The 72089-nt window shown below is 40.6% G+C and overlaps 1 protein-coding gene and 1 pseudogene across 1 annotated transcript; one reads left to right on the forward strand and one right to left on the reverse strand.

Moving 5' to 3' along the window:
- The first annotated feature begins 25064 nt into the window (after nt 1-25064).
- Nucleotides 25065-28022, forward strand: LOC105484291 (putative protein FAM47D; annotated as a pseudogene).
- A 36488-nt stretch (nt 28023-64510) lies between these two features.
- LOC139360816 (ferritin heavy chain-like) lies at nt 64511-65385 on the reverse strand. The gene has a single exon (XM_071088895.1). The coding sequence runs from the start codon at nt 65312-65314 to the stop codon at nt 64646-64648; it is 669 nt and encodes a 222-aa protein (XP_070944996.1). The 5' UTR covers nt 65315-65385; the 3' UTR covers nt 64511-64645.
- Between the last annotated feature and the right edge of the window lie 6704 nt (nt 65386-72089).

Here is a 72089-nt window from a genome sequence, read left to right on the forward strand (position 1 = left end):
TTGTATTTTTTAGTAGAGACGGGGTTTCACTGGGTTAGCCAGGATGGTCTCGATCTCCTGACCTCGTGATCCGCCGGTCTCGGCCTCCCAAAGTGCTGGGATTACAGGCTTGAGCCACCGCGCCTGGCCGATATCCCCTTTATCATTTTTAATTGCGTCGATTTGATTCTTCTCTCTTTTCTTCTTTATTAGTCTTGCTAGTGGTCTGTCAATTTTGTTGATCTTTTCATAAAACCAACTCCTGGATTCATTGATTTTTTGGAGAGTTTTTTGTGTCTCTATCTCCTTCAGTTCTGCTCTGATCTTAGTTATTTCTTGCCTTCTGCTAGCTTTCGAATGTGTTTGCTCTTGCTTCTCTAGTTCTTTTAATTGCGATGTTAGAGTGTCAATTTTAGATCTTTCCTGCTTTCTCTTGTGGGCATTTAGTGCTATAAATTTCCCTCTACACACTGCTTTAAATGTGTCCCAGAGATTCTGGTATGTTGTCTCTTTGTTCTCATTGGTTTCAAAGAACATCTTTATTTCTGCCTTCATTTCGTTATGTACCCAGTAGTCATTCAGGAGCAGGTTGTTCAGTTTCCATGTAGTTGAGCGGTTTTGATTGAGTTTCTTAGTCCTGAGTTCTAGTTTGATTGCACTGTGGTCTGAGAGACAGTTTGTTATAATTTCTGTTCTTGTACATTTGCTGAGGAGTGCTTTACTTCCAATTACATGGTCGATTTTGGAGTAAGTACGATGTGGTGCTGAGAAGAATGTATATTCTGTTGGTTTGGGGTGGAGAGTTCTATAGATGTCTATTAGGTCTGCTTGCTGCAGAGATGAGTTCAATTCCTGGATATCCTTGTTAACTTTCTGTCTCGTTGATCTGTCTAATGTTGACAGTGGAGTGTTGAAGTCTCCCATTATTATTGTATGGGAGTCTAAGTCTCTTTGTAAGTCTCTAAGGACTTGCTTGATGAATCTGGGTGCTCCTGTATTGGGTGCATATATATTTAGGATAGTTAGCTCTTCCTGTTGAATTGATCCCTTTACCATTATGTAATGGCCTTCTTTGTCTCTTTTGATCTTTGATGGTTTAAAGTCTGTTTTATCAGAGACTAGTATTGCAACCCCCGCTTTTTTTTGTTCTCCATTTGCTTGTTAAATCTTCCTCCATCCCTTTATTTTGAGCCTATGTATGTCTCTGCGTGTGAGATGGGTCTCCTGAATACAGCAGACTGATGGGTCTTGACTCTTTATCCAGTTTGCCAGTCTGTGTCTTTTAATTGGAGCATTTAGTCCATTTACATTTAAGGTTAATATTGTTATGTGTGAACTTGATCCTGCCATTATGATATTAACTGGTTATTTTGCTCGTTAGTTGATGCAGTTTCTTCCTAGCCTCGATGGTCTTTACATTTTGGCATGTTTTTGCAATGGCTGGTACCGGTTGTTCCTTTCCATGTTTAGTGCTTCCTTCAGGGTCTCTTGTAAGGCAGGCCTAGTGGTGACAAAATCTCTAAGCATTTGCTTATCTGTAAAGGATTTTATTTCTCCTTCACTTATGAAACTTAGTTTGGCTGGATATGAAATTCTGGGTTGAAAATTCTTTTCTTTAAGAATGTTGAATATTGGCCCCCACTCTCTTCTGGCTTGGAGAGTTTCTGCCGAGAGATCTGCTGTTAGTCTGATGGGCTTCCCTTTGTGGGTAACCCGACCTTTCTCTCTGGCTGCCCTTAAGATTTTTTCCTTCATTTCAACTTTGGTGAATCTGGCAATTATGTGTCTTGGAGTTGCTCTTCTCGAGGAGTATCTTTGTGGCGTTCTCTGTATTTCCTGGATTTGAATGTTGGCCTGCCCTACTAGGTTGGGGAAGTTCTCCTGGATGATATCCTGAAGAGTGTTTTCCAACTTGGTTCCATTTTCCCCCTCACTTTCAGGCACCCCAATCAGACGTAGATTTGGTCTTTTTACATAATCCCATACTTCTTGCAGGCTTTGTTCATTTCTTTTTCTTCTTTTTTCTTTTGGTTTCTCTTCTCGCTTCATTTCATTCATTTGATCCTCAATCGCAGATACTCTTTCTTCCAGTTGATCGAGTCGGTTACTGAAGCTTGTGCATTTGTCACGTATTTCTCGTGTCATGGTTTTCATCTCTTTCATTTCGTTTATGACCTTCTCTGCATTAATTACTCTAGCCATCAATTCTTCCACTTTTTTTTCAAGATTTTTAGTTTCTTTGTGCTGGGTACGTAATTCCTCCTTTAGCTCTGAGAAATCTGATGGACTGAAGCCTTCTTCTCTCATCTCGTCAAAGTCATTCTCCGTCCAGCTTTGATCCGTTGCTGGCGATGAGCTGCGCTCCTTTGCCAGGGGAGATGCGCTCTTATTTTTTGAATTTCCAGCTTTTCTGCCCTGCTTTTTCCCCATCTTTGTGGTTTTATCTGCCTCTGGTCTTTGATGATGGTGATGTACTGATGGGGTTTTGGTGTAGGTGTCCTTCCTGTTTGATAGTTTTCCTTCTAACAGTCAGGACCCTCAGCTGTAGGTCTGTTGGAGATTGCTTGAGGTCCACTCCAGACCCTGTTTGCCTGGGTATCAGCAGCAGAGGCTGCAGAAGATAGAATATTTCTGAACAGCGAGTGTACCTGTCTGATTCTTGCTTTGGAAGCTTCCTCTCAGGGGTGTACTCCACCCTGTGAGGTGTGGGGTGTCAGACTGCCCCTAGTGGGGGATGTCTCCCAGTTAGGCTACTCAGGGGTCAGGGACCCACTTGAGCAGGGAGTCTGTCCCTTCTCAGATCTCAACCTCCGTGTTGGGAGATCCACTGCTCTCTTCAAAGCTGTCAGACAGAGTCGTTTGCGTCTGCAGAGGTTTCGGCTGCGTTTGTTATTGCCCTGTCCCCAGAGGTGGAGTCTACAGAGACAGGCAGGTTTCCTTGAGCTGCTGTGAGCTCCACCCAGTTCGAGCTTCCCAGCAGCTTTGTTTACCTACTTAAGCCTCAGCAATGGCGGGCGCCCCTCCCCCAGCCTCGCTGCTGCCTTGCCGGTAGATCACAGACTGCTATGCTAGCAATGAGGGAGGCTCCGTGGGTATGGGACCCTCCCGGCCAGGTGTGGGATATGATCTCCTGGTGTGCCTATTTGCTTAAAGCGCAGTATTGGGGTGGGAGTTACCTGATTTCCCAGGTGTTGTGTGTCTCAGTTCCCCTGGCTAGGAAAAGGGATTCCCTTCCCCCTTGCGCTTCCCAGGTGAGGCAATGCCTCGCCCTGCTTCAGCTCTCGCTGGTCGGGCTGCAGCAGCTGACCAGCACCGATCGTCCGGCACTCCCCAGTGAGATGAACCCAGTACCTCAGTTGAAAATGCAGAAATCACCGGTGTTCTGTGTCGCTCGCGCTGGGAGTTGGAGACTGGAGCTGTTCCTATTCGGCCATCTTGCTCCGCCCCCAGCAATCACAAAATCTTATAGCACATGACAGTAAGTTTACTGTTCATGCATCTGGGATCTTGGCTGGGCTCATTCAGGTGTCTGGAGGTCGGTTGGGTCATGCTTGGGGAGACTGAGGTGACTGGGCTGCGACCCATGTCTCTTGTCTTTTAGCTGACCAACACAGCATGCTTGCATGGCAATGGCAGAGGGGCTAAAGCAAAAGGAGAGACATGCAAGACTTCTGAGGGTCTAGTCTCAGGACCACACACTCTTTTCTGCCTTCGTCTATTGGCAAATCACATGAGGAAATACAAGGTGTTTTTGTTGAACTTCAAAGTTGCATGACAAAGAGTATGGATACAGGGTAGGGTGAAGTATTAGTGTTCTTTGAAACCCCACCTCTAATTGTCCTATACTTAATTTGCATGCAGCGTTATTTATTTTAATACCATTACTCCACTAGAATATACTCTCCGTGAGGGTAGGGCTTTTTCTTGCATTTATTTACTGATATGCAAGAGCCTAGAATACTCTCTGACTATACTACAACTACTACTACTACTATCACTACTACCTGTAGTAGATATTTACTAAACGTTTATGAAATAATGAATGAATTACCATGAGAGTGCCATGAGAGACTTAAGGTACCCTGAAGTATAGAATACAGAGTGAGGCCTTTTTTCAAACCTTAACCTGACATGTCTAAACTCCTCCTATATTCTTGGATCCTTTTCCTATTGTGAGCACAAAATGTAAACATTCTGCAGTTTCTGCTCTTGTCTGTTTCTCTACAAGATATGGTGACCTCTATACTTTATCTTGAATTCAGGGCCTTCACACATTCTACTTTTGCTAACTAACCCTCTGTGGCAGCTTATATTTTTCCAATATGGCCACAACAATATCTCTTAGGCCACATGTTCCTCTACAATCCATGTGACCTTGACATTCCTCTCATCAGGAGGGAGGTACATGTAACCTCTTCTGAACTCTGGGTGGGCTGATATCTCATTTGTAACAAATAGAATGTGATGGAAATAACACGGTATGGCATCCAAGGCTAAATTATAAAAAGTAATGCAGCTTCCATCTTAAATGTTGCAGCACTCACATTTGGAGCCTTGGGCTACCTTGTAAGAATCTGACTACCCTGAAGCTGCCTTATCGGGAGGAAGCCCAGACAACATGAAGAGGTCACTTGGAAGTGCTTGGATTGACAGGCCGAGGACAGCATCAACTGACAGCTATGTGAGTGAACCACTTTGGATATATCAAGTCCAGTCAAGCCTTCAGATTACCACCATCCTAAACTCTTCCAGAATTCCTGACCCAAAAAATTACAAACAAAAATATAGTTGTTATAAGCCTCTAAGTTTTAGGATAATGTGTTATGGAGCAAGGTAACTGGAATGTCCTGCTAGCTTCCCATAATCCGATGCTATGGAAGTCCCCTCTAATCAACAGTCTACACTCAACAGGGCAATGAGCAGTTAGGAAGATAAATGTTTCAGAGAAATCTGGAAGACAGAGAAGTATGCAGGCACCCGAAAAGATGTGTTCTGAAATAACAATTCCAGTTGGATTCTTTAAAAGTAGTGATGACCCCACAAGAAATATGCAGTCTATACAAAATCTTGCCAAGGCCATTTATTTTACCATTATCTGCAAGATTTGTCCTGATAGTCACAGAATTTCTAGCAGCATTTGCTGACAGGCAGCTCCCAACACATGTTTCTGAGATCTTGCTGAATTGCTCAGTTCCCAGTTCTTCTTCAGTATGTCCTTATTATGCAGATTATGCAAAACTATGGATGGAAGAGAGTATTAGTGGGTTCATCAAGGAAATCGCATAAAAATTATGCAAAACTATCCAGAAAAGAGAGTATTAAAATCAGGGTTTCTCTTATGCAAATTATTACTCTCTATGGGTGAATATGAAAAAAATCAGTAATTGTATAACTGTCAAACCTTACCAATTAAGGTTTAATACATTTTGTGGGTAATGCATCCTAGAAATGCTTTCAAAAGATTTTCCAAAGTTTTGCTCAAAGGGTGCATCCTAGAAATGCTTGAGATAACTGAATAGTGCTTTGTTCATTCCTTATAGTGTATCCTCTGTGGAGACTCATCCCTACTTTATTAGATTTACAACATAATTGGAAATTTTCCCTAATTCTGCTCTTTGCTTTGCAGTTTTCTCTCCTTGAAATCCTCTTCAAAAAGTTACCTCATGGCTTGCCTCTTCACCTCTCTCTCAATGAGGTTGTCTCCAACTTATTATTTTAAAGTTATTACCCTTCCACCAACCATTAGTATCTAACGACTATATATTTTACTTATTTATTTTGTTTCCCATCTATCTCTCTCCACTAAAATTTAACCCCCAGAAGAACAGGAAATTTTGTCTGTGTTGTTTCCTCTTGTATGCTCAGCATCTAGATCAATGCCTGACACATGATATGTGCTCAGTTGATATTTATTGATGTCTGTGATGCTCTTCATAATGTCAAAATTTTCTATCCATCCATGGCTGAGTTTTGCTGTCTTTTAGCTGGCTAACCCCAGCATGCTTGCATGGCAATGGCAGAGGGGCTAAAGCAAAAGCAGAGACATGCAAGACTTCTGAGGGTCTAGTCTCAGGACTGCACACTCTTTTCTGCCTTAGTCTATTAGCAAATCACATGAGGAAATATAAGGTGTTTTTGTTGAATGTCAAAGTTGCATGACAACGGGTATGAATACAGGATAGGGTGAAGTATTAGGGTTCTTTGAAGCCCCACCGCTAATTGTCTTATACTTAATTTGCATGCAGCATTATTTATTTTAATCTCATTACTCCACTAGAATAATTTCCTGACCAGTTGCTTGATTATACACCTCTGCCAAAAGCAGCCACAGAAATGTGCATTCTAACATAGGATTTGATTCTCTTTATTGTCTTTTTTTCCCTCTACTTCCAGTTTTATCAATTTAGGGCACTTCGTTAGCCATTATAGGCTAATCATGATCGCCAGTACATGTGTAATCCCAGAATTAAAAGCCATCTGAAATAAGCAAGCAAATTGGCCCTCGCCACTCCACCTGAAGGAGGGGCAGCCAAGTTTGATTAGGTCACATTGGCCGAGAATGAGCAATGGCCCACACCCGAGCTTCCTGGATATGAAGAAAGTATATGTCAATTATACCTTTGGGTATTACAATGTGTGTGTATGGATGAGTGATTTGAATGACTTATAATAAAACATTGCTGTATGGGACACTGCTAAAACAGGTATTCCTCCCTTGTAAACTAATGCATCTGTGTAAGGTACATTAAATTGGCAAGTGGGGATGTATGTGTTCCTTTAGGTAGAGTGAATTATTTAACTGGAAACGTTTAACAGCTTCCTACATGTGGTCATTTCTAAGGTTTTCACCAGCATTCAGAAGGATAGGAGGAAAAGAGTGATTTTAAATTCCTATGGTGGTATAGTTCAATGGCTATTAAATAACCCAACAATAGCCTAGTGTTGATAATGCATTAACACATCTGCTTTTTGTCTTATGGTACACTAATATTTTTCACTTGTACATTCACAGTTCTCCTTATTGTAAGAAGTTCCAATGTCAACAACATAAGGTAGAAGTAATTCTCATATACAATTTTTAGACATTTGCATGAATGCAAATGGTGGTATTTAAAGAGCAGATATGTTCCAAATAATTCATATAGATTTTGAGTCTGGAATGGCCATGGTCACGCTTAGCGAGCTGTTCTCAATATGACATGACTGCTCAACAGGACTTGACCCAGCATTCTCATGAGATACAGTAAGAGGCGATAACCAGAAAAACACAGGGTCTCAGTCCATAATCCAAAAGGTAGACAAACCAATTACCAAATGATTAAACGGAGCTAACTGCTTTAGGATGGCAAGGATTAACAGAATCATGGAGCTGGAGATCATCTCCAAGAGATCATCTGTTTATGCCTTTCCTTTAACAATAAGGAAACCAAGGTCCATGGAAATCATACAACAGGGAATCGCTGAAAGGTTGTTAAAAGGAGAGTCATGGGATCACATCTGTGCTTTAAAAAGATCAGTTTTCTTGAAAATTAGAGAACATATTTGAAAGGAGGATAATATGTCAAAGTGGTAAGTAGAATAATCAAGAAATGAGGAAATCTGAACTAGGGCAATAGCAGGAAGGGTGGCGAGACTTGAAAGAAGTCAAGAGATCTGAAGCGAGCAGGTTTACAGGGTTTTATGAGCAACTGGCTGTGGGAGTAAAGGAGGATAAAAGTCAAAGATTATGGCTGGTTTCTTCTCTGGACAATTGGGCCAACAAAAGTACTATCCACCATGCCAAAGAATACATTCAGTGGAATAGATATGAGGCATAAAGAAGAAGGAAAATAGCTAATTCAGTTTTAAAACCTGAGTGTGGCTTTACAGTCTCATGATGTAAAAAGAGAAACAATAAGGCAATAAAATGTTAACAATATGTCCTGAAGGTTAAAAATTCAGTACAACTAATTAAAGGAGGTTGATAGAGGTGAGCTGTGGAAATTGGTCAATATAGGGATAGTACGGATAAAGGCATGTAGCTAGACTTCAGAATGAGGAAGCTTGACCACCCAGCTTTAATGGCCTTCTACTATCAGCAACATCTTGAGTTTATTTGGAGAAACCACCATTCCCCATTCCTAGAACATGTGCTTTAAAAGAAGCTACACCATTCCATGTCCCCAAGCGGGAGCATATATCCCAGGTCTGCCCAAGGAGAAACAATCTTGAGCTTTCTTGGCTAAAACCATTGGGAAAGCTAAGATTGCTAATGTAGGATTAAACCTACAGCTACTGCTGGCCCTCTTATGACTGCAAGGAGAAAGCACACTAAGGATAAAACCACACACAGGAAAGCAGAACTGAGTAATAAAAAAAAGTATGACATGCTATAACAAGATGTCTTAGAATAAAAAAGAAAAATAAAATAATAAACCAATAAAACAAAAATTATAATAAAAAAAGAAAAAAAAAGTATGACAAAAAGTGTGACCCATGACATTATTAAAATGCCTGCATCTGGCCTTACCTGAAAGACTCTTCAACTATGGAACCCAGTACATTCCTTATTTTACTTAAATGGGGCTCTGTCACTTGCAAAAGAAGGAGACCTGGAATAATTCAGGGGTTTTTTTGTCCATTTGAAGTAGTTTGCTGTGATTCCATTAGAGAAGCTAGGTAGGCATGGATGGGAGCAAGAAAAATTATTTGCTGAAGTCACATTTGAGAGGATTGTTGACAACAGAGAATTCTATGAGCCTGTAAGCAATGAACGAGTGGAGGTATTGAAATGAGACTTGATGTCAAATTCCTGCTCCACCAAACCTCACTGTGTGACCTCGGGAAAGTTATTTAACCTTCCTAAGCCTTGGTTCTCTCATCTCTAAATTGCTAAAGACAATGGAATCTTTCTCAAAGCATGGTTAGGATAATGCCTATAAAGGGTTTAACTTGATGTCTAGCTCTGAATAAATGTTAGCATTTGTCCAGAATCATTATTATTCTGTGTGGAGTTGCTTTGAGAAGTGGATTATCACTGCCTGCTTGCCGCCTAACCTCTTGCATCTTCCTCTTTTTCTAAGTTGGTTCTCCATAGAAAAGATTCACAGGTTTTTGGTTTGTTTGTTTTGCTTATTCTTTCTCAATGATTCCTAAATAAAATGTGTTCCGTTTACAAGCCTAGCAATTTTTTTTAGGGTGACAAATTCAACTTCTAAGGTGAAAAAAGAAATCATGTTGTATTTTTCAGCTTTTATGTGATCACTGGTAATAAAGATTCAAGTTGACAAATTCTGTTGCTGATGCATGAGACAGAATAAAGTTAATCTTTTCAAGGCTATCTTGTTCTGCGGCAGTAAAAGTAAACAGGAAAGCAAAAGCATGTGACAGAAAGCTATGTGGGTAAGCAGATCTGCAAAGAGAGGATAAGCAGACAACATCTGAGGGGGGACTCTTAGTTGTTTTCAATCTTTTAAGTTCCACAGAAGTTTCCCATAGTTTATCTTTACCAAGCTCTCACAACTTTGGGGGAAAAAACCTCTGCAAGGTGTCCTTGGATATTTAGTTATTTGACCTGCTTCTGGAAAGACTGAACAAGAAATTTGGTTTATTTTTGGCTAGAAGGTATACAAACCAAGCTTAGTTTAAAAAGAAAATGAGTGAATTCAGTTTCTAATTATATTTTCTCTTTCAATTAAGATATTCCAGAAAATTATTAATAGTATATTTCTGTGTGTCATCCAAATGGGTGGCTTACTCATATTTACTTGAAATTCACAATTAGAACCTCCATATAACTCAATCTCCAGGCCACCACTACTCAGTAAAATTGGTTTTTATTTAGATAGTGACATTCAGCACTCCCCCCACCTTTTTTGGTCAAGAAACTGCACAGTTAGATTTTGAGTTTTGCATGAGACATACAAAATTTGAATTCAAACATCAGAGTACTAGTGATGCAGAAGTGGTAAGTAGGTCAGTACATGTAAATGGTGATTGTAAAGGCATTCAAAAGATCGAGTCTTTTAAAAAAGGGAACCTGGAGATAAGTCAATGGAATAGAACATCGTAACAGTCTAATAGGCTCCTGCTTCCAGAAAAATGTCATGGAAGAGTAAATAAATTTATTTTGTCTCAATATTTATTTTTAAAACTGAGGTCTATTATCTCTTCTAATGGTTTTATTTCATTTCCCAAATGATTAGATATAATCCAAATGATTAAATATAAATAAAGTGAGACCATTTATTTAATACAAGCCGATTCTTGTTTCTGATACAGGCTAAGTACACAACCCAAAAAAGAGAGATGTGGAGTGTGAGGCTAGCTAACAGGTTACTATTCAGACATCTCCTCTGTTTTTCCCTATTAACCAAAACAGCATGAGGCCCATTATTTTCCTATGGGTGAAACAAAAAATAAAGAGGAGGATTTTCTTTCCTGGGAATTATATTTGTATATATTCTCATTATTATTTTAAAGTTCCTCTTTTATATAACATATTTGGGAGAAAAAATGTGCTGAATCTTAGATTTATATACTCCTAGATTTGTAAAGTTTTAAAGTATCATATTATCTACCACTCAAAGCATGGATCTCTTTGTATCCATTAGGATTAGATTTAGCTGCATCAAAAATAAAAATGCAAAAAAATTGTAAGCACGATAGAAGTTTATTTCTCTCTCCTATTAAAAAAGCCCAAGGTACAGAGAGTGACATAATAAAATGGCAAAATGGGAAGCATTAGATCCTCTTTCCTCCCATGGAGACAGATTTGGCAATAAAACATGGACTAACTCCCTCTGTGAGAAATCCAAACACTAGTTAAGGGGCTTTTGCATGCCAGACAAGTACAAAGCCAGTCACATCCAGGCCTATATGAAAATTCATGGCACTCATGCTATAATCTCTCCCCCAGTAGAGTGCCATATGCTTGGGAGAAAACGCCCAGCTTCTAGTTTCTAGCTTCTAGTTTCTGGAAAGGGAAATAAAAGACTGGGCTGTACTTCTAATGTTTTTACTTTCCAGGGACTGGATGAGGAACTGACTTTTGCCCACCTGTCTGGGAGCACTAACAGGAGCAGGCACATTCTTGATACCTGGGGGGCCCTGATAACAAAAGAGAGCTGTGCATCGTGCTGCTGCTACCCAGGACTCATGGTACAGCAGACAGAGGTCAACAGAGGTTGGCAGTTTCTTCTTCAGGGAGAAATAGAACAGTAGTAGAGCATGTGTTCAACATCTGGTTTTTCGTGGGGCTGCCTGAGGTACCGGTTTCTGTCTAGCTTGATGTGGGGAGCTGATAGAACCCAGCATACTTTAGATACCTGGGGTTCCACTAAAAGTGAAAAAGGTCTAGGCTGTATGGTCATGTTTCTGCTTCAGATGACCCATGGTGAAACAAAAAGACACAGAAGGAGCAAGAGATTACAAGCTCCTCAAAACAAGAAACTGGCAAATCCCTCTAATTAGGAATCTGCGCACATGTCTAGAGAAGACACATTCAAAGAAAAGACTTGAGAGGCCCCCAGAATCTCTAGCCAGGCTTATTAGTTAAGATCTTTCCATGTATAAAGCTAATCCTTAAAGACTGGGAGAGGTGGCTGATTTTTCAAATACCCAGATACCAACACAAAATCACAAAAAGTACAAGACACAAGGAAAAATGGCCCAATGGAAAAAAAAAAAAAGAACAAAGTAAATCTCCAGAAATTGACCTTAAAGAAACAGAGAGATATGAATTACCTAAAAGTGAATTCAAAATACCTGTCATGAAGATTTTTAATGAGCTCAGGAAAATGATGCATGAACAAAATGACATTTCAAAGTAGAGAGAATTTAAAAAAAAAAAAAAAGAATGAAGCAGAAATTTCTGGAGCTAAAGAATGCAATAACTACAATGATAGAAAAAAGTCACTAGAAGGGCTCAACAGCTGACTTGATCAGGCAGAAAAAAAGAATCAGTGCACTCAAAAATGGGTAATCTAAAATTATGCAATAAGAGGAACAAAAAGAAAAATGAATGAAAAAGAATGAACAATATCTAAGGGTCTTATGGGGCACTATCAAACAGACCACTGTATGCATTATGGAAGTTGCAGAGGGGAAAGAGAAAGAGAAAAAAAACCAATTTATTTAAAAATTAATTGCCCCAAACTTCCCAAATCTGGGGAAGAAAAAAGACATCTAGATTCTAGAAGCCAATGGATCCCAAAAAAGATGAATACAAAGAAATCCATGTAAGATACACTATAATTAAATTGTCAATGTCAAAGACAGAGAATTTTTAAAGCAAGAGAAAAGTGGTTTGTCCCACATAAGTGAACCTCAGTAAGACTCAGAGGATTTCTCAGTAGAAACCTTGCTGACCAAAAGGAGTCGGATGATATACGTACAAAGTGCTGAATGGGGAAAAAAAAAAACAAAAAACCTTGCCAACCAAAATACTATACTTAGCAAAACGTTTCTTCAAAAATGAAGGAGAGCTAAAGACATTCCAAAATAAACAAAAGCTGAGAGAGTTCATCCCCACTCTACCTGCCTTACAAGAAATGCTAAATGGATTCATTAAAGTTGAAATAAAAAATGCCAAGCAGCAAAATGAAAGCATATAAAAGTATAAAGCTGTCTGGTACAGGTGAATATAGATAAATACAGAATATTATAATACTGTATTGGTGGTGCACAAATCACTTTTAATTGGAAGACAGAAGTAACAAAGTATAAAAATAACTATAACTATAAAATATATTAATGAATAAAAATATTTAAACAAAATAAGATTCAACTATATGCTTTCTACAAGAGACCTACTTTATATTTAAAGACCCACATAGGCTGAAAGTGAAAGGATGGAGAAAAGATATTTCATACAAAATATTATAAAAATGAAAACACAACATACCAAAACTTACGGGATGCAGCAAAAGCAATACTAAGAGATACTAAAAGAAAAACTATAGCTGAATTAAATTTAAAAGAGTTTAATTGAGCAAAGAACTATTTGCAAATTGGGCAGTCTCCTAAGCCAGAGTAGGTTCAGAGACTCCAGCACAGCCAGGTGGTAGAAGAAGATTTATGGACAGAGAAAGGAAAGTGACATACAGAAAACCGAAGTGAGGTACAGAAACAATCAGATTGGTTACAGCTCATAGTTTGCCTTATTTGAACATGATTTGAACAGTTGGCCAGGTTTGACTGGCCAAAACTTGGTGATCAGCAGAAAAGTAGGCTACGGTCTGTACACAACTCCATTTAGGCTATACTTTATGATGTACAGAGAAACCTTTAGGCTGAACTTAAAATATATAAGGAGGCAGCTTTAGGATAAACTTGAGTTAATAGAGACAAGTTGATAACAATACATGCCTGCATTAAAAATGAAGAAATATCTCAAATAAGCAATATCACTCTACACCTAAAGGGATTAGAAAAAGAAGGACAAACTAAACCCAAAGTTAGCATAAAGAAGGAAATAACAGACCAGGAATACATAAAATAGAGAATAAAAACAATAGAAAATATCAATAAAAAAAGATTTGGTGTTTTTAAAAGATCAAGAAAATTGACAAACCTTTAACTAGACTAAGTGAAAAAAGACACAAGATTCAAATAAATAAAATCAGAAAACGATGAGATGGTGCTACAACTGATGCCATGGCAAAAAAGGATTATAAGAGACTACTGTGAACAATTATATACCATATCTCACAGGTATTTGAGGATAAACCCATGGCTGGACTCAGCTTTAAAAGGTCTTATCTGAGATCCCTTGGGGAACAGAGCTCCATCAAAGCCAATCCAAAAGGCCTATGTAGAAAGAATTATTCTTGCTGCACTTTATGCAAATAATCAGGCCAAGCATAAGACTAAGGTCTATTTTAAAAACCACCAGTCCTATGATGATTTGCTTTTTTTTAAACAAGCATGAGGACTGGAGAGAGAGAAATTATGTTCCAAAACTTATCATACATTTGTCATTAAATTCTAAACTCACTAGCTTTTAAGTTTTCACTTGCCTTTTAGACTAACCCTGCTTGTTCCTGTGAACCAACCAGCAATCTCTGGCTGCAGCTCAGAAAGAACAAGAGGGATGGATAATGTAAAAATCTGGATCAGTATTCTAATTCTGAGCAATTATCCTGCAAATCCTGCCAGGGGACTGGAGTCAATAGGATGTTCATCACTCAGAGATTTCCTTTTGGGAAAGTAAGAACAAGCCAGCTAACAAAAGACAAGCACCATGCACCCAAATCCTAACAAGCATAACTATAGCCACCAGGTGTTTGGGTGTGTCACAGGACATCCTTTTCTCTCTCCCTTGTTGGAGGAGGACTCAGTTCCACAGTTTCACCTTAGCATTCAGCTTATGATAAGGAGTCCGTGCAACACCCCCATGAGATACATTTTTATCCCAAACTAATTTCAAGTTTTGAGTCAAAGCCCTAGGAAAGAAAACTGGATCTAAGGGATCCAGAGGCAGATGACAACAGAGGTTAAAAGGCATAGTGCATGTGAGTGTGGCCAATTCCTGCTGATTAAGCCAAGCCCAAGATTCCTGTCTCATGGATAAAGGCCACATTAGTATCCATGGCATAAATGAGGTCTAGGGAATTCAAGGCTACTGACAGCAGGGAAGATAGGGCATACTTGGGAAGGAGTGGATGATTCCCACCCATTCGACCCCCTGCTTCATGGGTGCAAGCCGCTTTTACACTCATGGCCACATCTGCCAAGGTTGACGGGTCTTGAGGATACAAGGACAGAAGAGGGAAAGAGGACGCTCTTCCCTCTCTCACTCAGGTACCACGGGTATCTGTTAGGCAGAGAAGAGAACCAGGGATGCCTGCTCCCCTCTTTCTATATGGGTAGCCATTCATCTTCAGTCTGTACGCCTTTCAAATGCATCCTGAACCCCTGGGACTCCTTTGAAAAAAAAATACCTTTTTTTTCTTCTCTCTTCTTCTGTCCTCTCTTCACTGATAGGTAATTGTGTCCCCGTACTATGGAACACTTCCCTCAGATGCATCCTCCAAACTGGAAAGAGTTAATTTCCTAAACTCTAAACTGATTGGCTTGGGATTGGGCTCAGGGGAGGGGGAATCGAGAAGCCCAACATACTGGCAAAAAGGTGAAGTTTTTTACCAGCCGGGCATTTGGCCTCCCTGTCCCCACGCAAACTGGTAAAAGGGCTTTATAAGTTTTGAGCTATCCTTCCCTTCCCCTTGTTTCGTTTTGATACATGCTCTCCTTTTTTTTTTTTTTTTTTTTTTTTTTTTTTTTTTTTTTTTTTTTTTGAGGAGGAGGAGGAGGAGGAGGAGTCTCATACTGTTGCCCAGGCTGGAGTATGATGGTGCAATCTCAGCTCACTGCAACCTCCGCCTCCCGGGTTCACGTGATTTTCCTGACTCACCCTCCTGAATAGCTGGGATTACAGGCACACCACCCGGCTAATTTTTTTGTATTTTTAGTTGAGACGGGGTTTCACTATGTTGGCCAGACTGGTCTTGAACTCCTGACCTTGCGATCCACCCGCCTCAGCCTCCCAAAGTGCTGGATTACAGGCGTGAGCCACCGCGCCTGGCCGATACATGTTTCCTAATAACCCAGTTTGTCTGTTCTTACCTTCAGGCCATGAAACTCCAAACTGTCGTACAACCAGAGCCTCTGAGGATGGCCTCTTCTGCTGGGAACCCTTAGATGGGCCTCTGAGGGCGATCTGACTGCCGTTTCCCCAAAACAGCGCCCCCTGTCAGCAGGAAGCAGTTAAGATCGGTCTTCGTCCTTATCCTTATTCTAACAGCAGTTAGATGTACTTCTTCAGAGGCGGGGAATGAGACAGCCAGGTGGGAGGGGGTCCCCCAGGAAAACACCAACCAGCCTGCGCACTGGGGTGGAGACACAGGAGTTCTCGCCCTTTGCAGCGGGGAGAAGTCTGGCCCCACCTCTTCCTGTGTAGAACCTGGGATTTAAACAGCATGAGGTGGGAAGTGCACGGGCAGGAACTCTGGACTTGAGGAAAGTCCCTCTTCCCCCTTTTTCCCTGTTCACCCAATAAGATTCTGCTTTACTCACCCTTCAAACCGTCAGCAAGCCTGAATTTTCCTGACCGTGAGATGGACAAGGAGCTAGTCTTTAGCTGAACTAAGAACAAGTCCTGCAACACTGAGAGCAGCTACTGTTGGCGGGGCATATGATTGTGTTGTATGTGCAGGTATTGTAACATTGCTTAGCATTCCTGAGACCTTAAGTCACTGTCAAGGACTAAAAACTGCGATGATGACTGGAAGTATCTGTTCCACATCCAAAATAATCTATTTAGAATCGCTTCCCTAGTTCACCAGGTCTCTATCAAATATCGGTGCTTTTAGTTCCTTCCAAATCATCACTTTGACTTCTAATCCAATGTATTCCTGAATTATGCTGTAGAGAAAAATGCAGTTTCCTCCACGTAGGTCTCCTCCTTAAGTTTTTCTTCCTCACATCAAGCATCTCTAACATTTAGAAAAAGACAATAGTTTGTAAATGAATCCAGGTGCACAATTGTCCAAATCAGGAAAATAACTTCCTAAATCATTGAAAATAACTTTCCTAAATCATTATTCATTGATAAATATGTTGACCAAATCAATGTGAGTATTTCAGTTGATCAGTTTGTCTACAGAGATTGTGGCTACAAAATGAAAAGTCATATTCGGCTTATCTATATGTTATAAATGTAAAAGGAGCAATGGAAATAGCAATCACAATATCCTATGCAAAACCAGAAGTCCACTTCATTTTTTCCCAGAGGCACTGGTTTTCGCACTGGTTTTTAGACTATGGGGCTGATGTTCCTAGCCATGTTATTAAGTATAATTGGTTAGATTACATTCTAAATTAAGCCAGTTCATTGGAGTAAACTCTGTATGGGACACTTGGCATCATAAAGCTGTTTCACAGCTGGATGATGTAGAATATCCTTCAGACTCTTTTCTTTGTAAGGAGTACTGTTAGGTCAAATGAACACACAGATAGTAATATAATATAATACTAGAACTATTTTTATAAAATCACAACTCAATTAACATTTTGTAAAAGTTTCAATAATATCTTAGAAAACTGTGGTGCGTTCACATGTGTATTGAATGCATACATTTGCCTATACATATTAGGCTTTGATCACTAATGTTAAATCTAGCTAAGCTTTGGACTTTTATGTGAATTGTGGTATGAATATATATGCGTGTGTACATACATGAATATATATGTGTATATAGATATATATATGTTATTCTTAAGAGCTGTGGTTTTAACATAAAATTAACAACCTGTATTTCTTTTTTTCTTTTTTTTTTTCTTTTTTTTTTTCTTTTTTTTTTTTGAGATGGAGTCTTGCTCTGTCACCCAGGCTGGAGTGCACTGGCGTGATCTCAGCTCACTGCAACCTCTGCCTCCTGGGTTCAAGCAATTCTCTGCCTCGGCCTCCCGAGTCCCTGGGATTACAGGCACCCGCCACAATGCCTAGCTAAATTTTTTTTGTATTTTTAGTAGAGATGAGGTTTCACCATCTTGGCCAGGCTGGTCTTGAACTCCTGACCTCATGATCCACTCACCTCAGCCTCCCAAAGTGCTGGAATTACAGGCTTGAGGCACCACACCTGGCCAACAACCTGTATTTCAAAATTGAGGTTAAAATGGTAACAATCTGTCTGTAAATACTACTAATATTGCGTATTTTTGCCTGCTCTTCCAATGTTGGACATTAGCTGAGAACATGGCTTTTAACTGGTTATATGTGTATGCATACAGTACTCTGTGAATTGGAAATTCTGTAAAAGATGCAAATTTTGCATTAGAAGCCAAGGAATAAGATTAAATCAGCACTCGTGGATAACAGATTATTGATTATTCTACATTATTCATATCCATGATATGAAGTGATTTTGGAATTATTTTGCTTGCTACTAGAAAATAAGCTAAGAGTAATGACAATTTGTTAAATGCATCTATGAAATTCCATCAATAGGAAAGTGAGAGCAGTCTTTTTTAATTAAATCAGAGGATATGGCACAGTAACATTTACCTGTCCTCAAAGTTTTATAACTTTATCAACGCACAAAATTGCCAAGATTTTAGCCATTTGTGAAGTCCTCTAGCTATATACTAGAGAGTGTCATTTGTACCTGAACCACCTTATAAAATAGAGCTGCCTCTGCTCGATTATTTTCTAAATATTGCAATATATTTATATCTGTGAATTGGAACAATGGACCAGATGACAAATATGCATAAAAGGAAACAGGAATACTGTCATATTTTTCTGGAATTTATACCAGAAAATAGGACAAATCTAGAAATATGAAAAATATTAGCCTGACATTGTTCATTCTTACTTTTTGAGAACTTGTGTAAGTCATTTGTTCTCTTTTTGCCTCAAGTTCTTTATTAATATCAGTAGTGCTGGACTATATCCTGTCTGAGATACTGTGATCAAATTACTATGTATCCAGGGATTTCAGCCCTTGGCTGTGAATCATTATCAATGGGAGGAATTTTGATTCTGCAGGCTTGGGTTATAACCTTGGCATATATACTTTTAAGATGGGCCACAAGTGATTCTGATACTCAGCCAAGGTACGGAATAATTCTTCTATGCTTTGTGATTCAAAAAACAAAATGGAAACCTTTAAGTCTATATTATTTCTTATTCCTTAACTATATTCTATACCTTGCTGAGAAAAATTGTCAGTGGGTGTAGCAGTGGTAAAATTGCTGCAGTGCACATCATTATAAGACAAGATATGTACATTGTTACTGGTAGAAAACTGATAAAAACGAGTAGTGTACTAATCAAGATTCTACAGAAAGATAAGAAAATATGTGTGTGTATATATATATATGCGTGTGTGTGTGTGTGTGTATATAGAGAAAGGGGGATATATAGGATAATAGGAAATAAGATTTATATATATAGAAATACTAGAATAGATACATATATGCTTGCCGATAGATAGATAGATAGATAGATAGATAGATAGATAGATAGATAGATAGATAGATAGATAAAGAAATTTTAAGGAATTGGTTTATGCAACTGTGGGGGTTGGCAAATCCGAAGTCTGCAGAGCTGGTTGTGGGTTAGAAATTCAGGCAAAAGTTGATGTTGCGGTCTTGATTCTAATGGCTGGAAACTCAAACGGATTGCTGTGTTTCAGTCTGGAGGGAGAATTCCGTCTTTTGGGGGGAACTTTTGTCTTTTTCTTAAAGGCCTTCAACTGATTGGATGATGCTCACCCATCCTACGCAGGGTAAATCTGATTTATTCAAAGTCTACTGGTATAAAATATTAAATCACATCTAAAAAATCCCTCCACAGCAACATCTAGACTGTTTGACCGAATAGTTGGGCACCATAGCCTAGCCAAGTTGACACAGAAAATTAATCATCCCAGAAAGTAAACTTACCAAGAGCTAATAAAAGAAAAAGAATTCCAAAGTGGGTTGGATCAGAATGAAAATGATTGAGTATCTGAGAAAGGCTGGCAGGTGCCATATGTGGGTGGAAGAGGCAACAAGGTTGCAGATAACATGAGTCTGCTGGAGGGTGAAAATTGTGTCCTGAGTTAAGTCTGCAGTAAAGGTTGGAGGTAATTAAGAGCAGGCAGAGGCACACAAAGATGTCAGAACTGGGATTATTTCGACTCCATTAAACCAATGCACTTCATCACAATTGATTTTCATTGTTTATTTTAATTTTCTTGTATACTTATTCATTACATGCTACTCTGCTCAGAGCATTTTGACTTCCTTGAACATTTATTTATTAGCTTGTTGGTGTTGGTTTTGCTTGTCAGCTGCATTATTCATTTCTGGAGTAACACTTCATACTAAGGCGGTTGTTGCTTGTTGATTGAACAGGCCAGTTGTAATTTCTCTGTACTCTATAGTGATGTCAGTTTTCTTTAACCCAAGAAGGACTGTTTGCACAAGTAAGTTGCTTTCACTCTTAGTTTTTTATCACTGCCAGTCAGGTACTCACCAAACTTTGTATCTTCTTTACTCTTCTATCATGATGTCATTATCCTGTGGGCCTACTAGTTATGTACATGTGTCTAAGTGAATTATTTTGTCCACAGGCTCCACTATCTGATTTTTACCTTCCCATATAGCACTTGCTGAAATTTAATTTTCTCCAAATTTGGTGACTTTGGATAATACCATAACTACTGTGGTTTTTAAACTCTGAAAGTCTTTGGGGCCTATAAAAGGCACAGGGCTTTAGAAAAGTAATTCTCACCTATTGGTGTGTATAATTTAGAGACCGTGTAAAATGTAGATGACTGGCTCCACTTCGAAAAACTTATGTTTTACTATATATGGGGGCAGAGGGGCCATAAGTATGCATTTAAAATAAGCTACAGCTTTCTCTCTTGTATGATTTATAGTAATTTGCTGATAATTTGTCATGATGCAATATATAGTCTAAAATGGAAACTTTTTATTTTAGAATAATTTTTGATTTATGAACCAATTGCAAAGACTGTATAAGGCATTTTCATGCACATTTTGCCCAGCTTCCCCTAAAATTAATATCTTACATTGTACATGCATTTAAACTAAAAAATTAACATTGACGGCCGGGCGCGGTGGCTCAAGCCTGTAATCCCAGCACTTTGGGAGGCCGAGACGGGCGGATCACAAGGTCAGGAGATCGAGACCATCCTGGGTAACACAGTGAAACCCCGTCTCTACTAAAAATACAAAAAACTTAGCCGGGCGAGGTGGCAGGCGCCTGTAGTCCCAGCTACTCGGGAGGCTGAGGCAGGAGAATGGCTTGAACCCGGGAGGCGGAGCTTGCAGTGAGCTGAGATCCGGCCACTGCACTCCAGCCTGGGTGACAGAGCGAGACTCCGTCTCAAAAAAAAAAAAAAAAAATTAACATTGACATATTACTATTAACTAAACTTCAGACTTTATTCATATTTGTAAATTTTTTATACCCATGTCCTTTTTCAGTGTCAGGATACAACTCAGCCTACCACATTGAATTTAGTTTTCATGTCTCTTTAATCTAAAGTCTATGACTGGTTCTCAGCCTTTACTTGTTTCCCATGACCTTTATGGTTTTGAGGAGTACTTGAGAATTTTGCAAAATGTCCCTGGACTTGGGTTTGTTAGATGTTTTCTCCTCATTAGACTAGGATTCTGGAATTTAGAGAAGTATACTATAGAGATGAAGTGTCTTTCTCATCACATCCTATCAGAGGAGTGCATGATACCAACGTGACTTCTCACTGCTGATATTAACATTGATCACTTGGTTAAGGAGAGAACTGCCAGGCTTCTCCACTAAAATGTTACCATTTTTTCTTTTCCATATTCAATTTTTTAGAATCCAGCCCACACTCTGGGGAGGACATTTAAATTCCACCTCAGGAGGGAGGAGTATCTATGTACATTTTTTGAAATTCTTCATAAGACAGATTTGCACCTTTTTTTTTTTTTTTTTTTTTTTTTTTTTTTGAGACGGAGTCTCGCTCTGTCGCCCAGGCTGGAGTGCAGTGGCCGGATCTCAGCTCACTGCAAGCTCCGCCTCCCGGGTTCATGCCATTCTCCTGCCTCAGCCTCCCGAGTAGCTGGGACTACAGGCGCCCGCCACCGCGCCCGGCTAATTTTTTGTATTTTTAGTAGAGACGAGGTTTCACCGTGTTAGCCAGGATGGTCTCGATCTCCTGACCTTGTGATCCGCCCGTCTCGGCCTCCCAAAGTGCTGGGATTACAGGCGTGAGCCACAGCGCCCGGCCACCTTTTTTTCATTTATTTATTTGTACAATTATTTATATTACTATGGACTCATGGATGTTTCATTTTATATTGTGTTATGATTTTTAAATTTTAATTCTCATGTTGCTTAAATTGTTTTAACTTTGGCCATTGAGTGCTCTTTCAGTTTGACTCCTGATCTGCTTTTATTCTTTTGTTTTCTGAGCACTTCCTATTTTCTGTCATTACATAATACTCCAGGCTCATCTTGTATTTTCACTGCCCCAGGCCTAGAATTACTCATTTCTCCAAGGATATTTCTGTTTTGTTTTTGTTATTTTGGAGAATGGCATTTAGAAACCAAGATCTGGACACTGGATGTACTTTTGGCTACTTGGGTGTCATTTTTTTCTAGTTTCTCAGCAGACAGAGCTATAATGCATGTATATTAACCAATATGTACACACAACTATAATTATTTCTTTACCTATATATCTCCATACATGTGAAACTACTGTGTGTTATACATTTTTGTTTTGTGTTCTTTGCTGTCTCATTGTTACATTTTAATAATTATTTATATATTCTGGATATGAGTCTTTTGTATAACATTCTACTTTGAAAAGTGAAAAAAATGAAGTGGCTGTGAGGTACAAAAACTGTTTTAATGAACAGTCACATGAAAAATTTTGACCTTTAGGAGCTTCATTGTGTGTTTTTCTCTGGAATTACTTAAAATATAGAAGTTTTATTCAAACTCTCACCCATTTTAGATAAGTGAATACTCATATGAGCTTGCTAGTTAGAGTACTGTTATAGAGAATTGTTGAAGTATTGGCTCTTGAATTTAACATAGAGTCCATGGAATTTTTCCAAGTAAGAAAGTTAAAAATAAATCCATATCAAAATGGTCTTACCAACTACACATTGTAAAATCTACCAAATATGTTGAGAGTTTAACAGATTCTTATAATTGATAAATGAAAATATTTGTAACATGTAAATAGATCTGTATGATTTCTGCTTCTCCTTTATTTAGACACACTGAATGTAGGATATTTTTATTTTCAAATTGTAGTAATACTATATAAAATAACAATACTTTACTGGATTCTTATTCTGTGCCAGACACTACACAAAATCATGTTATATAGATTATCTTGATTTACACATAATCCATTTCTTTGATTTAATGAGAAACCTAAGAATATACATTGTGTCTATTTTACAGAGGAGAAGCCAAAGGCAAGAAAGGCATTGATCATGCCTCATTTACAAGGAGGAACTAGGGTATACTTGCTAGTAATGGTAGAAAACATTGTTCAGCTGCACCTACCAAGGGAAATAAAAAAAACTTCTTTTTAAAAATGGATAAGAATGTACAGAAAAAATTATTATGTGCTGAGAAAATAATATGGTAGAGGAATAATGTAAGGTGAATTTGTCTATACATTTTTTTTAAATTTCTTTCATAAGTATAGTTTTAAACACCATAAGAAAGATAAAAATTTAACTGATATGATTCAAAGGAAAATAAAGGATTACAACTGGACTGGAGGGGTATAAACATATTCAATTTTGAAAGAAAGAAGAGAAACTGTCTTTATTCACAGATGACATTATCATATATAAAGAAAATTCGGCCGGGCGCGGTGGCTCAAGCCTGTAATCCCAGCACGTTGGGAGGCTGAGGCGGGCGGATCACAAGGTCAGGAGATCGAGACCACAGTGAAACCCCGTCTCTACTAAAAATACAAAAAATTAGCCAGGCGCGGTGGCGGGCGCCTGTAGTCCCAGCTACTCAGGAGGCTGAGGCAGGAGAATGGCGGGAACCCGGGAGGCGGCGCTTGCAGTGAGCCGAGATCGCGCCACTGCACTCCAGCCTGGGCAACAGCGTGAGACTCCGTCTCAAAAAAAAAAAAAAAAAAAAGAAAATTCAGTGAAATCTACAAAAATGCTCCTGAAAGTAGTAAGTGAGTTTACCAAGGTTGTATGATGCAAGATGGATATACAAAAATCAATATTTGTATATACTAACAACAAAAAATTGGGAATTGCAATTTAAATAACAATACTACATATTACAGTATCAAAAACAATATTTAGGAAAACTCTGGAGAGAAAAAAATGTGAAAGTCGTATACACTAAAAAAACACAAAATATTCCTGAGAAAATTAAAAATCACACAAACAAATGGAAAAATGTACCTTTTTCAGTGGTCAGAAGACTTCCTATTGTTAATATGTCTATTATCCTCAAATTGATCTATAGGTTCAACTAAATCCTAATCAAAATCCCAACAGGATTTTTTAGACATTGGCAAACTGATTTTAAAATTTTTATAGAAATTCAAAGGACCTAGAAGAACCAACTTTGTAAAAGAACGTTGTTAAAGGACTAATACAGCCTAATTTCTAGATTTATTATAAAGCTAAAGTAATCAACAGAGTGTGTAATTTGTGTGAGAGAAAAATCCGGAAAAGAGTGCCCAGAAATTGACCCATAAAAAATATAGACATCTTATATTCTACAAATTTCCAAAGGTGATTCAGTAGACAAAAGATAGTCTTTACAAAAATTGTTCTGAAATTTATCATATATACATAGGCAATAGACACGTTTATTCAAATAAAAACTTGATCTACATCATGTGCTGTTTACAAAAAATTAAACAGATTTAAATTTTAAAAAATTTGTGAACTTTGGGTAGGCAAAGTTTTCACAGATACCATCAAAAGAAGCACAATCCATAAAAGAACAAATTGATAAGTTGAACTTCATCAAATTAAAAAACTTCTCTTTACCACCGTTAAGACAATGAAAGGGAAAAGCCAAGGATGAAGCGAAAAATTTGCAAATCATATATGTGATAATGAACTTACATCCAGAACACAGCAAGGATTCTCAAAACGAAATATGATATCCAGCAACATAATTTAAAAATGGAAAAGAAATTGCACAGAAACTTCACCCAAGTAGAGATAAAAATTGCAAATAAGAAAATATACAGATGTTCAATACCAGTAGTCATTATGAAATGCAAATAAACACCACAGTGAGATTCCACTAACACCTATTAGAATAGCCAAAATTAAAATGACTCACCATACCAAGTGTTGGATCATAGGTGAAAAAACCTGCAATGCTCCTACACTAGTAGAAGGAATATGAAATAGTGTAAATACTTTGTAAAAGTTTGGTCGTTTCTTAAAAACGTTAAAAATACACCTATTATATGATCCTGCCATTGGACTCCTAGCTAAAATGTATCCAAGAGAAATGAAAGTATATGTACGTGTAAAGACATGGACACAAATGTTCATAGAATATTTATCATAGTCCAAAACGGGAAACAATCGAAATGTCCATCCAAAGGCGAATTGAAAAAGAAACTGCGCTCTGTCCATCCCATGGACCACACCACGGAATGAGCAGGGGCTTGGGCACTCCGTTGCTGACCATTCCCTGGAGAATCCGAGCTGCACAGGTGGTGTCTGTGCTGCCCCGCTTCCAGGAAGAATCTGACCTGCACGTGGCTGGCGGTCTCCTAGCGACTAGGGCAGCATCGATCAGGAACCGCGGAAACTGGAGAGGTGGCACCCCAGCGAGGGCCACCATGGGGGGGCCAGAGGCCGCGGGACCGGCCCAGGTCCCCGGGCATGGACTCCAAGCCCTGGTACTGTGACAAACCGCCTTCCAAGTGTATCACGAAGCGCAAGCACAGAGGCCTGAGGTTCCCGCCCATGGACACCCAGAACTGGTTTTTGTTTTGTTTTGTTTTATTGTTTTTTATACTTTAAATTCTAGGGTACATGTGCACAATGTGCAGGTTTGTTACATATGTATACATGTGCCATGTTGGTTTACTGTACCCGTTAACTCGTCATTTACATTAGGTATATCTCCTAATGCTATCCCTCCGCCCTCCCCCCACCCCACAACAGGCCCCAGTGCGTGATGTTCCCCACCCTGTGTCCAAGTGTTCTCATTGTTCAATTCCGACCTATGAGTGAGAACATGAGGTGTTTGGTTTTCTGTCCTTGCGATAGTTTGCTCAGAATGATGGTTTCTAGCTTCATCCATGTCCCTACAAAGGACATGAACTCATTCTTTTTTATGGCTGCATAGTATTCCATGGTGTATATGTACCACATTTGCTTAATCCAGTCTGTCATTGATGGACATTTGGGTTGGTTCCAAGTCTTTGCTACTGTGAATAGTGCTGCAATAAACATACATGTGCATGTGTCTTTATAGCAGCATGATTTATAATCCTTTGGGTATATGCCCAGTAATGGGATGGCTGGGTCAAATGGTATTTCTAGTTCTAGATCCTTGAGGAATTGCCACACTGTCTTCCACAATGGTTGACGTAGTTTACAGTCCCACCAACAGTGTAAAAGCATTCCTATTTCTCCACATCCTCTCCAGCCCCTATTGTTTCCTGACTTATTAAGGATCGCCATTCGAACTGGTGTAAGATGGTGTCTCATTGTGGTTTTGATTTGCATTTCTCTGATGGCAAGTGATGATGATCATTTTTTCATGTGTCTGTTGGCTGCATAAATGTCTTCTTTTGAGAAGGGTCTGTTCATATCTTTGCCCACTTTTTGATGGGGTTGTTTGACTTTTTCTTGTAAATTTAGAACTGGGTATTTGTGAAGGAGGGCATGGACGACTTCTGCTACAGCTGTCCGTCTCCTGAAGATATGCTCATTTGTCTCCGTGATGAGTTTTTACTCCCCAAAATCTCTCACAGAGGTCCCCAAGCTGACCCCAAAAGCAGGCAGAAAAAGCTGCTCAAGAAAGCGGCCATGTTTTCCAAGCTCTTGCCAGCCCAGCCAGCACGGAAGGCGTTCGTAGAGGAAGCCCAGCTGATGGCTAAGCATCCCTTGGCCATGTACCCCAATCTGGGAGATTTGCCTCCAGATCTCCTACTACAGGTGCTGAAACCGCTGGATCCTGAGATGAAGCTGGAGAAGGCATGGGCTTACTGTGAGGGTCTGGAGAAGAAAACCAAGGAACCCACCAAGTCTGGTAAATACCCTCGTAGAGAATTCTGCCTACGGCTTCCAGAGACTCAGGCATCCCATCTTTGCCCTGAGCATCCCAAGACTCGTCAGGTGTCCAGTCTCCTCCCGGAGCCTCCCAAGACTAGAGTGTCCCATCCCTCCCCGGAGCCTCCCAAAGCTCCAGCGTCCCATCAATTCTCGGAGTCTCCCAAGATTCGAGCGTCCCATCTAAAAGAACTGCTTCAGGAAGATACACCAAGCACAACGGAGTGTGTTTCTGACTCTCTTCAACATAGACACATCGAGAAAACTGTGTGACTTCAAGTGGGCTTGAGACATGGGAGTTGATGAAGAATCCATCAGGAGTCTGTATGACTTTACCCCCAAGTGGAGAGCAACCTATGAAGACCAACAGATTAAGAAGATAAAAGAATGGGCCTCAGCACTGCAATACAGAATAGAGCTAGATGAAATGGATGAGGTCGAATCCTTCTCACAGGAAAAAGACTGGTACAGGAAACTCCAGACAGCACCGAATTCTTACACCGCACAGCGTGTGAAGATGAGGTATGGAGCATGGTACCTTAAACCTAAGTTGGGGAAAAAGGTAAGAAGTGATTAACCTTTGATTGACCCCAAGCTGTTATTTGAAAAGCCTGATGAACCCAATATTCTTGACGATCTTTAGGGACCAATTGCCTTTAAGGATTTCATTCTAGGCCGGGCGCGGTGGCTCAAGCCTGTAATCCCAGCACTTTGGGAGGCCGAGACGGGCGGATCACGAGGTCAGGAGATCGAGACCATCCTGGCTAACACGGTGAAACCCCGTCTCTACTAAAAAATACAAAAAACTAGCCGGGCGAGGTGGCAGGCGCCTGTAGTCCCAGCTACTAGGGAGGCTGAGGCAGGAGAATGGTCTAAACCCGGGAGGCGGAGCTTGCAGTGAGCTGAGATCCGGCCACTGCACCCCAGCCTGGGCGACAGAGCAAGACTCTGTCTCAAAAAAAAAAAAAAAAAAAAAAAATTAAAAAAAAAAAAGAAATGCCTCACATCACTGAAAGACTGCCAGGAAGGGATGGGCTTAGGACTCTGTTAAGACTCCTATTCAACGTGCAATGCAAGTTTACAAGTACAAAGAAGACGTCACAGATGCATCGGAAGAAGATTAGATGGTTTTCAATTTACTACTTAATTGGGTATTTCTTGCTCTCATTTTAAACATCAATCAGAATTTATGACGACTGGCCCCGTGGATGTACAACTTTGGCAACACCTGTAAATTCAATACCTAATGTTTATAAATATTTCTTGATGACCTGCTTTGGCTTCATTATTTCATATATTTTATCAATTATGTGATTAATATTCACATATACTTTTTTCACATTTTTGAAGCATTGTGAATATTACATTATCATGTCAATTATTTGTAAAAATACATAAAACCAGAAATAAAAGAATTATTCTTAAAAAGAGAAATGGGGTTGGGCACATTGGCTCATGCCCGTAATCCCTCCCCGCTTTGAGAGGCCCAGGTGGATAGATTGCTTGAGCCCAGGGGTTCAAGAAGAGCCTGGGCAACATGGTTGAAATCTGGTCTCTACAAAAAATACAAAAATTAGCCAGGCATGGTGGTGCACACCTGTAGTCCCATCTACCCAGAGGGCTGAGGTGGGAGGACCGCTTCAGCTCAGGATGTTAAGACTGTAGTGAGTCATGATCATGCCACTGCACTCCAGTCTGGGCGACAGAGCGAGACCCTTTCTCAAAAAACAAACAAACAACAAAAACACCAAAATGTGCTGAGTAAAAGGAGAATTGTATAACTCTATTTACATTGAAATTTGAATATATAATTTTGACAAATATTTTGTTAACCAAAAATTGGAGTCTATAGCCAAATTAATGTTAACACTTTTTAAGAGTAATATTGTTATCTTCCCCTTTGGGATTACATCAAACCCCCAAAACCGGTTTGAAAACTATTTATCAAAATCATAGGTGAAACTTGAGTTGTACCATTTTATCATCTCTCTCAACTGAATGTATGTATTTCACCATGTTCATAAACCTTCACTACAAAAGACTATTACCAAATCATATAAACGGGTGCAGAATAGGAGGTAGCTTCAACTCCCTGGCAAACGTCATGTGCAAAATAGATCTGTATGAGAAAAGCTACCAAACAACATCAAATATCCTTACATATCTGTTCAAGTTCAAATAATTTTCATTCCATTAATAGCAATTTAAAATGCACTCATAAGTTTAAAATAATAAATTAAGCAACTGCTTTACCTTTCAAACATAGCAGGTAAAACTGTCTGGTATAGGTAAATTTGTAGGTAAATATATTTGTAGTGTAGATCTGAAGTGCACTTTTTCTTTCAGAGATGAAAGAATCCATCTGTAAATGGACATATAGGCATATATTTCATCCAAGTAAGCAGTGATATATACATCTATCTATGTGCAAATTCTGTTTCTAGTGAAATTTTTCCATGGGCATTGTGTTCCTGAAGAACCAAGTCTTTTTTCATGTTGTTTTCTAAGCCAAGGCCTATAATTTCTCTTCAAATTCATCATCATAAACATAGGTTCATGTCACCACTATCTGTTATTGTATTTCTGCAACAGTTTCCAACCCGTGTCTCTTCTTGAGTGTATTTTTGTAAAACACAAGCACGGCTTGTTAATTCTCCAGGTTAAACTTATCTAGGTACATAAACACTCACACACACATGCACACATATACACACACATGCTCCTGCATTCCAGACTCCAGTCAATATTCGTTTTCTTACCTTTGTGTCTTTCTTGTGTCTTTGTACCTAATCTTCTCTATTGTTAGGACTTCACTCAGGCCATGTAATCCTGTTTCAGTGCTCTCCCCACCAAGGTCAATTTCATGATTGCTTTTATTAAGACCTTATGTCTGTAGACAAAGACACTCATTTTCCACTTGTCTTCCACTGAAGAACTTACATCAGTATCCTAGAGAAATGAGTCATTAATGCCTTCAAAATCTGGGAAATCCCCATACATATTATTCAGACTTCTGAGAGGCCAATATCATGCCTTATGGCTCAGAGTTACTAGTTTCTGAGGTTGTCCACCAAAGCCTTGGGCTTCATGCAGCAGCAGTCAATGTTCAGTTCCTTTCAGCAAGAGACAGACCTACTTTTCCACATTTGGTTATGTGACCTTGCACTTCACGGAGGATGTATCCTCATCTACACAATGGACACGATGTCACCAAACTCAAATTCTAGTGGGACTCAAAGGATTACTTATTGGAGTGCCTAATGCCTCAGGCATCACAGAATTAATACTAAACCTATATTTGTGGAAGAGGATGGAGTTGGAAAGGAGGAAGGATACTAAAAAATCAAAACCGAAAGACACTATAAAAAGTAACTTTTTGATCGTGTCTCTCAGTCTGCTGGCCTCTTGTGGGGCCCCAGCCTGGCCACAACTGCTTGCAGCGCAGCTGCCAGGTGCCGCTTGGGGTCCACATTATAGCTGTTGAACCACACCTGACTGGCAGAGTGCTCCAGCAGAGTGGCCTCTACAAACACACAACAGCTCGTTTGCACTGATGGCCACCCTCCACATTGCTATGCTGGTGCGTGTATGCCCAGGCAGACCTAACCTTCTCTTCCCCACCAGCACAATGGTACACCTGCACCGTGCCTTGTCACTGCTGCTGGCGTGAGTGCACCCCTTCACCCTCACTCCCCACCCACCACACCGCCATTGTCTTCAGAACATTGGTGGGTACAGAGCCCTCCAGGCCCCCCGTGTCAGCATCCTGCCCCTGAGCCTGAGCTGCCAGAACAAAACTAAGCATGGAAATCACTGGACTAGCCCCCAGCCTTGAGCGGCCACTGCTGCCCGTGTGAACGTGCACAGAGGGCATACACAGTCCTACACCCACCAATGCCCCTACCTCCATGCTAAAACCACCACCTGCAGGGACATGCACACAGTCTCAGTGGGGGCTCCTCACCCCCACCAAGCCATACTGCCACCACTGCTGCTGCAAATATCCACATCAAGGCTAGCAGCCCGGCCGTGGAAATAAAAAGGATTATAAGAGACCACTGAGAATAATTATATACAAATTGGAAAACGTGGAAGAAATGGATAAATCCTTACAAACATATAACCTACTAAAACTGAATCATTTTAAAAAATAGAAAATCTGAACAGATTTATAACTGGTAAGCACATTGAATCAGTAATCAAAAATCTCCCAATAGGCTGGGTGTGGTGGCTCACGCCTGTAATCTCAGCACTTTGGGAGGCTGAAGCAGGTGGATCACTTGAGATCAGGAGTTTGAGACCAGCCTGGCCAACATGGTGAAACCTCGTCTCTACTAAAAATACAAAAATTAGCTGGGCATGGTGGTGGGCGCCTGTAATCCCAGCCACTTGGGAGGCTGAGGCAGGAGAATCACTTGAACCCAGGAAGCAGAGGTTGCAGTGAGCCGAAATCAGGCCACTCTACTCAAGACTGGGTGACAGAGCAAGACTCCATTTCAAAAAAGCAAAAACAACAACCACAAATAAAAACCTCCCAACAAAGTAAAGCTCAGAATCAGATGGCTTCATAGGGGAATTCTACCAAACATCTAAGGAAAGATTAATGCCAATCTTTCTTGAAATCCTCCAAAAAAATTTAAAAGATGGAATACTTCCAAACTCATTTTATGAGGCCAGCATTATCTAACAGGAAAGCCAAAAAAAGACACTACAAGAAAAGAAAACTGCAGGCCAATATTCTTGAATATAGATGCAAAAATCCTCAAAAAAATAATAGCAAACTGAATTTAACACATTGAACGGATTATATACTATTAATAAGTGATATTTATCCCTAGGATGTAAGGATGGTTCAACATATACAAAACAATAATGTAACAGTAACAGAACAAAGGATAAAAATTACATGATTGTCTGAATAGATTCAAAAAACTATTTTTTAAAATTCAATTTTTTTTATAATAAAGACATTCAACAAACCTAAAATACAAGGAAATTCCCTCAACATAATAAAGGCTGTATATGAAAAGTCCACAGCAAACATCATACTGAATGGTGAAAAACTGAAACTTTTCCTCTAAGATCAGGAACAAGCAAGGATGCACACCCTTGCCACTTCTATTCAACATATTTATCAGAGCAATTAGGCAAGACAGAGAAATAAAAGGCTCCCAAGTTGGAAAGGAAGAAGTTAAATTGTCCCTATTTGCAGACGACATGATCTTACATATAGAAAGCCCTAAAGATGTAACAAGAAAATAATCAGAATGAATAAATATAGTAAAGTGGCAGGTAATGAAATGAATATACAAAATTTAGTTATGTTTTTATATACTAACAATGAACTTTCTGAAACAAATTAAGAAAACAATCTCATTTATAATAGTATAAAAAACAATAAAATTCTTAGAAATACTTAACCAAAGAGGTGAATGACATGTACACTGAAAACCATATGCTATGGTTTGTATGTAGTTTGTCTACACGAAAATTCATGTTGAAATTTAATTGCCAGTGTAATGGTATTGGGAGGTAGTAACTTTAAGAGGTGACTAGGTCATGGCTTTCTTGTGAGACTGGATTCGTTACCATGAGAGTAGGTTGTTATGAAGTAAGGCTGCCTCTCGTGTTTGGCCTCTCTGCATGTGCCTGCTTCCCCTTCCAATTCTCTGCCATGTTATGACACACAAAGCCCTCACCAGAAGTTGGCCACCTGATCTTGGACCTCCCATCCTCTAGAACTGTGAGCTCAATAAACCTCTTTACTTTATAAATTACCCAGGTATTCTGTTGTAGCAACAGAAAACAGACTAAGACAACATATAACATTGATTAAATAAATTAAAGAAGCCATGAATAAATGGAAAGGCATCTCATGTTCATGGATAGGAAAAATATTTTTAAAATGTCCAGTTACTCAAAGCAATCTATAATTCAATGCAATCCCTATCAAAATCCTTATACTTTTTGCAGAAATAGAAAAAAAATCCTAAAATTCATATGGAACCACCAAGAACTCTGAATGGCCACATGAAAGAACATTATTTCTCTTTGTTCTTCAGAAAAACAGAACAAAGCTAAAGGCTTCCTGTTTCCTAACTTCAAAGTATATTATAAAGCTACAGTAATAAAAAAAAAAAAAGTATGGTACTGGCATAAAGACAGACATATAAATCAATGAAACAGACTAGAAATCCAGAAATAAACCTGCCCATATATAGTCAACTATGAAGAATAAACAATGCAAAAAGGATACTCTCTTCAATTAAGGTGGTGGGAATATTGTATAGCCACATGCAAAAGAATGATCAGATCCTTGTCTTGCATCATATACAAAAATAAACTCAAGATAGAATAAAGACTTAAATGTGAGACCTGAAACACTAAAACTCCTAGAAGAAAACACAGAGGGAAAGCTTTATGACTTTTGTCATGACAATTGTTTCTTGGAATTCTCACTTTGTAAGATTTAGTGGACATCAGACTTTACTTCCTTTTACAGAATTGAAAATGCCACATTCAGATTTTTCACAACATTCCTTGCAGCTAGGATGTGAGTACATGACAACATTCTGCCAATCAGATGCTCTTGTCAGTACTATCAGACATTGAATTGAAGCTAACCATGCCAAAAATCTGTGACGATGGAGATTCACCTTGGGTGGAAAGTTTGGTTGTCTCAAAATCAAATTCCCAGGGAAGCAGAGACAGGGTCTTAGTGGCAGCATGAAGTGTCCCATACCGTGGTAGTTCTGACACAAACTGGATCATCTATTACATAGTGACAGTGGCAACTGAGTCCTCAATAGGCTTTTATGTTGCATGATTTAGAGCAATATTCCTGCCCCTTAGCCTCTGCCCAGCTTTCCAGCCCTCCCAGAGTTTCAGTGAGCTACACAATTTTCTTTTAATAAATTCCTTTTCTGTTTAAATCAGCAAAAGTTATTTTCAGACTGATATAACCTCTCATCTTTGTAAGTGTCCAGGGTTTCTCTTTTTTCCTGATCTTCATTGTTCTAACTTTTTCAGTTTGAAATTAATTTTCTTCAATGAAAAAATAAAGATAAAAGAAATGGAATAGTTTTGCCTTCCTTCTAGCAACTGTTATGGAACAACCAATACTCCTATAACTTTGGGTCTCTTCTTTCTCAGAGAATAAAAGAAAGGAATTGTGTCTTACTTTTGCATGTTTACTTAATAATCCTAAACTCTCTGCCTTTCTGATGCCATTTTTGGGCTTCATGCCATTCTTCCAATTCATATTTGGTTAGTTCATCTCACCTTTGTATTTTGAGGACCTTTGTCTTTCAGCAAATTCTCTCTGCAACTTCAATGGACTTTTCAGCTGCCTCTTTATTAGGCAAGAACTCAACTCGCCCTGAGTTTCTCCAAAAGAGAACTGATGGGTTCAAACCTAGAGATCCTGGCATGGCTTACACTAAGCACTAAAATAATGATGTGAAATTTTTCTCCCTTTCTCCTGCCTCCTCCTCCTCCTTGTCCTCCCCTCACCCCAGGTTGGATTCATTCTGAGGCAGGCTTTTTCTGTAGTTTAGCAATCTTAATAGAAAAAGAGTGTTTCTCTGTGGACACATAAAAGAGAACCACAGACACTGGGGCCTATTGGAGGGTGGACAGTGGGAGGAGGGAGAGGATCAGGAAAAATCACTGATGGGTACAAGGCTTAATACCTGGGTGACAAAATAATTTGTACAACAAACCCCCATGACATGTGTTTACCTATATAACAAACCTGCACATGTACCTCGAACTTAAAACAAAAGTTAAATTTAATAAATAAAATGAAGGAAAGGAGTGTTTCTCTCAAGATTTTGACTCCCTTTGGCCTAGTTTTGTTCACATGCCCATTCCAGAACCAATCAGGTTGGCCAAACTTTGGTCACATGCTTATGCCTGGGAACATGTTATGAGAGTGGGAAAGAAGTGATTCCCCAATGAAAATTAGGGTGTTGATGCCAAAGCAAAGGCTGTGGGCTACTGGGAAAGCAAAATCTTTCCAGTTTGTTTGAGTGTTTCACCCCCACACTTACAAAGTAACTGTCAAGGAGTTTATTCCTGTCTGTGAGAATTTTGAAGTTACTGCTTCCCAAATATGAGCCCAGATGTATCCAGGATCGACGTCAATGTGTATGACAACAATGTACTACTCTTCCTATTCCTAACACTTCTGAATCACCACCATCACTACCCAGTTTTTCCTTGTGGTTAATATTAAGTCAGCATCAGTGCTTCCCCTTACTCTTACTTTCCATTGACAGATAATACATGTATTTGGGGTAGACAACAATGTATCAGATAATCTGTCCTTAGTACAATGAGATTTCTGCAAGTGCCCAGTGGCTGAAACCCTCCCTCATCACTGAACCAGTTTTGCTATAATGCTAAGCTAATTGGAAAGCATTACAGGTAAAAACAACTCAAAGTTCTCAATCTCCTCCAAGTTTTACTTATCCTTTTCCACCAAGAAAGACGATTTGATAAAAAATTTATTTCTGGTTTTTCCATACACTAGTATGTGACCTTAGGCAAGTCTTCTCTACTTTTCAGCATCTCAGATTTTAAATATATTTTAGAAGTTGGTTGTAAGCTAAAATTTGGTAAAAGTATAATAAAATAATTTTTAAAATAAGAGATTATAAGATCTCAGCTATATTTATTAAACTGTTTTAGTTTGAAATTCAAATCAAGCAAATTTGGACAATTCATTGGCTCACATAACCAAGGGAATGACAGGGAAATAGCTAGGCAGAAGAGACAACTGGAATTAGGAACTTGAGTGTTGTTAGAACAGTCTCATTCTGTTTGTTTTCCTCTAAGCATAGGGGAATATGGCTGCCTCACAATTCACAATGTCCTCCATCAAAGGGAAACTGAGACATACTCCATTAATTCAATTTAATTAGCTCCTACTATGTAACCATCATTATTCAAGGTGATAGAGATATATCAGAGAGCAAAACAAAGTGCCAGATCCTCATGTAGCACCCAGTTCACTGGCCATAAATTTAAAATTCTAAGGAAGAACTCTCATTAGCTCTGTTTGAGTCATAGACTTACTCCTGGGCCAATCAGTGATGGTCAAGTGGAGCTTGATAAATGGAATGGTCTTGTCTCTGGAAATTTGGATTCAAAGAATGGATCCTGGGAATTTGTATTTTTAACAAGCCATCCCAAGTGATTCTGATTTAGGTAATTATTGAAAGAAACAGAAAAATGCTTTCTCTTGCACAAAGGCACCATCATTTTTTGGCATTATCTTAAAAAATTGCATTTCTGTCTACATGCCCTGATGCTAGTAGCATGCTATCCTCCAGTAATACTTTCTCGTACCTTGGCGTTAAGGGTCAACCATGACAATGAATGAAGAACTATACCATGAAAATTCCAACAACCACATTGAAACAACTGTGGACTTTTATAAAGAACTGGCATGAGGCAGCAACCCAGGCATGAGGAAGCTCACAGAAAAATGACTTTCCTTTAACATGTGTGACAAGTGATGAAAAAAATACTTTAGGTCTTTAGAATTTCTGCAGCAGCTTTTTCTTTTGGTCAGGCTACATGTGTATGGAAGCCTAATTTGCATGGGAATTGGTTGAAGGTAGAGATCAATTTAATCTGGTAGGATGACTTCTGAAATTCAATGTCCAAGTTCTTGGTGGAAAGAATATCCCAAGACATTGTAGGTAATGGAGTTAAAGCAGACATACTCAGGAAAGGCCACTTTTCCTGTCCAGAGGGATGTCACTGCTAGGCGATAGAGAGAAGGTGCGTTTTGCTCGGCAGCCAGGTTGCTAATCTTATTTGCGTGCTGTGAGAGTTTTGCATGTCTGTATCCCAAATGTGGCTGAACTGAAAATATGTTAGGGAAACAGAATTCATGAAAGGAAATTGGGTAAGACTAGTTTGGATGGCAAAGAAAAGAGATTTGATGAAACTTACCTCCTTTTTCATTTCTAATTATTGCTTTTTAAAAAATCTGCCAGATTACATTTGAATAATTTCAGTAGGCATTAATCACAAAATAGTCCAAAAGACAGAATTTGTAGTGGTATAATTATTTTCACTATTTCTTACATTAAACTGCTTTTAATGATAAATCCATTTCAAAGAAAATTTCACTTGGTTATTTTTAAACATAACACTTTTAAAGATATGCTCTGCCTGCCAAGAAAAAAAACCTTTAATAGCATGCAGTTTCAGTTCTTCAGATATCATATTTGACTTTTGTAATTAATGCATATGTGTATAAAATGAATGTGTATTCTATCCTATTTGAGAAAACACAAACAACATCTTTGAGTACTTCCTCTGTATGGGAGTCTGTGAGGTATTGGATTAGGGAGAGGGTAGAGAATGGGGGCACAATGGGAATAAATCAGTTCCCATTCATAAGTACCCTTTAACCCAATGGAAAATACAGATGTATAAAAATATAAATGACTAATTGACAAATACAAAATTTAAAAACTATTAAAGAATGTTGAGTGTGTAAAACTCTGTGTATGTGTATTTATATATCAATGTAGAAATATAGCATTAAAAAATGCCTTAAGTCGTGATTCTCAGAAACAGACCCTGAGAAGAGGATTGGCATGCAACCGATTTAGTAAAGATATTCCTGGGAGACTGGGGGAACTTCTACCGGAAATGAGAGAAGCAAAAAGGAAACGATAAAATGACAAGTAAAAATACCATTTTAGATCCAGTCTCACAGAGGATAGCTTCAACGTGATGTCAGGAGTAAACTCTGGAGTGTAAGTTACCCTTCAGAGTTGTCCGAATCTGAATCAAAGAAGCTATGATTTCATACTTCCGCATCTGCAATCATTGAAAAGCAGTTCCAGTAGCCTGAGTGGCTCCCTGGTTGTTGAAAGCACACCAAAATGAGGAAGGGCCACAAAATCCCCTAAAAAGGGATTCTTGTGCCCTCCACAGCAAATGTGGAATATTTTGCCTAATTGCAAAATATACACCATCTCTCTTTGTAAGTTATGATTATACAAGGATATTTCCACTTAATCCTGCTAAGGGGTGATACTTTCATATTTTCATGCCCTACGGTAGGCATTTAAGACATGTAATTCCTTAGAGTAGATATTTAAAATGATTTACTGTTGAGTAATAAGTGAATGAATAAATTAGTGCATAAAGCAATAAAAGTCCAATTCTTGTAATATGGAATTTTCCTTGGAAGCCATATAGATGAAGTAAGAGACTATAGTTCAGGGATTTACAGAATGCATAATTTAAAATTTTTCCCTTAAACAGTAATTGCCTCATAAAAAATGCATCTCATAACTCCATCATTTTCAAAACCAGATGCTTTCTGGTGGTTTTCTATTTTGCCTGAGTAGAAACTCTGCCATGTACATGGCAAATCTCCATGCGGGGAGATGATTTTTGGTTTCAATTATTGATCCATTATATACATATTTATGGAGAGCTTAGGAGCCCTAGATGTTCAAGGACATCTGGTCCCTCTTCTGAAGGAGGGCCCAGAGTAGGAGGGGCTGCAGCGCCCACAGCAGATTAATTCTAATCAGAGGAGGTGGCATACAGGATGGAGCCTCACCTGAGGGCACTAAGGGTGAGCTACACACGGTCAGTCTTTGAATACTAAATGTGCATTTTCCAGGTGAGGAAGGAGGGGAAAAGACATTCCAGCTGAGAAGTTTTCCCATTTTAAGGCAGAAATAATAATAGCTAGCTAATATTTATTGAGGGCTCTCTTTGTGCCCAGCACTGTGTAATATGAATCAACATAGATTTGTGAAAGACCATGGGATTTTGCGGCAATGTGACTGAAGTAAGTAGAATTTGATTCCTAAGGGTCTTGTGGAATGAGGCTCATAAATGGTGTCAGAGTAATCAATATTATTAATGAACTGATTTCCTGAGATAATGAGGAGCTCCTAACAAGAAACAGAATCATCCCTTGCCCTTGGGAGATCATTACAAACATGCATCTACCTTGGACACAAAAGACTATCCACACCCATGGCCTTAAAATCAGAAACCGTTAAACACAAATGCTCATGACTATCTGCTTCAAACACAGCGAAACAGAGGTTGGAACAAAGGTAACACTCATGACCTTGATGTTGTTAACCCCAATGATTCATTTGAGCACTCTAGAATAACGCTGCTCAACCTTTAACATGCATATAGATCTCCTGCAAATGTTGTTTAAATGCAGATTCTGATTTACGAGGTTTGGAATGGAGCCCAAGATTTTGTAATTCTGACACATTTCTGAGTGATGCTGATGCTTCCAGTCTGTGGATGACACTTTGAGTAATAAAACTCTAGTTCACTGGTTCTCAGTACAGGATGCACATTTGAACCACCTGGGAAATTTTACAAACTACTGAGGCCTGGATTCCACCCACATAAATTCTGATTTAACGTGTTAGGGGTGTGTTCTGAACAATGGATATTTTTTAAATTGCCTAAGTGATTCTAATAAGCAGCAAAGACTGAGAACCATCATAGTTAGTTATAAATGCACAGCTAAATTACCAAGGGTATTTTTAACATGTTGACAAAGTACAGCAGAGAGAAGAAATAATTTTGTTGAAAAGATGATTTTGGATCACCAGGCAAGATGGCCGAATAGGAACAGCTCTGGTCTGCAGCTCCCAGTGAGACCAATGCAGAAGGGGGTTGATTTCTGCATTTCCAACTGAGGTACCTGGTTCATCTCATTGGGACTGGTTAGACAGTGGGTGCAGCCCATGGAGGGCAAGCGGAAGCAGGGTGGGGCATCACCTCACTCAGGAAGTGCAAGGGGTTGGGGAACTCCCTCTCCTAGCTAAGGGAAGCCATGAGGGATTGTGCCATGAGGGACAGTGCTATTCAGATACTATGCTTTTCCCACGGCCTTCACAACCCACAGACAAGGAGATTTCCTCAGGTCCCTACACCACGAGGGCCCTGGGTTTCTAGCACAAAATTGGGCAGCCGTTTGGGCAGACACCAAGCCAACTGCAGGAGTTCTTTTTTTGTACCTCAGTGGTGCCTGGAACACCAGTGAGACAGAACCGTTCACTCCCCTGAAAGGGGGCTGAAGCCATGGATCCGAGTGGTCTTGCTCCGTGGATCCCACCCCCATGGGCCCAACTAGCTAACCTCCACTAGCTTGAAATTCTCACAGCTAACATGGCAGTCTGGAGTCAACCTGGGACACTCCAGCTTGGTGGTGGGAGGGGAGTCTGCCATTACTGAGGCTTGAGTAGGCAGTTTTCTGCTCACAGTGTAAACAAAACAACCTGGAAATTCTAACTAGGTGCAGAACCCACCAGAGCACGGCAAAGCCACTATAGCCAGACTGCCTCTCTAGATTCCTCCTCTCTGGGCAAGGCATCTCTGAAAGAAAGGCAGCAGCCCCAGTCAGGGGCTTATAGATAAAATTCCCATCTCCCTGGGACAGAGCACCTGGTGGAAGGGGCAAGTGTGGGCACAGCTTCAGCAGACTTAAACGTTCCTGCCTGTTGGCTCTGAAGAGAGAGGATCTCCCAGCACAGTGCTCAAGCTCTGCTAAGGGACAAACTGCCTCCTTAAGTGGGTCCCTGACCCCCGTGCCTGCTGACTGGGAGACACCTCCCAGCAGGGGTCAACAGACACCTCATACAGGAGAGCTCCAGCTGGCATCTGGTGGGTGCCTCACTGGGATGAAGCTTCCAGAAGAAGGAGCAGGCAGCAATCTTTGCTGTTCTGCAGACTCCACTGGTGATACCCAGACAAACAGGGTCTAGAGTGGATCTCTAGCAAACTCCAGCAGACCTGCAGAAAAGGGGCCTGAGTGTTAGAAAGAAAACTAACAAACAGAAAGCTATAGCATCAACATCAACAAAAAGGATACCCACACAAAAACCCCATACAAAGGGCATGAACATCAAAGACCAAAGGTAGATAAATCCATGAAGATGAGGAAAAATCATGGCAAAAAGGCTGAAAAGTTCAAAAACCAGAACACCTCTTCTCCTCCAAAGGATCACAACTCCTTGCCAGCAAGAGAACAAAGCTGGACAGAGAATGAGTTTGACGAATTGAGAGAAGTAGGCTTCAGAAGGTGGGAAATAACAAACTCCTCTAAGCTAAAGGAGCGTGTTTTAACCCAATGCAAGGAAGCTAAGAACCTTGATAAGAGGTTATATGAACTGTTCACTAGAATAACCACTTTAGAGAAGAAAATAAATGACCTGATGGAGCTGAAAAACACACCATGAGAACTTCATGAAGCATACACAAATATCAATAGCCGAATTGATCAAGTGGAAGAAAGGATATCAGAGATTGAAGAACAACACAACTTAATGAAATAAAGCATGAAGACAAGATTAGAGAAAAAAGTAATGAAAAGGAACAAACAAAGCCCCCAAGAAATATGGGACTATATGAAAAGATCAAAGCTACATTTGATTGGTGTACCTGAAGGTGATGGGGAGAATGGAACCAAGTACAAAAACACACTCCAGGATATTAATCAGGAGAACTTCCCCAACCTAGCAAGACAGGCCAACATTCAAATTCAGGAAATACAGAGACCACCACAAAGATACTCCTCAAAAAGAGCAACCTCAAGACACATAATCATCAGATTCACCAAGGTTGAAATGAAGGAAAAAATGTTAAAGGCAGCCAGAGAGAAAGGTTGGGTTACCCACAAAGGAAAGCCCATCAGACTAACCACAGATCTCTCTTCAGAAACCTTACAAGCCAGAAGAGAGTGGGTGCCAATATTGAACATTCTTAAAGAAAAGAATTTTCAACAAAGAATTTCATATGCAGCCAAACTAAGCTTTGTAAGCGAAGGAGAAATAAAATCCTTTATGGACAGGCAAATGTTGAGGGATTTTGTCACCACCAGGCCTGCCTTACAAGAGCTCCTGAAGGAAGCACTAAATATGGAAAGGAAAAGCCAGTACCAGCCACTGCAAAAACATACCAAAATGTAAAGACCAACAAAACTATAAAGAAACTGCGTTAACTAATGGGCAAAATAACCAGCTAGCATCATAATGACAAGATCGAATTCACATATAACAATATTAAACGTAAATGTAAATGGGCTAAATGCCCCAATTAAAGGACACAGACTGGGAAAATTGGATAGTGTCAAGACCCATCAGTGTGCTGTATTCAAGAGACCCATCTCACATGCAAAGACACACATAGGCTCAAAATAAAGGGATGGAGGAATATTTACAAAGCAAATGGGAAGCAAATAAAGCAGGGGTTGCAATCCTAGTCTCTGATAAAACAGGTTTTAAACCAACAAAGATTAAAAAAAAGACAAAGAAGGGCATTACATAATGGTAAAGGGACCAATGCAACAAGAAGAGCTAACTATCCTAAATATATATGCACCCAATACAGGAGCACCCAGATTCATAAAGCAAGTTCATAGAGACCTACAAAGAGACTTAGGCTCCCACACAATAATAGTGGGAGACTTTAACACCCCGCTGTCAATATTAGACAGATCAATGAGACAGAAAATTAACAAGGATATTCAGGACTTGAACTCATCTCTGGACCAAGCAGACCTAATAGACATCTACAGAACTCTCCACCCCAAATCAATAGAATATACATTCTTCTCAGCACCACATAGCACTTATTCTAAAATTGACCACATAATTGGAAGTAAAACACTCCTCAGCAAATGCAAAAGAACAAAAATCATAACAAACAGCCTCTCAGACCACAGTGCAATCAAATTAGAACTCAGGATTAAGAAACTCACTCACAACCGCACAACTACATGGAAACTGAACAACCTGCTCCTGAATGACTACTGGGTAAATAATGAAATTAAGGCAAAAATAAATAAGTTCTTTGAAACCAGTGAGAACAAAGACACAATGTACCAGAATCTCTGGGACATAGCTAAAGCAGTGTTTAGAGGGAAATTTATAGCACTAAATGCCCACAGGAGAAAGTGAGAAAGATCTAAAATCAGTGCCCTAACATCACAATGAAAATAACTAGAGAAGCAAGAGCAAACAAATTCAAAAGCTAGCAGAAGACAAGAAATAACTGAGATCAGAGCAGAACTGAAGGAGATAGAGACTCAAAAAAACCCTTCAAAAAATCAATGAATCCAGGAGCTGGTTTTTCGGAAAGATAAACAAAATAGACTGCTAGCCAGACTAATAAGAAAAGAGAGAAGAATCAAATAGACACAATAAGAAATGATAAAGGGGATATTACCACTGATCCCACAGAAATACAAACTATCATCAGGGAACACTATAAACACCTCTACACAAATAAACTAGAAAATCTAGAAGAAATGGATAAATTTCTGACACATACACCCTCCCAAGACTAAACCAGGAAGAAGTCAAATCCCTGAACAATAACAAGTTCTGAAATTGAGGCAGTAATTAATAGCCTACAAACCAAAAAAAGCCCAGGACCAGACGGATTCACAGCTGAACTCTACCAGAGGTACAAGGAGGAGCTGGCACCATTCCTTCTGAAACTATTCCAAGCAATAGAAAAATCAGGACTTCTCCCTAACTCATTTTATGAGGCCAGCATCATCCTGACACCAAAACCTGGCAGAGACACACACACACACAAAAGACAATTTCAGGCCAATGTCCCTGATGAACATTGATGCAAAAAGCCTCAATAAAATACTGGCAAACAGAATCCAGCAGCACATCAAAAAGCTTATCCACCATGATCAAGTCGGCTTCATCCCTGGGATGCAAGGCTGGTTCAACATATGCAAATCAATAAACATAATCCATCACATAAACAAACAGAACCAATGACAAAAAAACACATGATTATCTCAATAGATGCAGAAAAGGCCCCTGACAAAATTCAACACCCCTTCATGCTAAAAACTCTCAATAAGCTAGGTATTGATAGAATGTATCTCAAAATAATAAGAGCTATTTATGACCAATCCACAACCAATATCATACTGAATGGGCAAAAGCTGGAAGCATTCCCTTTGAAAACCGGCAAAAGACAAGGATGCCCTCTTTCACGACTCCTATTCAACATAGTATTGGAAGTTCTGGCCAGGGCAATCAGGCAAGAGAAAGCAATAAAGGTATTCAAATAGGAAGAGAGGAAGTCAAATTGTCTCTCTTTGCAGATGACATGATCATATATTTAGAAAACCCCATTGTCTTAGCCCAAAATATCCTTATGCTGATAAGCAACTTCAGCAAAGTCTCAGGATACAAAATCAATGTGCAAAAATCACAAACATTCCTATACACCAATAGTAGACAAACTAAGAGCCACATAATGAGTGACTCCCAGTGACAATTGCTACAAAGAGAATAAAATACCTAGGAATACAACTTACAAGGGATGTGAAGGACCTCTTTAAGGAGAATTACAAACCACTGCTCAAGGAAATAAGAGAGGACACAAACAAATGGAAAAACATTCCATGCTCATGGATAGGAAGAAACAATATCATGAAAATGGCCACACTGACCAAAGTAATTTATAGATTCAATGCTACTCCCATCAAGTTACCATCGACTTTCTTCATGGAATTAGAAAAAAAAAAAAAAACTACTTTAAATTTCAAATGTAACCAAAAAGGAGCCCATATAGCCAAGACAATCCTAAGCAAAAAGAACAAAGCTGGAGGCACCATGCTACCTGACTTCAAACTATACTATAAGTCTACAGTAACCAAAACAGCATGGTGCTGGTACCAAAACCAATATATAGACCAATGGAACAGAACAGAGGACTCGGAAATAACACCACACATCTACAACCATCTGATCTTCAACAAACCTGACAAAAAGAAGTAATGGGGAAATGATTCCCTACTTAATAAATGTTGCTGGGAAAATTGGCCAGCCATATGCAGAAAACTGAAACTGGACCCCTTCCTCACACCTTTTACAAAAATTAACTCAAGTTGGATTAAAGACTTAAATGTAAAACCCAAAACCATAAAAACCCTAGAAGAAAACGTAGGCAATACCATTCAGGACATAGGCATGGGCAAAGATTTCATAATGAAAACACCAAAACCAATTGCAACAAAAGCCAAAATTGACAAATGGGATCTAGTTAAACTAAAGAGCTTCTGCACAGCAAGAGAAACTAGCATCACAATGAAATTGTATTCTTTAAAATTACCTTCTCCTTACAAATTCAGTTTGTCCTCCCACACTCCATTTTTAATTGTATGTTTGTTTTGTTTTGTTTGGCCTCCATCTTTCAGTCTGGAGGATTTTCCCAGAAAATTGCTTTATTTGGTTTATCTGTTCATCCTTAAATATGATGTATTGAAAAGCTGACTGGAAGCTCTATGGGAGTAGTTGGCTTTTGTCAAGTGTGGGTAACGTGGTAATGTGGTGACATGACTGGCCTATTCCCTTGGGGAACCTTTAATGTAAACATCCACAGAGAAGGACTATCCAATAACCTGCCTGGAGGGCACAAGTCTGACTGCCATTGCTACAGGAGCTGAGTTGAACAAGAAATCTAGGAGATGCGGCATCTCAAATTTTGTCTATAAATGTTCACTTAATCCCCTAGTTTTCACACAGTACTTCTGACCTCAGCTGTGCCTGGTGTTCTCTGGTCCGGAAGTTTCTTGCCTTATCCTCTCCACAGACTAATCCCCAGTTGTTGCTTGCCTGTGGGCAGAATAGTCAAATGCTGCACATAGTGAGGGAGGTGTACTGGATTCCAAATGCTTTGTACACAAAAGTTCACCCAATCCTTCTGCTTTTAGCCCTATCCTCATCCCAGTTTTCAGGGTTCACTATTAGCACCAGTCCTAAGTGTTTCAGGGTGCTGCTGGGATCAGATTGGTTCTCAGCTTTCCTCCCTGCCAGTTTAGAAATTAGATTTCTTAGGTTTTCTAGGTCATTTACTGCTTTCCAGTTTCCAAATTGTGTTGCTGATATCTTATCTCCTATTGTACTTACCCTTTTAGGTTTCTGTCTTTAAAACCTCCACTTTCCTCTCATTTCAGAGGAGCTTTGGGGAAAAGCAAAAAGAAGGTAATACATTTCCAGATGCACAATTCCTTTTGGAGTAAAAACTGTTTGTTCTATCTTCTCTTTGTTCTTTTGTCTTCTTTGTTCAGTCACTGATTTTCAAGAAATAAAATCGTATTCCCATTTTACAGATAGAACATATTAGGGATAGGCCGGGCACGGTGGCTCAAACCTGTAATCCCAGCATTTTGAGTGGCCAAGGTGGGCAGATCACTTGAGGTCAAGAATTCAAGACCAGCCTGGCCAAAATGGTGAAACCACGTCTCTACTAAAAATACAAAAAAATTAGCTGGGCTTGGTGGTGCACACCTGTAATCCCAGCTACTCAGGAGGCTGAGGAGAGAGAACTGCTTGAACCCGAGTAGCTGGGATTACAGACATGCGCCACCATGCCCAACTAATTTTGTATTTTTAGTAGAGACGGGGTTTCTCCATGTTGGTCAGGTTGATCTCGAACTCCCGACCTCAGGTGATCCGCCTGCCTCGGCCTCCTAAAGGGCTGGGAATACAGGTGTGAGGCACCGCGCCCAGCCTTATGCCATTACTAATAAGACTGATGTTAAATTATATAATTTAACTGGGAGGTGGAGGTTGCAGTGAGCTGAGATGGTGCCACTGCACTCCAGCCTGGGTGTCAGGGCAAGACTCAGTCTCAAAAAAAAAAAAAAAAAGAAAGAAAGGAGAGAGAGAGAGAGAGAGAGAGAGAGAGGACATATTAGGAATAAATAAATAAACTCACTTTTCCAAGATGACAGAGTTGGAGGTGGGGCAGTAGCTAAGTATATCCGTGTTGAAGAAAAAGCCAATGCTGTAACACTATGCAGCTGTCACATGCCTGACATAAGTTACTGTAGCCTGCCTGCTCATTGCTTTGCAGTTGACCTCTACCAATGTCGTGGCCAAGTAATAAAAGACAGAGTCAGTTGCTGAATATGAAATAACCTGGCTAAAACATTCACATATTACTCTTTTTTGCAAAAGAAAAAAGAAAAAAATTGAACTCATGTGACCTAGTATTTTTCATGATAATAACAATAATTCCCTAACCAAGCTGAACGAGCCTTGGAATTCATCTGAGAAAAACTACCAATACTAGGTTCTGGAAACTGGAAGCATGGCAAATATCTGAGATGGATGTTTTAGAGACAGGACAAAAGCTGAGGTCATCTAAAATTTAATTTAGTGCCTGAAAGTAGGTCTCAAAATGAAAATGATACTTTACCATTTTGAAGCAGAATTTTCTGTATCCTGTGTCTCTTGAAGCAATTTACTGCATGGATTTCTCTTAGGTCAGCAGGATGGTTAGTCCAAGTTTAAGCCAAGCACAGTTCACAGTCAATTTCTGCTCAAATTCATTACTTTTGCAGCTAGCTGTCAGCCTTATTGCATCAGTAGGAGTCAGACTAATATTGCCAGCAGATTATGTCATAATTTGTTAACGAAACTATTCATTACTATTTTTTGCCATTTCTTTATTTATTTGGGATATAATCTGCATCTCCCTTATTAAAATGTGTCAGATATGCTGATGTTCTGTACGACTCAATTGTATTCTCTTGACTTTATGGATGAAATGAACCTATATTACAAACCTGGGATTACTCTATAAGAATGCCTCTGAGTTAATTATACTTCCTGTTAGTACAAGTCTGTTCTAAAATGCACTTAATTGCATTTGCAGACATTTATTTTGAAATTGGTCATTGTTGGTGGTTTGTGGCTTTGCTCTCAGGAAGAAGGGTGCTATATTTAATGTAATCGATAAAGAATAAATACACTTGAAAAGGAGTTTATGATTTGGTGTTCTTAGAGTGAAGATTTGGGAAGAGAAGTCCTGCAATGTGAGGACTCGATTTTACAGAAAGTTGGGTCTCGGGTAATTTAGTGACTTTCTCCCATAATGCTCAGTTACTTAATGGTGGAGCTAGGAGTAACCAGTGCTCAGGTGCCCCAGGCCCATTCTCTTTCTACTTTACTATGGGAGCAGGATCTTGCAGAAAAGTTTTCTCTATGTGATTTACTTTTCATAAAATAATAATAATTAATAATTTGGTGTTTTTTTATTTTTATTTGAAATAATATAAAACTTACAAAATAGTTGCATATACAATACACATGAATTTCTTTCTGTAGTTTAAGACTTTTAGTTTATTAATTATTTTGAAAACTGTTAAGATAAATACCTAAATTTCTTGTACTTCATTTGTAGATTGGATACATTTTTATTATTTATAATAACATTTAAGTGTATTTAAGTATAAACACAAGTCTTCCATTAAGTTGAGCCATAATCTTAACATATATTATTTATAAATTTGGTTCTTATAAACTTTAGACAATATTCCATGTATTTGGATTGATAGCTTCACCACTTACACCAGCTGGGTACAGTTTTATGATGTCCTTGTTTCTCTGTCAAAGTGTTATTATAAAGTATAAAACACATAACTTTCTACGTTTAGATAGATCAATTTTTAACATTTTACGAATGTGTGTCACAGACACACAAACACACACTGAAATACCTGAATGAAGAGACAGACAGATGCAGCTAACTTCATATATTTCCCAAGAACAAGAGAATTCTGGGCCAGGCACCATGGCTCACACTTGTAATCCCAGTGCTTTGGGAGGCCAAGGCAACAGGATCTCTTGAGCTTAGGAGTTGAAGGTTACAGTGACCTGTGACCAAGCCAATGTAAGGCAGCCTGGGTGACAGAGCAAGACCCTGTCTCTAAAAAATATTAAAAGAAAAGTAAACAAAAGAATGAAAATTCTCTTACAAAACCATAGTACACATATCCAATTCCAGAAACTTAACATTGATACCATGCTCTTTATTATATAATACACAGTCCATATTCAGTTTTCACAGCTGTTGCAACAATGTTTTTCTGGTCATTCTACTCCTTTTCCTCCTAAATCTAATCCATGTTCATGTGTTGCACTTAGTTGTCACGTCTCTCTAGGCTCCTTTAATATGGACTCGTTCTCAGTCTTTCTCTGAGTTTTACAACATGGACATTCCTGAAGAACACAGGCCTGCTGTTTTGTAAAATATCTCTCAGTTTGGGTGTGTCTGATGTTTTCTCCTGATTACAGTTGGTTTAGGTACTCTTCTGGCAGAAATATGACTTAAATGGCTCTGTGTCCCTGTTAAAGCATCACAACAAGAGGCACATGATGTTGGTTTCTCCACTATTGATAATAACAGCTTTGGCATTTGGTTAAGGCCGGGGTGGGGGGTCCTCCAGGTTTCTTAGCAGGTTATTTTCAGCACAGCATGAGAAGCAAGAAAGTCTACATGGCAGGAAGTACCTAAAATCCATTTGTGAGCTAAACTAGAGGGAACGCTGAAATTAACTAGGGTTAGACAGGGTTCTTTGCAGTTCCAGCCAGTGTGATTCAGCCCTCAGCTTGTACTGTTCTCCAGCCCTCCTTCTCCTGCCAAACCCTACAGCCTGATTCAATGGCAATCTTTGATGGGGCCTGATGAGTCACTTTCTTAGGAGCCAATGCTATGTAGGTATTCCTTCCTCCACAGGAATTCAAAAAATATTATCTCAAAATCTAAAAACACATGAGTTGGATGACACTATGGTCTGCATATTCTGAGTCCTTTATTGATTGGTTGCAGAGATGTTTGATTGATAAGCCTGGCCTTAGTTGAGCTTACTTATGTAATAGGCAATCATAATAGCCCCAAGGAATATATTTCCCAAGGCACTAAACATAGTAACAGGGACCCCTTCCCTTGCTCCATTTCCTTGCCCTGTCCTGTGCTAAGGTAACTGGCTGAATAGAATAGAGCTTGAGCCGGGCACGGTGGCTCATGCTTATAATCCCAACACTTTGGGAGGCTGAGGCAGGTGGATGGCTTGAGCTCAGGAGTTCGAGGCCAGCCCGGGCAACATGGCGAGACCCTATCTCTACTAAAATTACAAAAAATTAGCCAGACATGGTGGTGCGTGCCTGTGGTCCCAGCTACTCAGGAGGCTGAGGTGGGAGGATCACTTGAGCCCAGCGGGGCGAAGGTTGTCATGAGTCGAGATCGCCCCACTACACTGCAGCCTGAGTCACACAGCCAGGCCCTTTCTCAAAAAAAAAAAAAAAGACATCGAGAATAGAACTCGAAAAACATGGTTGCGGCTGTTTTCCTCAGGGGAGCCATCTCACTCTAATGAAGGTTTGACCTGCTACCCACCCCTATCCCCTGCCTTTCCTCTTACTAAGCTGGGATAATGTTAAACATTTTTTACTTGGCACAAATATTCATTCTTGATCACAAATCACTGGGTTGTCTGAGAAAGTGAAGTCATATAAAACTATGGGCCTTCAAATAGGATACTCCACCCTCTTTGGGGGCTGATTAGAAACTAACATGAATCAAATAAAACAAAATGAATGAAGTAGCTCTCTGTAGAAATGTTTACAGGCCCAACTTCCAAACTTCATAGTTATTTAATCATGGATTGCTATTGGGACTAGAGCTTCTCCCACATTTTAGAATGTTATAGTTAAAAATAAGAGTGTTATGAATGATCAATCTGCTAGCTGCCTCAGTTTCTTCATTACAAATGAGAATATCCTGATCTGAAGAGACATGTTTGGAGCAAGGTTGAATTTCTTTGGCCTTCTGGTCAAGTCAAGCAGGTTTAGCTTGGAAGAAACTGAATCACACGTAAACTAGAAGCAGGGTTGCTCATGGATATGACACTGTGCCTTGGGAGTTGGTAATAGAGAGGGGTTGTTTTCTCAAAGCCTTTTTGGAGAAAGTCACCATAGGAGTTCTTTGTTCTTTACCCCAAATCTCCATAGTTTCTGCGACTCTGCTAAACTCCACATGTCTGCTCCTTTCTGTTTTCTCACCCTCACTCTCGCTTTTAATTTCCCAAGAAAACCTGGTAACGCCAGGGGTAGTATCTTAGCTTAAGTTCTCCCAAAAGATGATCCTAGGAGAAGGGTTTGGATACAAGCAGTTTATTTGGGGGATGTCTTAGTTTGGGCTGCTATAACAGATTACCATAGACTGGGTAGCTGAAACAAAAATAATATTTTTTTCACTGTTTTGAAAGCCAGCAGTCTGAAATCAGGATGCCAGCATGGTTGGGTGCTGGTAAGAGCTCTCTTTTTGGTCTGATAATGGTAGTCTTTTTGCAGTATCCTCATATGGTGGAGAGCGCAGAAAGAGGAAAACAATCTCTCTCGTGTCTTCTCAGTGCACTAATCACATAATGAGGGCTCCACCCTAGTGACCTGATTACCTTCCAAAGGCCTCATCTCCAAATACCATCATACTGAAGATTAGCATTTCAACATATAAATTTTGAGGGGATACAAACATTCAGTGCATAGCAAGGAGTAATACCAGGAAGCATAGAGGGGAAAAAAGAGAAAGGGGAAGACATTCAATAAAAGGCACATTCATGAGTGAGTTATTACTAGGGAGCTCAATGCACTAGGGACCTGCTGAGAGACTTTGCTATCTCTCATGCTGCTAATCATGAGAGATCGTGCCGTAGAATTATCCATCCAAGAGGAGGAAGGAAATTGGAGAGGTACCCACCAAATTCTGTTCTTCATTGGTTGAAAGTCACTTCTAGGACATTAAAGTTCCTGGCCCTTGCTGGCTTGCCCCCCAAGTGAGTGTAGCATGCTCTCATAGCCAGAGAATGTCCTAAGTCACAGAAAGACAGGTACTTAAGGTAAGAAGCCTTGGGTAGTGTAGGAACAAGTAACTGTCCACGGAAGTTGCACATGATCTCCTGGATAAGCTGAGAGGTTACAGATGAGGTAGCAACAATGAGTGACACTACAGAGAAGGCACCTGAGGCAAGCTGGGCCAGGCAGCTGGTAGGGAAGGTTGGAGTGCCCTAGGCCCACACTTCAGCAAAAACTGTATGCACAGTGGTTCCCAAAGACAGGAATTGTGAAAAGACTGGTACCCTAAAACCGGTCTGCTAGTGCCTTTTTCCGAACAACCTGTATAGGACCAAACAACCTCCCCCCAACACACACACACTGAGCATACATACACACACTAAAATTCTAGGAAAGCCTCATGCTCACAGTCCATACATTCTATCCTTACATCTTCAAGGAAGCAATAAGTCCATCGGCAGAAGTAATTATTGCAATAGTGTCTTTATTAATCGAATTCTGTCACTCTGCTCAATTTACTTTTTAAGGTCATGCTTTGGATGAACTTTTTAAATGAGTTCATAAGAATAGAGCAGAACAAATACCCTATGTGGCCTTTGGAAAATCATTCAAGTCTTCTAAATTACACATAAGAATTTGAAAATATTCAACCCCTATTCATGCTGGAGTTGAAAGGATAAATAAAGCAGCCCTTTTTATTTCCCTCCAGAGTCACAAACTAATTGAGACATAAAACACAGGAATAAAACAGAGATGAAAATATCACCTTTGTTGAACTAAGATTGAATTGCAGAATGAGACTAGACTTACAGTCATAATAGACCCCCAAAACTGTGCCCCCAACAATCTACCCAAGAATCCAGGCTCCCACTCGTAGCAGAAAATCATTCCCTAAGAAATTCAGCACATGGAGATTGTAAGACTGTTTGAATCTTCTGTACAAATTATGGGAGAGAGACAGAGAGACAGACAAAGAGAAGGAGAGCTGTAGAGCCACACTGTATTATTTGGGTCTTTTTGGAAGCAGACTGTGCGACAGAGTTAGTAGTGCAAACTGTATATTTGGAGGTATATCTTGTGAAAGATGAGAGGGGGAGGAAGCAAAACTGGGCAGGGAAAGTCTCAGACCATGCTGTGGCTATGAGACCTATGAAAGGAAAGAGGCGAGAAAGCAAGATGGAGCGAGGGGGAGAAAGTAAGATTGGGCAGGGCAAGCCTGGGATCTCAATGCAGATTTGACAAAGTCTCAGTCAACACATAGGACAGCTCCAAAGCAAACAATTCCTGTTAATTGAGTCTCATATTGGCAGAAGCGGGCAGGTCTTCGCATTCCTTCTGTGTTTCCTCATTGGCTAGGCTTTCCGAGAAGAATGTGGCCTTCAAAAGTTGGAGGCTGTCAACTAGCTGCACTCCTTGCAACTGAGTGGTAAGTTCTTTCCGGAGAGGTTCTCCGAGTGGCACACCTAAGTGGCTGCCATACACGTCTACTTCGTTCCTTTTCTTACTTTTTCTGGTCAGAAAAGTCATACTTCTTCACTGCTGGAAAGGAGTAGACAAGGGAGCAGAGAGAGGCTGGCAGTGCTAACAACATGTGTTTCGTTCTCGGGGAGTGAAGTGGAAACATACATACACACCAAAATACATATTAAGTAGAAGTCCTTTATGGATACATGAGGCATATGAAATAATTCTCATCCCTTACCCCTTGCCACAAATGACATATAATCCCACTTCCCTTCTAGGGCAGGTGGGTCCTATTAACTGGAGAAACCTTTATGTTGATGAGGTGGAGAGCTAGGTGGGGCTCAACTGCATATCACAATGGAATAGAAAAGAAGTTTGGGGAAGGATGAAGAGAATGGAGCCTATAACACTGAGTATTGTATGAAGGACAGAGAGAAAATCATTGTATCAGGAAGACCAAGAAGGGACTTGGGAGAATATAAATGTCAATAGAAATTTTAAAGTTGATTGCTTTGAGGAAAATGATGTGAATTCTTTCTTGGCCTCTACTGTGAAATGTTAAGAAAGTCTACATTGTCCTGAAATGCTTTCATGGAAGTGGATTTTTCATAGGATACCCAGGAAGGTATTGACATTTATGTCTGAATGAATATGCCATGCAGCAAAGCCAAGTGGTTGAGATAGTAATCTAACTTAGGTCTGCATGGTGATGAAGCCCATGAGCTCAACTGTTAGGCTTAGACTGCTCTTGGTTGGCTTCAAGGAGAATAGAAGTGGTGCACAAAGTTAATGGAACAGACTAAGAGCTTTGCCTTGGACATGCCAGCATTGTGGAGTTCCTCATTTATGGGGTTGTGTTCCAAAACTCAGGTGTGCCCTCAGAGTGTGTACACACTCTTGTTTTCCATAGTTACTCCCACAGGCCAGCTTTTGGCTGCCTCTAACAATAAGTATGGCAAAAGAGCACAGAGAGTACACTGAATCACCAAGGCCAAATAAGAGAGGGGTGAGGTTTGGTCCACTTTCAGTCCCAAGCCCCATGATTCCCAACTATTAAAAAAGATATTATTAGACAAAATAAACAAAACAATTTGAAAAGGCTATATTCATGATGATTCTAATTATGTTCCATATCAGTATTATATCAACTGGGTTAATAGGAACTATTTCGCAAAATGGATTAACTGTTAAAAATATGTTAATGCTTATCCAATATCATGGAGAGGAAGGTTAGTTGATTTACAGGAGCAGTTCCATTTATTCAGAAAAAAAATCCTATAATAGAAAATTTACTCAGTAAGCCATGCTACCTTATTAATATCATTTGGGAGAAAACAAGTCTAACAGATGCTGTTGGTGCCCTCCCCCCATAGCCCCTTGGCATTTGCCATGTTCATACATGCTGTCCAACCTGCAGCTGCCAGCACCTACAACCCTCATCCTGAGGCCTTTCTTTGAACACTGAATCTCTTTCTGATCCCCCCCACAAGCAACCCCCAACCAATGATGGATCGAGTTACTGGATAAATATCCCAGCTCCCTTGTGCCATGACTGGTATAAATCAGAGGCACGTTCTCCCAGGGAGCTTATGTTCTCCTTGACTTTGGTGATCTTGCTTAATAATGCAAATGTTATTGGCTTCTTTCCGTTCCCTGTTTTCATTTCTTTATTTCCTTACTGATAGTTGCTGGTATTATCTGCCAAATAAATTACTTACATTTAAACCATTGTCTCAAAGTCTTCATTTTGCGTTACGATAAAGGACTACCGAGACTGGGTAATTTATAAAGCAAAGAGGTTTATTTGACTCATCACTCTGGAGACTGTACAAACATGGGACCAGCATCTTCACGGTTTTGGGTGAGGGCTCTGGAAGCTTTTACTTTTTGGCAGATGGCAAAGGGGGAGTAGACGTGTAACATGGTGAGAAAAGGAACGAGAGAGAGGAGAAGGTAAGAGTCTCCTTTAAACAACCACCTCTCCCATGAACTAATAGAGCAAGAACTCACTCATTACCATGGGGAGGGCACCAAGCCATTTATGAGGATTCATGAGGGATCCACCTCCATGACCCAAACACTTCCACCAGGACCCACCTCTAACATTGCATATCACATTTCAACATGAGATTTGGAGGGGACAAATACCCAAATCATATCAGGGTCACTTCTATATGAACACAAACCAAAACATTTCATTTGCCTCACCTGTTGCTTACTAAGGAAACTTCTGATTTGAAGTTGAGCTTCTCTAGTGGCCAGTTTCTGATCAAACATGCAGTAATAATCTCTCCTGCTTGTATGAGTCCTATTTGTGGCTGATTAATAACTTGGAAATGCTGTTGGTGTGAGTCAATCTTCTAGAACAGGGAATAGCAAACTATAGCCTGTAGGCTAAATCTGGCTGGCCTTTAAACTTTGTAAATAAAGTTTTATTGGAACACAGCCACATCTACGTATAGTCTGTGGCTACTTTCACACCACAACAGCAGAGTTAAATAGTTGTGACAAAGACAATATGACCTGTAGATTGTAAAATATTTACACTTCATAGAAAAAGGCTGCTGATCACTCACGGAGAAGTTGTTTACCTTTGGGTTCACTGGGAAAGTCAAACCTGTGGATTTATAAACATGGAGGTCAGAACTTGGACCGATGTCATCTCACCAAGTGGCAGCCCAGTGAGACTCTCAACTTAAAATACAGACTAGTCACCACCTACTCAATTCCTTCCAGTGTTCGATTATGGCATGGTCAGAATAATGTCTTGGGAATTCTAAGGTAGAGACAAGAAGGAGGGCATTGGCTAGACAGGCATATTAAGAAAGTGTCTTTTACATTGAGGTTCATCAACACACTTTAAACAAACTTCTCTCCAGAAAACTTCTTTTGTTTATTGACCTAGTTCTTGCTAATCATCCCCTCATGCTGTACCCTCTTGGTCCTTACAGGCTCAGCATCAATTATTAATTAATCTGAAATTGATTGATGAGGTCCTCTGTAAATGATTCTAAGCTATACTACAATTCTAGCTAGCCCAAGCTTCTTCAGCATAGAGACTATTTATATTAATTGTCAACCTCCTAGCCCCCAACATTGATAGCATAGTATTTTGTATACAGCAAATGTTCAGTAAATTATTTGACTATCCAACATCCACCACACATAGACTTCTATAGATGAGGCAAAATGATAATCAAACTGGAATCATTTGTCAAATCTGAAATAATTTTATATAATGTCTCTAGAGTGATAAGGAATGTAGGCTTCAAAAATGCTAAAGAAATGTATGAAATCCCTAGCCTTGGCCATGCAGTGTTATTTTTGACATTGAACTGCAAGATATTTCTAAGTCACAAATTTCAAAAGTGACCCCTTCCTGAGTAAGTAATAACAAAGCTAACAAAGAAAGAAAGAATATATCTGACTCGTTTGGGAAATTAACCAGATTGCATGAACTTTATGTCTTGTAAAAAATCCTTCTGAGTAGAGACTACTAAAAATGTATTTTTGTTCAATTATCCACAATCTAGTTGGTGGATAAAATAAGTAGGCCAATAATAATATTCCAAGGAACATATGGACATTGGAAAGAATAACCTTTCACTATAATTACTAGCTCCACTACCTCACTTCTACTCATTCTTTAATCCACTGTGATCTGACTTTTATTTTCAAGTAAGTTCAACTTATCATTTTTAATTTCCTGTGTATATATATACCAGGGCTTAATGAGAGAAAAAAATTCACACATTTCCTGCACTCCAGTGTTCCATAGCCTATTAAAAGACCCAGGCATATGAAGAAACAATTGTCATACAGAGCGGCAAGTGCCATTAACAAGAAATGTAGTATAAATGGTGATAAGAAAAAAGAAAAGGTGATCAACTCTCTTTGAGGGTGGGGTCTTAGGTTGGGTTCTTTGGAAGCAGAGCTTGAGGCAGGGATTTATTAAAGGCATGCACTCTGGAGGAAACACGTACTGCAAGATAGGGCAGGGGAAGGAGCCAAGCAAATAAGTGATCTTGATCAATGTCTACCCTTGGCTTCCCATAAGACAGATTCTGGAGCACAAATCTCACAGCAGAGAGAAAGGGACAGGTCCAGGCTTTTGTACCTCTGTGTCACAGGGCCATTGGCTGTGCCAGTTAGCCAAGGGTATTCCTTCTGAGAAGGTCACAGGCATAAGCCATCAGCTGAAGTACTCACAAGCAGCTGAGCATTTGGGTATTCTGCTGGTCAAGTGCATCTGGGCAGAGCACCAATATCATCTATTAAGAGAGGGTTAGAAAAATTAGATTATATGTTTATTACTTTGGGCAGCTCAACATCGGAACACCATTCCTGTTTGAGACAATAGGACAAGACAGATGGCAGACAAGGCTTAATTTTGCATGATGCTTCCCATTTTCTGAGCCTGGTCCTACGGCCTTCCAAGTTTGTTATTGTATATCCTTCTTTAAAAATTCCTTTTCTGCTTTGACTAGCCAGGGTCAAATTTCATGGTTAGGGAGTTTTGACCAGTACAGAGATTAGGAAAATTGTTAGATCATAGATCATCGTAGCCTGAAAAACATAAGGCCCATTGAGGGGGAGAAGAGCATATGGAGAGGAGAGATATTACATATATTCAGGCTGAGTAAGAACCATAAATCTAGGGTGACTATAAAATGTGTTACTTGTGAGTGTAGGGGAAAGTGTGGCAAATCTAGTGGGCATTTGAGAAAAAGAAAATGAATTAATCATGGGATTTGTTGAGTATGAGTGTTCTGGGTACACCAAGAGGGAGATGCTTCATAGGTGGCCTTTCAAGTGTCATGGTCAAGATGAACCATCTGGAACACACACACACACACACACACACAGAGAGAGAGAGAGAGAGAGAGAGAGAGAGACCACTGGGGGTGGCTAGGCTAGGCTCAGGGGGAAATGAACACAGAGCAAGAGTTGAAGAGGACAAAAGCAGAATCCAAGAGGGTTATTAAATCTATGTAGTTCTCTATAGATAAATATTCGGCAAACCAAGAGAGGACAGGAAAACCAAGGAAAGAAGGACTAGCCAACACAATTAAATGGCTCCAGAGTGATCAAGCAGGGCAAGGGCTGAAAAGAGACCAGTGATGATGTTAACTAGTAAGTCAGTGATGACCTTTCAGAGGAGAGTTTTATGGAGTTCCTTAAAATATAAAACAATGTATCCCCCCTTCTCTGTCTAGTAAATACATCACCTCATCAACTAGATTCCCTTACAACCCTGTGTTTGTAACTGTTCCCTCTCTATTGGCTCCTATGCAGTAAAGAAGCGTAACTAAAGTACTCTCTTCTCTCTTCTCCAGCTGTGGAACTCCAACTCATCCTTCAAGAGTCAATGTCACCTCCACAGTAGGTGTTTCCTGACTCCTCAGGTGAGAATTAGATCCCGTTTCTCTCCTGGAGTCACACAGTACTTTGTGTTTATTTCTTTTGTAGATCGTACTGAAGTATATTGGAGGCATCTACTTGTATGTCTGTCCGACTATGACCAGAACCTGTGTCTTAGTCACCTTGTTTTCTTAGTGCCAAGCATAACTTGTGGAACACATGACAGAATTCAGTATAAATTATTGAAAAAATGGCTATTTGGCTGAAAAGAAATAACTGCATGAATGCTCCCGTCCTAAAAATTTTTACCTTCAGTCTATTTCTTGATTTATAGTTCTGAATACATATTTCAAATTGGAACTTATGATTTTCAATATGCTTCATAGAATAATTAAACATTTGGGAGAAAAAAATCATGCACAGAGAAGTATCCCAAGGGAAAAAAATAAATAAATATCCTTGGTGCATGTGGTACAGTTAATATACCATTACAATAAATTATAAACCAAAACCAACATTATAAAACACAAAATTTGAAATAGATATAAAATGGAAGAAGTCTATTTCTCCTCATGCCAGGAAGTAGCTTTGCATATTAATAAAATTTAAATGCCTCACAGACAGAAAAATGATGGAAATAGACTGTGATAACTTAAAAACGAGCACACTTTAAACAGCCTCTGTGATGAATATGTGATTATGAAGAATCCGTCAAAAAGGCTAGTCAGGCATTGTTCCACTCTGATGCTTCCAGAAGCAGGATAACTGATGGCCCTCAATTTAAAAAAGGCACAGCGAGAGACAGGCTAAACTGAAGGCACAAAGGCAAGAGATTGAGTTGCTGAAATATACAAAGATACTAGTCTGAAAGGTAACAATTGAAATTCTAGTAAGTGTGAGTGTTTGCGATGTGTCTAAAATATTACAAATATCCAAATCATTCTAGAATATTAATGGAGACTGAGAAAAAAATAAAAGGAAAAGTAAAAAGACAAATAGATGCATAAAGAAAGGTGAAAAGTTTATAATATTTGGTAGCTTTAGGTGAATTCATGGTTGCGGCAAGTTACCACAAACATGGATTGGCAAAGACTTTCTATAAAGAATGAGATAGTAAATGTTTTAGGCTTTGCAGCTACTGCAAACGACCTCTGTCTCAACTACAAACTCTCCTGCTGGAGTTTAAAAGTAGCCACAAACAGTAGGTAATTGAATGGGGTGGCTGTGTTCTTATAAAACTGTATTCACACAAAAAGTGGGGGCCAGATTAGGATTGCTGACTGTAGTTTGCGAGCCCATGCTATGCAACAAACCAGTTTGTGATAAACAACAGAATAGATAAAATCTAGTGTGTGTGAGACAGAGATCACTGATTGTTGAGTCAATAACTGTTGAAGTTACAGTAAGTTTTTATTGTATTTGGTCTAGTACTTACAAGAGGGTATAGATTGAGCACATTGATTAAGTCCAGGCATTAGTATTATTTTCAGGTTATCTAAGTGATTTCAAGGTGCAGCCATATTTGCCAACCAGGGTGCTAAAGAGTGCTTCTCAAATTCCAGTGTGTAAACTGATCACCCAGAGTCTTCTTAAAATGTAGATGCTCATTCCATAGCCCTGGGGTGTGGGCTTGAAATTTTTCATTGCTAGCAAGTTCTCAGTTTAGATTGATACTGCTGGTCACAGACCACACTTTGAACAGCCAGATGCTAGTGCTGGTTTTCAATGCCTGGCATGCCCATGCCCTGCCCCAGAGGCTTATGTATTTGGTCTGGGATGCCGCCTGGACATTGAGATTTTCAAAACCTCTGCTGGTGATTTGAATGTGCAGCAAAGCTTGAGAGCCTCTATGCCAAAGCTCACGATGATATGTCTATTTTAGTTATGTTATCAGTGGCCCTAATGTGTTCCCTTTTTCTCATTCTCCCTCTCAGCCATTCCTCTCCTTTCCAGCTCCAAACATCCAGACGAAGGTGGGGATCAGGGTGAGCACTTCATCCTGTTGCTGTTGTCCACCTCTGAAGAGTGGGAGAAGGTTCAGGATGGAAACAGGAGACTCAGGCAACCTGGGTTTGGGAAGAACAAGCACAGCGTTCTAGGAGTGAATTCAAGGCAAAGCTGGTTGAAATAGAATGGGTGGGGGCGGGGAATAGCTCAGAAATTTATCACAGCACAACCTTCCTCCTGTCTTGGGCCTGAGGTATGTGTGGGGTGGGGGCAGGGAGCGAAAACAACCATGTACCCTCCTGAGTCCTGGAGACACCTGACAACCAAACCAGCTTCTAAGGGTTTTTCCTTCTCAGTACACAGGGCGACTTGGTTACTAGACATGCAAGAGAGACCCCCCAGTCGCAAAGTGTAGAAGTGAAGTATTTTCCCAAATCATAAAGACCACGAAGGGCCGGGCGCGGTGGCTCAAGCCTGTAATCCCAGCACTTTGGGAGGGGGAGAAGGGCGGATCACGAGGTCAGGAGATCGAGACCATCCTGGCGAACACGGTGAAACCCCATCTCTACTAAAAAATACAAAAAACTAGCCGGGCGAGATGGCGGGCGCCTGAAGTCCCAGCTACTTGGGAGGCTGAGGCAGGAGAATGGCGTAAACCCGGGAGGCGGAGCTTGAAGTGAGCTGAGATCCGGCCACTGCACTCCAGCCTGGGCGACAGAGCGAGACTCCGTCTCAAAAAAAAAAAAAAAAAAAAAAAAGACCACGAAGAAACATAAGGGTAAAGGATGATGGCTTCCAGCCCATTATCTTTATCAAACTAATGTAGGGACAGAAAATCAAATACCACATGTTCTCACTTACAAGGGGGAGCTAAATGATGAGAACAGGTGGACTCAAAGAAGGGAATAACAGACACTGGGACCTACCTGAGGGTGGAGGGTGGGAAGACGTAGAGCAACAAAAAAAAACTAATTGGGTACACGGCTTAGCACCTGGGTGATGAAATAATCTATACAACAACCCTCCATGACAGCAGTTTACCTGTATAAAAACCTGCACTTGTTCTCTTGAACGTAAATAAAAATTAAAAGAGTAGAAGATGATAATGGTGATAAATCATGGGTACCACATAGTGAACATACACTGTGCCAGGCATTGCTCTAAGTGATTTACATATATTAACTCATTTAATCTCAACAACCCAATGGGGTTGATAGTTTTATTATCCCTATGTGGAGAAACTGAGGCACAGAAAAGTTAAACAACTTACCCAAGTTTACCCAAAATGAGTGGCTAAGATGGGATTTGAACTCAGGCAATCTGAGGTTAAGAAAACACTACACCAAATTTTCTCTCCAGAACAGAAAATTAAGAAGTCCCCTCAGTCAACTAAAAGTTTGAAACACTCAAAAATTAATGCTTGCTCTGTTCTTTCTCATATCCACAGGAGAACAGTCAAGGGACTGTTTCAATAGGTTATAGCTGGGACAAAGTCAGAGAATTCAGAAGTCCTTACAGTAGGCAGCGAAAGAGATGCAACGAGAAGACCAAGTTTGACAAAGATGCATAAAAAGGCAATAGCATTTTCTGTAAACTGAACTCAAAGGGCCAGAATCCTAATTTTTAAGAAAAGTGTTAAAGTACGCTCGTATGGAAATGTGGAAGACAACTATTGCACAGCTAAATTTGTTCATATCTTAATAAATGCTTATATGGTTTGACTGCATCCCCACCCAAATCTCATCTTGAATTGTACTCTCATAATTCCCATGTTTTGTGGGAGGGACCCATTGGGAGATAATTGAATCATGGGGGCACTTTCTCCCATACTGTCCTGTTGGTAGTGAATAAGTCTCATGAGATCTGATGGTTTGATAAGGGGAAACCCATTGGCTCCCATTCTCTTCTCTTGTCTGCCGCCATGTGAAACATGACTTTCACCTTCCACCATGATTGTGAGGCTTCCCCAGCCACGTGGAACTGTAAGTTCAATAAACCTCTTTCTTTTGTAAACTGCCCAATCTTTGGTATGTCTTTATCAGCAGCGTGAAAAACAGACTAATACAATGCTCAAAACAATCTGCTAGCTTTAAAATGATGCAAGCTACACATGTGTCTTTGACTAAAGCATAGAGTCTGTAAATTTTTGCCTTTTACCTTTGTAACCCACAGAAGAAAGAAGACTTTTTTGTTTCTTGTTTCTTTGTAACTTTCTTTGTGGCACAGAAAATAGATGTTTTAAGTATTTTTCAACAGAGATGGGCAACATTAGGGTTTACATGGGTGGAGGTATCCTTTGGTCAAATAGAGAGTGGACTGAGAGAGAAGAGTTTTTAAAGGGGAACGAGAAAAAAAAAACATAGAGAAACAGGTGTATCATTTCCATATAGAATCTTCTTTATACTAGGAAATAATATCTTTCTATCCAGAGACATGAAGAAAATGTAAAAGGCGAACTTTTCTCTCCATCTTGAAAGGAGAATTCAGAGGCCACACTGAGCTTCTCAGGAACAGGAGGATTTTGAGGTAAGCTTGGGGCAGACATTGGGAATAAGATAATAAACATGAGGCAGACAACGGTCAAGGTGGGACCAGCAACTCTCTGGGTGTTCAAACACCTCAACCATCCTCTAAATGTTAGTTGCTCTGCACTTTGGACTGGATTCGTCATACTCTCCCTTATGCTCTCTTTCTGGTGAGCTCATCCAATCACATGACTTCATTACCGTCTATAAAAAGTCCCCCATATGCCTACTTCCAATCATGACATTTTTGTAGCTCCATGATTCACATTTCCCCTAGGATGGCTAATAAAAATCTGATTTTACATGGCATGCATTCCCCGCTCCTCCACCCCAGGGACCCCTGCAACCATCCCCAGGGAGATAATAACACCATCATCAATCCAAGTGTTCAGGTCCAAACTTCAGAACCTACATTATGTTCCCCCCTCCCATTCCTCACCTCCTGTCCATGAGTAAAGTTTGTCTCTCCCTGTCAAAAACCCATATGGAACTTGTCGACCTCTCTTCATTTCCTCAGCCACCATCACAGCTCAAGCTGCACTAGTCTCCTACCTGGATCAGCTACACTGGCTCTACCCGGTCTGCACCTTCAACTCTCTGCCACCCCTCTACATTCTTTAAAGCAGACAGTCACTGCCTTGACATTTTGGGGGCATTTATTCTACTTTATATTCAATATCACAAATTTGACCTTCAGCTTTGACCTTATGTTTTTCAGTCCTTTTGAGTTGTTTATTTATCAACTAGCTTTAATGGAAGAAATGGTACAATTGAAGGAAAAACCATGAATGGAGAATTCGTAAGGGCAATATACAGGAAATCACCCCCTATCTGTGGGGAAGGCAGCCTAAGGCTCAGTCCCATTATCTGTATCACTCAGGGTGAGCTTGCCAAAGAGGTACTCTGCGATACCGTCCACCCGAGCCCCCATCTTGAAGCCCAGAAGCAAGAATCCTTAACACTTGCATATTTTGTTTTTTGTTTGTTTGTTTGTTTTTTGAGACGGAGTTTTGCTCTTGTTGCCCAGGCTAGAGTGCAATGGCGGGATCTCGGCTCACCACAACCTCCATGTCCCAGGTTCACACAATTCTCCTGCCTCAGTCTCCCCAGTAGCTGGGATTACAGGCATCCACCACCATGCCCGGCTAATTTTGTATTTTTGGTAGAGACGGGGTTTCTTCATGTTGGTCAGGCTGGTCTCAAACTCCTGACCTCAGGTGATTCGCCCCCCTCAGCCTCCCAAGTGCTGGAATTACATGCCTGAGCCACCCACCCAGTGACGCATACTTTAAAAAGAAAATTTTTCATGTCAAGTTAAAGACTATATTATTTTAATCCCTGCCCAATCACATTTCCTACCCTTCTTCGCCAGAGGCAACCACTAGGATGAATTCCACACCATGCTGTACACCTTACCATGCATACGCACCCACAGACACCATGGCCCAATACTGCACACCCCACCTGACCCCACCCACCCCACCCATCTCACCCCACCCATCTCACCCCATCCCACCCCAACTCACCTCACCCTATCCCACATGCCCTCAGAGTTTATAAGGGGAAGACTAATGTGTTTTCCAGGGACCCATAGAATACCTTTTCCCTCCACCCCCGCAGATCCTGAGCTGCATGCAGATGGGGCAGAGCTGAGTGGAGAGACTGCTGGATACCTACTTTAAACCTGCATGGAGATGTGCCCTGATTCCTAAAAGGTGAGAGTACTGCAGACACGCGTCAGCTGGACACCTTTATTGCTTTGAGAATACATAACTTTATTGCCAACAACGGTAAAACTGAGAGGAGAAAACTGAAGAGAACGTTCTGAAAGGGCAACATGGACGCCCCGCCTGGTGGCCGTACCCGGGGAAGGCACCCCGTGGCTGCGGGGCCCCTCTGGGCTCAAGTGTCTTTCTCGCTGCGGCCCAGGGTGAGCTTGTCAAAGAGGTACTCTGCCAGGCCTGCTGCCGGGGCCCCCATCTTGCGCAGGTTGCTCAGGTAGCCACCCAGCTCTTTGATGGTCTTGGCCTGCTGGTTCAGGAAGTGGTTCTCCAGGAAGTCGCGGAGCTGGGGGTCGCCGTTCTGCTTGGCCAGCTGGTGCAGCTCCAGGAGACTCTTGTTGACTTTCTTCTCCAGGTCGAAGGCACACTCCATGGCCTTGAGCCCGCCCTCCCAACCTTGGCGCTCTGGCTTCCTGATGTCGCTAAGGCAGATGCGGCCACCGCGCAGGTTCTGCAGCCTCATCAGCTCCTGGGCGTGCTCCCTCTTCTCGTGCCACTGGCGCAGGAAATAGCAGCTGAAGCTCTCCAGGGCCACGTCGTCCCGGTCGAAGTAGAAGGCCATGGATAGGTACACATAGGAGGCGTAGAGCTCCAGATTGACATTGATGTTGACGGCGACCTCGCAGCTGGGGTGGTAGTTCTGGCGCACCTGCGACAGCAGGCCCAGGGCAGGCAGCGCGGGCGCGGGGAGCAGGCGGGGTAAAGCGGTGTGGTCGCGAGGGTCCCGGAGCGGGCAGCGGCATCGGCATCGGCTGTGGCGGCCACGGCGGAGGCCTCGGAGCACCACCATGGTGGGCGAGTGCGGCGACCAGCGGAGGGCGGGGTCCTCCGGGCGGGGTGGTGGTTGTCGCAGGGTCTGCGAAGGGACCGGAAGTGGGCTGTGGGGACCGTTATGAGGGGAGGGGCGCGCCCGGTCCGGCGGGTGGTGCTGGTGGCGAGGGTGAGTGCAATGAGTTCCGAGGGCAGGCTGGGGAACTAGGCACTCTCAGTCCTCTGCCCGACGTCAAGACTGCAGAAACTTTTGTAGTGTCCAAGGACTTTCGCCTGTCCCCTGATTATTCCCCTCTATTACAGCTTGTTCTCATTTTATAAACCTCTTGTCTTTCTTAAACTCTGAGAGTATGTTCTGGTAACGTTTTCTTCTGTTTCCTGTATTATATCCTTTTTTCCTTCCTCCAGAATTAGTTCTCTTTTTGCATCTTCCTCACTTTTCTTAAAGAGCTGGAAAACGTTTGTCCATTCATGATTGGAATCAAGGACTAGGTCAGCCTCGGTGATGAGCATGGATCTAATGCACAGTGGTGAGTCTGGATGACCAATAGAATTCTCCCATGAACAGGAGGGTGGAGTGTGTGTCAATTAGGGAGTGGTCATCTCCTTTGGAGATAAAGGTGTAGAGCTCCTAGGCAGAGTAGGAACTATTCCAAATGTCCAAAGCATGGCATTTCTCTGGCATTGGAAGACTTTAGTGGATCTGTCTTCTAGGTAGATGTCAGCTTCCCTTTAAATGTTCATCCATGTCTGCTGCACCCTGAAGCTCAATTCTCTCTGCAGGAGAGATGGCTCCACATTATAGAGAATGTGATTTCAGATATGTTTTGAGGACCAAAGCTTAAACACCAAAGACTCCGTTTTTAAAATTTACTTCGAAAAGTCCTCTATGTTCACGGTTTTAGGTACTCAATAACTAATCCCCATGTCTTCCCTGCTGAATTTAAAACCAATTAGTTCTTCAGCTCACTGAAGAACAAGCTTAGGTCTGTAGCAAAATGAACTTGCTAGTACTTTTCAAATCTTCCAATTAGAGAAACTCACTGTGGCAGAATGACTTCATCAAAGCTTATTTGTTTTCATCTTGGTCCACAAGTAACCATATTTTTCAAGCTACTCTTGTGATTTCATGGGGTCATGTACTGATTTCTGGCTATTGAAATATGAAAATAACTGACGTATGGCTAAATAAGGCCTAGTTTATAGGACACACCCTGTGCAATCCATGTCTTGTGTGAAGAGGAGGAACAGACCCTACAATATGACATACCCAATTTGGAGAAGGAGCCTGGAACTTTGAATAACATATGGAGAATGTCCCCTCATCACTGTCACCACCAACCTGCACAGGACCTTGATAAAAATGGAAAAATTAAAATCTATTTTAAAACCTAGAGATTTGGAACATTTGTTACAGAAGCTAGCCTTTCCTCACAAATCAAATGAGCTAGTCAAAGAAGGTACTGGATAACCACAGGCTGTACCCACAGGGTCTTGTAGGCTTATGGCACTGGAGTGCATTCCAGAACACACCCTCTCAGTGGGAAGGCAGATGAAGAAAACGAGAGGTTGAGATAGCTCTGGGTCATCATACTTTCTTCCTTTTGCTGACTGCACCAAATACACACACACACACACACACACACACACACACACACACACATATATATCTCAATCCTTCTCCCTTTTTTCGTTCTGGAGAATGAAATTTAAAATCCCTCATTGGCCAGGCGTGGCAGCTTACCTCTGTAATCTCAGCACTTTGGGAGGCTAAGGCAGGCAGATTGCTGGAACCCAGGAGTTCAAGTTCATCCTGGGCAACATAGCAAAACCCACTCTCTACAAAAAAAAAAAAAAAAAAAAAAAAAAAAAAAAAAAAAAAAAAAAAATTAGGCATGTGGCACACACCTATAGTCCCAGATACTCAGGAAACTGAGGTGGGAGAATGGCCTGAGCCCAGGAAGTCGAGTCTGCAGTAAGCCGTGATCCCACCACTGCATTCCCGTCTGGGTGACAGGAGTGAGAGACTTGGTCTTCAAAAGGAAAATAAAAAAGAAAAATCTCTTATGGACTCTTGAGGGTCAAGGAAAAAGGTTTTCCTTCTGTCTCGAGTTCTGGAATAAAATCAGGCTGGTCCTTGGGTACCTAACCTTAAGCCAGGAACACAAAGCACAGGGGCAGAGATCACGACTCTCTGATCCCAGAACCAGTCAGCTGTGGTGAGGAAGGTGGGACATGTAATGATATAAAGCACTCCTGGAACCACATACCTGGAATCTGTGTTTGGGTGGAGCAGTTCCCCAGAAAAGGGGAATGCTAGTTCCAGGACTGGTAGTGGGAGACTAAGCAGGTGGTACCACAGATAGTACCATTCAGTCCTCCCTACTGAGCCATGAGGTCTGCAGAGTTAGGAGGTTCCCACGTCTCTCTGTGTCTCCCACACTGCACACCACGCCGGCGCTTAGCACATTCTTCTCCTTTGGAAAGGAGTCTAGTGAGGAAGAAGCAACAAAAATGGGCTAGGAAAGCAAAGGAACAAATTGTTGGAGGTATCTGTGGGAGTGGAAGTAGCGTCAGCTCCCAACTACAAATGTGAAATGCCTTTGGGCAGCATGCTGCCTCAATGCTGTGTGTGAGGCCCAGGGTTCAGGAGCATGCACAGTGAGCACTGGTTTAAAAAGGGGGCAAGGAAGCCAGTCTCAGCTCTGTCACCAGAGAAGTAGATGATTTAATGAGTCCATACCAGACTAGATGATTTCCTACGTTCTTGGGAATCCTCACAATTTTGTGAGGTAGGAATTTTTTTGTTATTGCACCCATGAGGAATCTGTGATCCTAAATATAAAGCACTTACCCAAGATGATACAGAAACAGAATTCAATGTCAGGGCTGATGCTCAACTAGAACTGTGGGACCACAGTCAAGTTTCCAATGAAATGCTATATAATTAGGTTGCTGGGTCATATAGTTTCTCATGGCCTCTCTCTGCTTTTAGTGAGAACAAAGATATATACAGGGAACTAGTCAGTACCTGCTGTGATTCGCAGCAGCACAAACTACCACCCTCTCTCACCAAGTGTTCCTGGGACAGCCCTTTCCTCTGGCAAGGTCAAGTTTCTCCTACACAACTTCAGAGAACAAACACTCCTTGTTCAACTTCTACTGGGAAATGAGTTTAAGTAAATTGTTTTTAAAAATGTGAGGCTATAGTATGAGATAGAACAAAGCTTTTCCTCAGGAGGCTGCTAAGCCCCTCTTCATGGATGGGATGAGGAGTTTAGACTTTTTATCACTCCTCTGATGTGCTGACCCCTACTTTTAGATTGTGATTAATTTAAATACTGTGTGTCTGCATTTTAGGTGGCATTTCTTTATAAAGTGTTGGTCCCCCATCCTTGTACAATGGGGATAATCAGCATTTAACTATAAGAGTACAGCTGATGCTTGGATTGCCTTTCCTGGTAGGATTAAAATACATTTTATTTAGCACCCCACTCCTTCTCCAACTCTTGTTCCTTGGTCAATTTTCTGAATAACTGGTGCTATCTGTGTCTGATTATTTCTAACTTGACTGTAATTATGTGACTTCTCATGAAGGTGTTCTTCCTTCCTCCATCTCTTAACAATTTGCTGCACAGAAATCCCAAATAATTGTTTACTGGTTACAGACACCTCTTTGGCTTATGTAGACCAGCAATTCTCAAACGCGATCCATAAGTCTCTCCACTGAATTTTTTAGTCTGCTGGTGCAAGGTGGGGGTGATACGAAAGACAATTTTCAGGGTCCATATTCTGCATTTAATGTTCAACAAGAGAATCAGCTTCATTTCTTCCAGAAACTAGCACACAGAGCAATGGGAATCATCACTGATCCTAAATGCTCTCCTGATAGTTATTTTATTATTGAGTCCGTGTGCTTCAAAACTCAAATGCTTTCATTGCATGTTTTATTCTAGAAGGAGTTCAAAAGGATGACTCTGTCACTCGTGGTAGGAGACAGTGACTCTTTCATGGAGCATTCTAGTCTAGCAGTGGCCCTCGTGCCTCTTTACTGCTTGTCAAATCACCCATTTTATCCAATGAAGAGTGTGGAAGAGGAATGATACGGTTTGACTGTATGTCCCCACCCAAATCTAATCTCAAATTGTAATCCTCACCTGTTGAGGGAGGGACATGGTGGGAGTGATTGGATCATGGGAGCAGTTTCCCCCATTCTGTTCTCGTGATAGTGAGGGAGTTCTCACAAGATCTGATGGGTTTAAAAGTGACAATTTCCCTTGCACTTTCTCTCTCTCCTGCTGCATGTAAGACATGCCTTGTTTCCCCTTTGGCTTCCGCTGCGATTGTGTTTCCTGAGGCTTCCCCAGCCATGCAGAACAGTGAGTCAATTAAACCTCTTTTGTTTATAAATTACTCATTCTCAGGTAGTATCTTTATAGCAGTGTGAGAATGGACTAATATAGATCACATGTACTGGCAGAATGGGGTACTGCTATAAAGATATCCTGAAAACATGGAAGCAACTTTGGAACTGGGTAACAGGCAGAGGTTGGAACAGTTTGGTGGGCTCAGAAGAAGACAAGAAAATGTTGGAAAGTTTGGAACTGCCTAGAGACTTGTTGAATGGTCTTGATCAAAATGCTGATAGGAATATGGATAATGAAGTCCAGACTGAGATAGAATAGAAAAACCCATTTTCTGAGGAGAAATTCAAGCTGGCTGCACAAATTTGCAAACACAACAAGGAGCCACGTGTTAATAGCCAAGACAATGGGGAAAATGTCTCCAGTGCATGTCAGAGATCTTCACAACAGCCCCGCCCATCATAGGCCCAGAGGTCTAAGAAGGAACACCGGTTTCATGAGCTGGGCCTAGGGCCATGCTACTCTGTGTAGCCTCAGGGCATGGTGCCCTTCATTCCAGCTGATCCAGCTCCAGCTTCAGCTAAAAGGGGCCAAGGTACAGCTCAGGCAGTTGCTTCAGATGGTGCAAGCCCCAAGCCTTGGCGGCTTCCACATGGTGTTGGGCCTGCGGGAGCACAGAAGACAAGAGTTGAGCTTTGGGAGCCTCTGCCTAAACTTCAGAGGATGTATGGAAATGACTGGATGTCTAGGCAGAAGTCTGCTGCAGGGGTGAATCCCTCATGAGGAACTCTAGTGAGGCAATACAGAGGGGAACTGTGGGTTTGGAGCCCGCACACAGAGTCCCCACTGGGGCACTGCCTAGCAGAGCTGTGAGAAGAGGGCCACCATCGTCCAGACCTCGGAAGGGTAGATCCATCATCAGCTTGTACAGTGCACCTGGAAAAGCTGTAGGAACTCAACATCAGCCTGTGAAAGCAGCTGCGGAGCTGTGCCCTGCAGAGCCACAGTGGTGGAGCTGTCCAAGGGCGTGGAAGCCCACTCCTTGCATCAGCATGCTCTGGATGTGAGACGTGGTGTCAAAGGAGATTTTGGAACTTTAAGATTTAATGACTGCCTGGGCACATTTTGGACTTGCATGGGGCCTCTGGCTTCTTTGTTTTGGCCATTTTTTTTTCCACTTGGAATGGGAAAATTTACCCAATGCCTGTATCCCCATTGTATCTTGAAAGTAACTAGCTTCCTTTTGATTTTACAGGCTCTTAGGCAAAAGGGACTTACCTTGTCTCAGATGAGACTTCGGGCTTGGACTTTTGAGTAAATGCTGGAAAGAGTTAAGACTTTGGTGGACCATTGGGAAGGCATGATTGGTTTTGCAATGTGAAAAGGACATGAGATTTGGGAGGGGCCAGGGGCCCGGTGATGTGGTTTGGCTCTGTGTCCTTGCACAAATCTCATCTCAAATTATAATTCCCACATGTTGAGGGAGGGACCTGGTGGAAGTGATTGGCTCATGGGGGCAGTTTCCCCAGTGCTTTTCTCATGACAATGAAGGAGTTCTCATGAGATTTGATGATTTAAAAAGTGGCAGTTTCCCCTGCACCCTGTCTCTCTCCTGCTGTGTGTAAGATGTGCCTTGCTTCCCCTTCAGCTTACACCACGATTGTAAGTTTCCTGGAGCCTCCCCAGCTATGCAGAACTATGACTCAATTAAACCTCTTTTGTTTATAAATTACCCAGTCTCAGGTAGTGTCTTTATAGCGGTGTGAGAATGGACTAATACAAAGAGCCACAGGAGGAAACTGAGCAGCAGACATCTTGGTGGTGGGGCTTGCTCTCCATAAACATGCCACACCTTTTTTACATCCTCTAAGGCAGGGATTGGTCACTAAAATGATAGGTGGAACAAGGTTATCCTCCAAAGACATAAGGGTACAATGTGAATTTTTAAGAGGAAAAATACTGCAAATTTCTTGTAACCTTTGGCTATCAAATTATACATGGCATATGTCCCAATCTTTGGGCTGTAGACTCTGGTAGAGAGAGGATGTGGGCAGGAAGACATTTTCAGAGTTATTGCAGGTAGGTTGCAAATCCATATTTTCACTGAGCCTTGTCTGAGGTCTGAATGATGGCTCACAATTAACTGCTATTTTCGTAAGCATATAGATGCTCTTGTGATGAAGAACATACAAATGTATTTAAAAATTCCTTGCAGACAGCTACCCATAAACTGTTGGTCTACCCTGGGGTCAGCTGAAGAGAGTTCCTGCACTCTCTGCTCAAGGGTTTTCTCTGTCCCACAAGGGAATAATGCTCATACCTTGGATGTCAGTCCTCAAGAGAAGAGTAACAGAAGTTTGCACATCAATACTCCAGATTCCTTGCCTTGGATGGGACACTTCTGAGGTGTGTGCCCCACTCATTCTATGA

Source organism: Macaca nemestrina, chromosome X, assembly GCF_043159975.1.
Source record: "Macaca nemestrina isolate mMacNem1 chromosome X, mMacNem.hap1, whole genome shotgun sequence".
Taxonomy (NCBI): Eukaryota; Metazoa; Chordata; class Mammalia; order Primates; family Cercopithecidae; genus Macaca; species Macaca nemestrina.

Excerpts from the sequence above, each read along its gene's own strand:
- LOC139360816 (XM_071088895.1), bottom strand. The coding sequence starts at position 65,314 with ATGGTGGTGCTCCGAGGCCTCCGCCGTGGCCGCCACAGCCGATGCCGA.